Source organism: Amia ocellicauda, chromosome 13 (assembly GCF_036373705.1).
Source record: "Amia ocellicauda isolate fAmiCal2 chromosome 13, fAmiCal2.hap1, whole genome shotgun sequence".
Classification (NCBI taxonomy): Eukaryota; Metazoa; Chordata; class Actinopteri; order Amiiformes; family Amiidae; genus Amia; species Amia ocellicauda.
In genome coordinates this window covers 8,533,134-8,594,081 of record NC_089862.1, presented here as the reverse complement: position 1 = coordinate 8,594,081, position 60,948 = coordinate 8,533,134, and the positions used below count along the sequence as shown (strand labels likewise).

Genomic DNA, 60,948 nt, shown 5'->3' with positions numbered 1-60,948 from the left:
CCAAAAATGCGTTCCTCTCACAGCAAGCACATTCATGAAAAAAGGCTTCTTTTATGGAACAGTAACTCATGCTTGAAATATTGAACTAAAGTAATATTCATTTCGCCAACCTCTCCACTGGCATATGGCATGTGAAATATGTCACAAAGCTATTATTTTAACCACAAGAGGAAAGATCCTAGGAAATTACATTTCTACTTTTATACATTTAGTTTTATAGCATTTCTTAATTAGTTTAATATGTTTTGAGCTGAAAATGCATCTATAATGATTAATGGGATTTATTTCTAAACATTGTTTTTAAATGTGTTTTGCAAATTGGAAGCAAAGACCTACTTTTAAAAGGAAAGCAGACATTTCCTTTAGCATAAGTTTAAAAACATTATAAAAGCACTTTAATGCAATAAATACTTCCTGAATAAAATCACTGTCCTTAAAATGTTTTTTTTGTAGATTATAAGATTTGGAAATTGAATTATTTATTTGGCAAATTGTACTTGTTTTATTTTATTTTACTTTTACTTTTACTATATGCTGAATGACAAAAAATATAAGTCAGTGTGTGTCTTGCATTTGTTTGTATTGATCACAACTATTATAATCGGTAGTGTGACCAAACAGAATCAATAGGGTTAAATATAATAAGATGTAGGATCAATTATCTTTATAAAAAATATTCAAGCCTGTGAAATGGATCCCTTTCTGTTTTTAATACTACGACATCAACACTAGAGGTCTCTCTTGTAAAGCAGTGCAGTCACACAGCTCACATTTTACTTACGTGTTAAATCAGAGCAAAATAATCCACTCGTGTATTGCTTAAAATCTGTCAGTTTATTTGTTACATATGTGATTGTGTGTGTGTGTGTGTGTGTGTGTTTGTGTGTGCATGTACAGGTATTTCTGCTTGTTTTATTACCGTGTTTGTATCCTACTGAGTAGTAAAAACTGTTTTCTGTAACATAATAAAAATACAATTTCCTTTCATTGTGCTTTTATTTGTTTATAATTGTCCAGAGTTACAAAGGACTTTATAGCCCATTTGTAGCAATAAGTGTCAGGTAAAACATGTGAAGGCAAGACATTTTAAAATACAATAAAATATGGGATCACACATAAAATTCCACTTAGTCATGATCCATTCAGTCAGCACGTAAATGGTTTCATTGATTTCCTGTACAGTGTTTGTAAAATGTGATCTAGGAACAATATTACACTGAGGACTGTATGTATTTGCAGATACATTATTTAATTGAATAGATCTAATAATTTATTTTGTGTAGAAATGCATGGTTGAATATATATGCTACTGTTTTCACCTAGTAATCTCACTTATTCATTCATTTCCTCAGGCATTCAGTTTGTAGCCACAGTTCATGGCTGGATAGTGAATGTGGATGCATGCATTGTCGGTGTGTGTATAATAACCTGCTACTGCTGTAAAGAAATTACAAGGTAAGTGTCTGAGATACTTTCAACCAGGGGTTTAAATTGGTTCCTTATATGGGGTAAGAGTTTGCAGCACATCTGACCACTTGGAGATAGTGAAATCAACTAATGGTAATCTCACTATGAATAGAACAACAGTAATGTCAATGCAATGACACTAGTTTCAATGTCAGGTGAAATATAATACGTCCAACTTTTATCTCCATCATTCAGTCAATCAGTGTGTTGGAACTGGCTGCAGCATAACTATAACCTTCATGGAAGAGCTACAAAAGAAAAAGTGACATACTTAAATCAAAAGTAGTGACAGGTGCATTCTGAGTTGAACAGTGTAAAAATATAGCATGAGTTAATGAGTTATATACATACTCTTTCCATCCAATGAAATAAATAAATTGACCAGCCAGAGAACAATGTAAATGCTGAGTATTTAAATAGCAGTGAAAGTGATATCATGCACATAAAATAAGTATATTTACAGTGAGGGAAAAAAGTATTTGATCCCCTGCTGATTTTGTACGTTTGCCCACTGACAAAGAAATGATCAGTCTATAATTTTAATGGTAGGTGTATTTTAACAGTGAGAGACAGAATAACAACAAAAACATCCAGAAAAACGCATTTCAAAAAAGTTATAAATTGATTTGCATGTTAATGAGGGAAATAAGTATTTGACCCCTTCGACTTAGTACTTGGTGGCAAAACCCTTGTTGGCAATCACAGAGGTCAGACGTTTCTTGTAGTTGGCCACCAGGTTTGCACACATCTCAGGAGGGATTTTGTCCCACTCCTCTTTGCAGATCCTCTCCAAGTCATTAAGGTTTCGAGGCTGACTTCTTCTTGAGCCACTCCTTTGTTGCCTTGGCTGTGTGTTTTGGGTTATTGTCATGCTGGAATACCCATCCACGACCCATTTTCAATGCCCTGGCTGAGGGAAGGAGGTTCTCACCCAAAATTTGACGGTACATGGCCCCATCCATCGTCCCTTTGATGCGGTGCAGTTGTCCTGTCCCCTTAGCAGAAAAATACTCCCAAAGCATAATGTTTCCACCTCCATGTTTGATGGTGGGGATGGTGTTCTTGGGGTCATTCCTCCTCCTCCAAACACGGCGAGTTGAGTTGATGCCAAAGAGCTCGATTTTGGTCTCATCTGACAACAACACTTTCACCCAGTTCTCCTCTGAATCATTCAGATGTTCATTGGCAAACTTCAGACGGGCCTGTACATGTGCTTTCTTGAGCAGGGGGACCTTGCGGGCGCTGCAGGATTTCAGTCCTTCACGGCGTAGTGTGTTACCAATTGTTTTCTTGGTGACTATGGTCCCAGCTGCCTTGAGATCATTAACAAGATCCTCCCCTGTAGTTCTGGGCTTATTCCTCACCGTTCTCATGATCATTGAAACTCCACGAGGTGAGATCTTGCATGGAGCCCTAGACCGAGGGAGACTGACAGTTATTTTGTGTTTCTTCCATTTGCGAATAATCGCACCAACTGTTGTCACCTTCTCACCAAGCTGCTTGGCGATGGTCTTGTAGCCCATTCCAGCCTTGTGTAGGTCTACAATCTTGTCCCTGACATCCTTGGACAGCTCTTTGGTCTTGGCCATGGTGGAGAGTTTGGAATCTGATTGATTGATTGCTTCTGTGGACAGGTGTCTTTTATACAGGTAACGAGCTGAGATTAGGAGCACTCCCTTTAAGAGAGTGATCCTAATCTCAGCTCGTTACCTGTATAAAAGACACCTGGGAGCCAGAAATCTTGCTGATTGATAGGGGATCAAATACTTATTTCCCTGCAAATCAATTTATAACTTTTTTGAAATGCGTTTTTCTGGATTTTTTTGTTGTTATTCTGTCTCTCACTGTTGAAATACACCTACCATTAAAATTATAGACTGATCATTTCTTTGTCAGTGGGCAAACGTACAAAATCAGCAGGGGATCAAATACTTTTTTCCCTCACGGTATATGCTCGTGTGAACATTAATAAAGAACATATTGATAACATTTAACCTTTTTATCTTACCATTCCTTAGTGCTGGGAACAGAGTTTGAGTCCATCTTGGAGAACAACAACTGCTTAACAGCTGTAAATGTCATATGGAAATGCTTTCTGAAAGTCACACTTTGGCTACGTGCCATGATCCCTATCACAAGATGCCCTAATGATGCACAGAGCAAGTAATCTTTGTTCAAAGAGCATAAAATCAGTCTGCATGGGCAGAGATTAGCATTTGATTTAAGTGGAGGATGACCACCTCATGTCAGCAACAGAATTCAAGCCAATATTTATTCCCCAACGCAGTGAGGATTGCATTTCCCTTCACTGATGCGGTTATCACCTCAGTTAGAAAATAATTTAACTTGTTTAAATCATGCAATCAATTAGTAAATTGTCAAAACATATAACAACAACAAAAGTAATATTTATTATTATTATTTGACTGCACTGTTCTTTTTTCTCATTAGTTTTACATCCTGTGGCTGTAACAAAATACAATATTTTCACAACATGTGAGTACTATGTATTACTATCACATTTTACCAGTAAACATTTTAATTCTGTTCACATTAAATGCTTAAATCAAATAAAATACATGCTAATGCTATACAGAAATGAAAAAAAAAGTACAAAATATGACACTATACAGTACACAAGGTGAATTATAATACAGTATGCCTGAACAGTGTACATGTAGTAGAACCTAAGTATAGTGTCCTATAGTGAGGCAATCAATGCTCATTTAACAGTTTATAAGGTGCAGAATAAGGGGGATTTGTAGGTGCAGTCTAAATGGATGAGTTTTAAGGATGTAAGGTGGTTGCACCCATAGTGGTGTAAAGAAAGAGAATAAAGGGGTATGTTTTGCTAGTTTGGTTGCTGGTGGCTTTTGGATCCAAAGACGTCATCCAGCCAAGTCTTGAAGGATCCAAGGGAATGTGTTTGAACAATATGGCTGGTTAGCTTGCTCCAGATTTCCTGCGTTAAATTAGAAGAGAAGCAAGACAGAGACAGGGAGAAGTGAAACCCCCCACGCAGAGACAATAACAGAAGAGGGAATACTTAAGCTTTTGCTCACAAAGGGGAGAGCAGCAAGCGAACGTAGCCATGTCTCTTACTCGAGACGATGTTGAAGGGGTGCAGGGGAGGGCTCGCGCTCAGATGCTCGGCCACACTGACAGCACGCATAGCATCCATGAAAAGGCACAACGCAAGACCCGGAAACCAACGGAGGATAACAAATAAAAAGAGACAGAGATACATGTGAAACAATACATATAAAGCAATTACTAGCCCAGATGCTCCAGTATTCTTAGCAGCTATTTAAAAGCTAATGGACCCCTTGAATGACTCTTTTGCTGTGCCTTCTTATCAATATAATCCTGCCTTGCACAGCAAAGGGACTCTAGACAGTTCACTTGGAAGAAGAAGCTAAACACACACACACACACACACACACACACACACATACAAAATGGTACATAATGTATATATGCTGACTCGGAGACACAGTAAATTATTAAATAGGATCGAGAAGAAAAATATACGTGTTCTCCTACTGTGCTTAGATATGATATAGTAAAAACATTTTCTCAGGAATGGCTGATGCCTCTCCCTTGATAAGTGAGATCAAGTCAGGTCTTTTTTCTAGAGCTAAAGTCTTCCCATAGAGAGTCCTATGGGAGGATGTTAATACTGTGTCTGGATTCTTGTACTTTGAAACTAATCTGCAATCCTAGACTGTACAACACGATGCAGGGAGGTCAGGAAGGAGTGCTTTGAAGGGTAGAAAGTTGAGTCGGGCCCATTTGCGATACCAATGCAGTCATGCTCGATCCATTTTTGATGACAACAATACACCTGTGTGCGCAACTTTTTGTATCTTGCAGTGCTTTCTAAATCGGCCTGAAGAATGCTCACACTATTTCTGCTTAGCAGTCACAAAAAGCCACATGGAGTTTCTGCACAGAGCATATGTAATAAGGTTTAAAGTGTCCAGTTGCATCATACTGTCTTGAAGATGAATGACAAACACTGAATACTATTAACATGTAGCACCTTCAAGATTTATGTAGTGCTGCAATGTAATATCTTTGGGAAAAGTACATTTCAGTGGATGTTTTCCATTAATAATAACTTTTAATAGGTTGCATCATGATTGAAATTAAAACAGGAATAGTACAGGAACTCCTAATCTCCTCTGACAAGTCATTTGTTTGCGATCAACTGACTCAAGCAGAAACAAATTGGAACTTCTGCTGGGTGAATTACCCTGAAAATCAGAACCCCTGGTAATAAGGTCATACAAGGCAATATTTTCATTGCCTTTTAAAAACAGCAATTACATCAGAATTAATTTACATGCTGGTAGTGGTAATTCTAGAGCAATCAGATTCTTACATTAAAACCTGTGGTATGAATCCACTTCAATTGTATTCATTCAGCTTAATCACTATTTGTAAACCACTTTATTTGTTCAATTATACATACTTAAAAGTATGGAAGATGATCTAAACTCTGAAAAAACATGATGTGCTCTCATATTCCATACTTCAGTAGACCTGAGAGGTAGCCCTGAAATAAAGGCTACAAGGGTTTTTAAGAAAAGCAATTATAAAAGTACGGTGATCAAGTGTAAAACTGAATCACTTTTATTATACTGGATTTGATCTATGGCTCCCATAATGCTCTGATTAATTTAAGCTGGTACTGTATTTGTGTAACAGAGAACCATTAAATTATGCACAGCCGGGGGGACTTTGATACATCCAAGTATGAAGGGTAATTCCTGGGCAAGTCTGAAGCTAAAGACCAAGGATAATTGACTTACAAACTCTGTGGCAATCTGTTAAGGATTAAAACTACTTTTCAGGTTTAAGAAGATGGGCACAAGCAATGCCTTGGTTTTACAAGTGTATCAGTATCATATTTCTCTTAGTTTGTAATTTTCAGCAGATTAAACCTCAATCAGTACTTAATGTTTCAGGACAGAATGGTGTAAATCTTGTGTTTGGCTTCTGACTTGATGAGTCTCTCCCAGAAAGCCCAGCAGTGTATAGACCAATACTGATTACACCATGTGAGCGAGGAAATGAACCATATGGCCTAGCTGAGACTGCCAGTACAAGCACAAGTAAACGATGATTACATTATGTTTTTGGTACACAGTATTTGCAAGAGTAGGGGTTGATGAACAATGGAAAAAATCCAGCAATTACATTAAAAGCTTTACAATAGATTATTTTTGAGTTCCTGAGTTGCTTATCCCTTTTCTGCCAACACCCCATTACCCGGGGAACAGAGCTGGTTTCAGCAAGTGCCAGAACTTGAAAGACTTGGTATTATAATATTCACAGATATAGGAACACAGTGAATGAAAATAAGTGGTGTAAATACATTTTATGTTAGGATAAAGATGTTTTTAATTCCAAATTAGTATTATATTATTAAAATAAGTGAGAAAAATATGTAGGTTGAGGTCAAGTGTAAAAGTAAATCCCCTACTATAGACTTAGTATTTTATTAATTTTTATTTTTATTTTTTTCACATTCCTGTTGGCAGTGAACTGAACTGAACGGGTAGAAGAGGCAATCAACACACATCAATAAATAAGTTCAATTAGCAAACGCAACAGTTGAAACACAAAATCTGGAAATACTTCACCTTTCCAGTGCAGTGATTCTGCTTGCATGTGACCTTAAGCCCTGATGGGTATATCAAAGGGACGCTGAGTGTCGAGTACAATAAATAGCTGCCAAGTTTTATTCCTGTTATTTTCCTGCAGTAGTGCCTTTGATGTGCCATCACTTCACTGCAGGTGCAGTCAAAGCACTCGGGGGAAAATCACATTTCTAAGCTAAAACATGAATAAGCAGCATGCTACAATGTTTAAGTCCTGCTTTCTTCTTTCAGTGCGGGTTTATACACCACCCCTTTGCAATAAAATGTAAGCTGTACCGTCGATTTGGAACAATCCATTTTTAAATAAAAACATGTGTCTGTGTATAACTGCAAGACCAATGTTGTCATTGATACTATTAATTCCTCCAGGTAACCAATCAGCAACATGACTCACTGCTGGGAATATGTCAGCTGACCGTATCCACCTGCTGCAAATTAAAACCATGTCAAAAATATTTACACTGTAATGTAATTTTGTTTTTAGAAAGTTCGCCTTTACTGCATGCTAGTATATTGTGTTGTATTTCTTTCTCAATTTGATCATTATTTTGGGTTAGGGTTTGACCTTTTTTGTCCTTTTAATAAAAATATTAGATAAATATGTTGAGTAATATAGTGTACACCGTCCTGGACAATTTACGCTACTCTGATAATTGTACACAATTTGAAGAATAATTTCATCTGAATTCGAACAAAAAAGAAAATCACCTTAAAATCAAAACCCCCGGCTATAAATCTCTTTGTCAGAAACACAAAATGAAAGGACCATGACTTCAACAAAGGAATAAAATCTCTTAAAATAGGACCCACCCCCCCTTTCTTTCACCCCTGGCTTTGTCTGACCTTTTAAAGTTTCAGCAGCTCTTGTTCATTAAAGTGCTATTTCATGTCCGCTCCGCACCACCTCCGACCTCCGCTCTCCGCCTGCAGCCTTGCACTGTCACCCCTGCTTAATTTACAGCCAGTTCTCCCCCAGTCAGCTCTGTAAATGGCTACAGACACTCATAACTGTCATATGCACTCTCAGTGGCTGACACAAGGGGAAAAGAAACCAGCTAACCCGATCTGCTTTGGGTTATTCCTTTCCCGAATAGTTAAGGATTAGTGTGTCTTGCTTGTACAGTGTCCACGAGGATCTCTGATAGACTGACCCTTGTTTTTTTAGGCTTAGACTAATAGACAGGTGTAAAAATAAACTAAGCTAATTTTAAGAGGCAGGTGTGGTGTGAAAACTATAAAGGTGAAGGAAGAGAAACTGACTCATGGCAGCAGACACGTCAGCTATAAAACTATTTTTATTTTGTATAAGGTTATACTCCTAAACTGTTTAGGTAGAATATTGGATCACTTTGTAGCACAATGTATTACTAGCAGGGGACTGGAATTTATTTTTAGAAGAGTAGGGTCCAACTGGAATGTTTTGTGAATATAACAATAAAAACTCTTTGATCGAAATCCAAAATGCTGAAGAAAAGTCGTTTATTTATTTCTGCATCCACTGATTGTAGCCCAAGATGCTGAATGTACACAGCATTGTTCTTTGCACTGAACCCTGAGGCTCACGACTAAAAACAGTGATCTGATCCAAGTGGCTGGGGTCTTAAATGGTATAATCTTGGGTATTGAATTTATTACAAGACCTAGTGGTACTGGGCACAGTATCAATTCATCTCAAATGTTGTTTACTGATTTATTTACAGTGGTAATGCAAAATGTCCATGTGCTACCTGAGTATATCATTTAGTGTTCTTTCAGTGCTGTTTCAAGAGCTATATAGTTAAATGGACGCTATAGCTCTGAATGGTAGTTCTGTGAAATATTTTTTAAAGCTAAACTTCAGATACACCTACACTAAATTAAATGGGTAGCACTTCATAAAAAAGGTGGTGTGATTCCTCATTAATTCATATATGAATACCACAGGATTAAAACATCAAAACCTCATGAACATCATCTGACTTCTGATGTTAATGACATATTCATGGGTTCATCCTGTGGTATTCAGATATTAATATATGAGGAATAACACCACCTTATGATAAAGTGTGACCATGAAAGGTATTGTTTAAGGATAATAATAATAATAGTAAATGGTCTATAGTGTACATGGTTTTGAACCTTCGCATATAAAGAGGATGGTAGATGGTGAAACTATTGTCCTAGTATTTATATTGAAGAATCTAAGTGTTCTTTGTTGTTGTTGTTGTTTTCTGTTTTTAACAGAAGTACAACTAATGCAGTTTATAATTATCTTCCAAACATGTAATTACTGTGCAATAAACTGAAGCAATAAATACAATGTTAATCAATAGGGTTGCAGAAAAATAAAGACAAATACAAAATCTACAAAAACAGATAGACAGATGAATGCGGAGATAAATGACATAAACATATGCAGAACAACATAATTAGTCCGTAGACCTGTAGTGGTGGTCAGTTAAGAGACGATCTGTATTTTTTGTTTTATACAGTGAAAATGTATGCAGTGTGTTTTGTGGCGTAGAGATCTGCAACCAGATTACAACTTCACATTTGAACTCTCTTACATAACAGTCATGTTTGTAATTAAACACATATTTCACAGGAGTCCTGCAACAAGAGTAACAATGGTGCCTTTGTGATTGTTTTCACTCTTGTGTGCTGATTTGCCAGAACTGTGACAAACATATGTGAACACATGTCAGAGGATCAGTAGCTTATTCTGATGTACTGTGGCAGTTTCATAATGCAGTTCAGCAGTTATATTCCCATTGAAGGGTACATCAAAATGATCAGATAGACAGTAATTGTTGTTGTGATTGAATTTCAAGGCACAACGACCACTTACAATAATGTGAGCTGGGGAATTACACCCAGTAAAAAGTCATATGAATACCTGTTGAAAACTATAATGACGTTTCCATCAGTTTTCATACAGAGTTTTCAATTATTATTGTTTAATAAGAAAAACAGGAGATGAAATGACAAAATACACTGGCGTTTATTCCTAAAACACACCGTGTTTTCCATGGCTGTAGAATCTGAAACCGTGTCAGGAGTAATTTTCATAAATAGATTTTATTTAGTTTCTTTGGTTTTACTGTTGACTTAAATAGTACCATCAAAAACACCTACTTCTTCTGAATATGCTCAAAGTAATTTATAAAATATTTTGAAGATATAATGTACTGGCCACTAAAATACCACATACTAAACTGCTGGCGGTAACAGTATATGCTTGTCGGTGGGACAGATTACATTATGTTTTATTCTAAATTGGTTGTATTGATGTGGTAGGCATTTGACATGGCTACTACAGTATGTCCATACATCCAACTGTACTTGTATGTGTATTGTTGTGTGACTTGCATTATGAAAACTTGGAAATTAAACAAAAAAATGTGACTAATTATTTTAGAAAAAACTCTTTTGACACTTAATGATGGTTCTTTCTACAGTAGATGCAGCATTTAAACATCCCATTATTTGTACCCAATTTTGTTTTCTCTCTTGAGATGTACATATTTTGTACAACTTATCTGACTATAAAACAACCTCTTCTCTTAGATAAAGTTTTTTTAAGTTCTACTTTTGAACCTGTAGGAATCCCACAAGCCATTGCCTTGCCATCTGGTGGATGGATACATCATAAGAATGGGACAACTGACTTTGCATACTGACTTTCACTGCTAACATGACACCTGGCAAAAACTAAATTGTCTTCTTTGTGATTAGTATTAAGTATTCATTCAATTCAAAGTATTAAGAATTATGAATGGGAAAAAAACACTGAAATATAATCTATATATATATTTATGAATAACCTCCAGGGACTTACATTTTTGACAAAAAAACATGACTGTGTTTTCTATTTAACAGTAGAATCTTTTGTGATGTATTATTTTTCTTTTCTAATCTTTCCAACAACCTGTTTGGTGTTTAGTTGTTTTATATGTTTTTTGTTTTTTTTATAAAACAGTAGTGATGCTTTTAAATGCACAGTATGCCAGACAGGTTAAAACCTACTCGCACTTTTAACTAGTTAGAGATAATAATAATAATAATACTCATAATAATAAGGTTTCTATGACAACATGCAGTTTTCTGGGATGTTAAAACTGTTGTTCTACCATTCAGAACAGAACCTGACCGGCCAATTATAATATGAATGTCACCAAACTGGGCATTGTATAATGCACAGTTAGAATCATAATGAAGAAGTATTTTCAAGGTGTAGGTAAAAAATAATAATGATTAGTATTGAATAGCTTCTGTATCTATAAACATTGTTATTTTCTTATTTGTGATATACTATGTAAGTGCATAAAAAATTTAAAAATTAAAAAGGGGGGGAAAAGCTTCCTGTAAATAAAGCAGACAGATTCCTTTCCTTTTTCTCCCATCCTTTACCTGACTACTGCTAATTTATAACTGAAAATTAAATGCTCACCTTGTATATACAGAAACTCGAAAACGGGCTGCAATTGTTTGCCACTGTCCCCTTACATAGTAGGACTAATGTTCTCCTCAGATATTTTGCAAGGCTTGTAGAAAACATAAAAAAAAGTATTTGTAAATGTATATGCAGTAGGCATCTCAAATTGAACTGAGGCAGGTCAGCACACATGATTCTGTTTCAAAGGTATTATAGTTCATTGAAACAGTCTGTAATTTATTGGCTGCTGATAGTTCTGGCTTAATGCTAGTGTGTCAGTTAGATAAGGAAATTGCATTGCAGCAAATATATTATACCTGGTGCGGCAATTAGGCTGTCAACCCCGAGAAATAAGCTAGTACTAGCAACCAAATGAGCAAGAAGAGCTTAATGGCCTGTAACCTTACATCCTTACATATTTTCAGCCGGTAAACTAAGCACGAACGACTGAAAAGCTATGATGAATATACAGAACAAAGTGAGCATTAGGTATCTGATGTTTCAATAATAATGATTCAAATTTATTTGTGGAAATAAAAATAAAAATAAGACCCTGTGATTCATATACACAATATTTCTGGTCCAAAAAATACTTTAAGGCCTTTGTGACACATTTCTGAAGGAATGTATTGTTTATTCTTCCTTGATCTGGCAGGACCATGCCCTCTTCAATACAATCTTTATCTGAATCATTGTATGTGACTTCTTGTCAGAGGCATCTCAAAGCAGAAGACATTGATTTATTACTTGTATATTTCTATATCTGGGAAATATAAATAAAAACAAGAAACAATTGAATACGCACCACAGCTTTCACATAATATCTAATTAGATATACGCCAACCATAGGCAAGGATTGAATGCAAACACACCTGCTAATTGCAAAATATAATCCAATACTTGATGGCACTCTTTTTATGTGCAGAAGAAAGAAGCCTCTGACACAAACACAGGTCTCCTCTAAGTACAGGCTTTTAGTTTGAGAAAAACTGGTGGATGTTGCTTGGGTAACATGTGGCTAATTTAAATAATGAAAATGCATCCCCCTATGGGAAAACAAAGGGATGACCAGGGAAATTGTGTAGTGTGACTTGAGTAAAATACCCAGAGTGCATGTAGAATGTGGATTACAAGAATCTGAAACTTATTTGGTTGAAAAATGTTTTGTGCCTGTTTTCCAGTTTTATTTACTTTTGTTATGTCAATACCACTAATGATTAGTAGCCAGGGACAAATTTACTTTTTGTTTGTAAGTGTGCTAGTATTCCACACTTAGACTTGCTCTTAGTCATACAGTAAAATTTTTAGTAACATTATCCTAAACATGTATATTGTCTGCATTTTGATATGGTGTGTATTTTGAAATGACTGCAACACATTTTGACAATATTTTAAGATTATTAAAGATATTGAATATTCCAGTAAATATATACCTTTTTTATATAGCATAGTTATTATTATTATTATTATTATTATTATTATTATTATTATTATTTCTTTGCAGTTTTGACAAGAAACATTTTAACAGCAGTGCAAATTCCAGTAAAATACAATCAGTACATAATACAATATGCAGTATACAATAAGCATACATCCCAGTACAAATGAGCTAACAAGTGCAGACAAAATACAGTTAAGTCCCAGGTATTTGCTAAAGGGTGGGGTAGGTATAGGAGAAGATACAGTAAAGTAATAGTAGTGCCAACAATACATAAGTAATCAGGAGCATGATTAAAAAATAAAAGTGCATAAGAGAACAGCTCAGGAGATTAGGCTGCTGTATTACAGGTACAGTCTTAACAGAGGTGTCTTGAGTAATTTCATCACTTGAGGTATGAGGGTTGAAAAGGTGTGATGTGTATTAAAAATAAATGCCTGAACAATATTTTATAAAGCCATACAATATTAAATCAATAATAATAATAATAATAATAATAATAATAATAATAATAAATACACTTTAAACACGACAGTTAAGTAACCTAAACGTATGGTCATTAGATTTATCCATAGTGCTCTTTGGGGAACAAATCAAACAATTCAATATATTATTGATGCTTCGATCTGTTCCTTCAAAATGCTTAAAGCAGGTGATTCAGGCGATTGGGTTTCCAACTCCAGAAGAAGTAGCTGTAGCTATAGTCCAAACCATAGAGCTGTGAAACCTGCATTACTGTACAGAGGTTAAATTTGCTCCAGGGAAACTTTAGACAGAATTTATATAGATATGAAACTTTATCTACTGCGAAGAGATCCTCAACAGCAAATGTGAACAAAACAGCCATTGCCTTTGAGGGATGATTAGACAGCGGTATTGAAGTAGAAGAATTTATGCTTCTGAGGCATGAAAAGATTTCTACTTTAAAATATTCTTGAGGTTTTGCTTTTAGTGTAATAGATTACAGCATTAAGATTTAAAGTTACAGACATATTTTAGTTTCTCAAGTTAGATATTTAGAAATGATTATCCTGGACAATGAGCTAACAGCATATAAAGGAAATGATGTGGTCAGTCGTTGTTACTGGCGGCTAGTGATCGAATAAATAAAACCATTGTGAATGTGTTTCTTCAGGCAAATCCTTCATGTTATTATTTTTCTTTCATTTGGTTGTTTTATGACTTATATGAGAAAGTGTGGTTCATTAAATTAATCTAATTTGGTTGATTTACTGTATATGACGAGGTTTTATTAATTCAATGAATCCTGTTTACGCGCCACATTCATTATTTCGGTGGGAAGAGCTCAGACAAGTTTTATTAAACGCAACAAGACATAAAGCTACAGTAACTGTCAGAGCAAGGAACCTAGCGGTGCCTGATGGGAATATTTCTTGAAATTAAGATCTTGAAATAAAGATGAAGATATTTCTTATTTTATGTCAATTATGAGTGATTACCACAGTACATTTACATGGACATTTGGCAGATTTCCCATGGTTATATCATACTTTTACTTTGCTTTGCTGCAGTTTGTATCATGTTCCTCTCCGTGCTTTACAATAATTTCACTTTGCTGTCCAACACTTTATTGTGATTTGTATTATGGTAAACTGCAGAAAACGTACACATTTGAAGAGAAAACCAATTTCTCTTACTATAAGGAATAAATTTCATGGCTAGGTTATTCAAACTCCCTGCTTAAGGTGAACTGGTAGCCATACATATATTAAGGTGGTCTTTATCCTTGTATTATGAGCAGTTAAGCCATACTCCCCATCTGGGTAGATGTATTGTGTTAAACTAGAGGAACAAAAACATGATTGTATTTTATTTCCATGAATGACACAAACACCACACGTTCCTTATGTTCAGATAAAAACAAAACAAAAAAAAAGCTCATAAAGTGCTCATAAAGACCTCTTTACTGCAGGCACAGATAACGTTTATGCTAATTAATTGAATGTTGGAATCACTGACTCAAACAAGTTGTTTTGCATTATAACAGAAAAAGAAAACAATTATCTTTTGTAATGCAATAATTGTTGCCCTTATAGTTTCCAAAGTTTTTTTTTTTTTTTTTAAACAGAGTAACCAAAAAGGCCTGTGAGAATGCTTTTCTGTTCCTAATGTAAATACACATTATCTTTGTTTACATTAGACATGAGAAGGCATGCAACAAATCAGCTTTGTGATATACAGCCTGAATACTTTGATTTACAGGTTCTTACAAGGGAGGCTTCAGCCCACATTTTGAGTTCATAAAAGCTTTGCTTGGTATCAGCATGTGGTAAAGCTTTGACTGAGTGGTCACAGCTATACAATTCACCTTTCTTTCACAGTTATTAGGGAAAAGACAGACATCATTTCATGCTATATATTTTAAGCTGTTGAAACTGTGCTGACTTGCAGTTCTCAGTGTGTTTGTTATTATTACCTTGATGAGTCACACAGCCCTAGGTCAGCTGATGACCCAGGTGAACACAATTTCTGTTTCATTACTTTACAAACCACTGAATATGTCTTTGTGCAAAAAGCTACTCTAAACACAAGACAATGGTGAGTCATCGGCCACCAAGTCAATCAAAATCACTCTATGATAAGAAGTGTGTGATCAACAAGATTGTGTGGCCTTTGTACTAAAAAAATTAAAAAAAAGATTTTTGGAGTCTATATAATAATTTGTTTCCAATTCACTTGTTTTAATTGATCAAAATGTCTTTTAAAAACTGACAATATAGTATCCAAGAGGGATGTCACACCTTTTTGTACTGGAAGTGTTTTTTTTTTTTTTTTTTTTTAATGCAGGAATGTTGTAAAATAGATGATTTGTACAGTCTTCAACATGTATTTGGAAATACAAACATGTATACTAAGCTTAAATAAAACAGCTTATTAATGCAATTAATTTAATTGAATAGTGATTAAACAAAGTTTAATAGTTATTTTAGAATGAATTAAGGCATGCATTTTATTATCAGACTTCATTTTTCCCTAAACAGGAGGTATCTATTTTTACAAATAATTTAGATATTCAGATGTTTGCTGTAAAAAATTATGCCTTGCATATTTTGATACAGATCTGTTTTCCTTCAGATCGTGAACTTTTCTTTTTTGTTTAAGTAAAATAGCTGAGAAAACATTTCCAAAGCCAACTGGAAACATCTGCTACATACACATGTACTGTTAAAGCATTTTCCTATCAAATTGTGTATTTTATGTCTATTATATTTTATAATGGTTATATTCTGTATATGTTACTCATGGTGTTTCTCTCACTGATTTGAATTATTAAGTGATTTCAATCATTTTTAAATCTATGGGCACTGCCTTTTCCATTGACAACCCAACACAAAACAAAATGGAAAATATAAATATATTGTGGAATTTCATATTTGTGTAGTGAAAAATTATTTCTGTGCCTTATTTTCACTATATATACACTACCGGTCAAAAGTTTTAGAACAGTTTTCCAGTTTTTATTGAAATGTATGCAGTTTAATGTCTCAATGTACTCTGAAATTAAAGCATAGAACAAATAAGCAATTGGAGATAAAAAAAAATAATAATCATGGAATTGTTTTGTTTAACAAAATGTAACCCCTTAAGCTGACAAACCCCTCTTGTACCCTTAAAAGGGCACCAAATCCGTGTGCTTCTCTTTAATGCCATGTGTACTCTTCACTGTTGTGTTGTTTGCCAAGTGTTTGGTATCTCTTTCTAATGATGTGAAGCATTCTCTGATGTGAAAAATTGGTTTTTATACCCCCGCCCCCCTACACTTTTAAGTATTACAGGGGATTCTTCGTCTGAGAAAATATTGACAATTATAACATATTATGGAACCAGACAGTCTACTGATCAAAACAAGACCATCCACGTTTTGGTAGAAGCAACACACACCCGTAGAGAGCTCAACATGTCAAGATGGACAACTCTGTTTAAAGTGTACTAATACACAATGATTTTACATAATTGGATCTGAATTGGATGTGTTTGATAGCACAACAAAACAAGCCTATTTGCAAGGAAATCTGATCGAAACTGAGAGATCTATGACCGTCTGAATGAGACCCCCCCGAGCAGACTGCTCGTTACCCACCAGGCTCTGAATGATGGCGGGCAACACGGAAACTGTAAATCGGATGTGTTTGAGAATTAAATGCGTAACGAGTGACGTGTAAGGAGCTGCGAGTAACACTGCCAAATAATGCTTAAGAGGCTCTGGCAGTTTACCACTTACTTACCTTTGTACCATTTCAGGTTACTTGAACTGCTTAAATTTCAATAAAAACTGGAAAAATAGGGGTGTTCTAAAACTTCTGACCGGTAGAGTATATAGTAAAGCTGTTTCACCTTCAGGTATACTCTGACTACTTCCAATCTTTTTTTTTAGGATGGGGATGTTGAACTGATGTATTATACATTCTTGTAATCACATGGACATAATGGTGATTGTGATTAACAGCGATTCTTTATTAGGATTGTCTCAAAAGTGCAGATGGTAGCTTTGCAAAATCATTCCAGACAGTAATGCTCCTCAATGGCAATAAATGCCCTAGAGCAAAGTCTCATTGATTGAATCAGTGTGTAATTAGATGTCTTGGGTATCCCGTTCCACTCCAGAACCCTTTAGATTCCTAACATTCTGTGGTACGGATGAGGCTGCAAATTCTAGCAACCTAAGCCTTAGTGCATTGTCATATTGCAAGGTGTGCAGAACTTGCCCTCTGAAAATCAACTCTGCAGCCTCTGTCAAGACATCTGTGACTTAGGTGAGCTAAACATCCTCTAAAGACTGGGGCACCTGTTACTACCATTGAAAACATGCAATCTCATATTTACACTTAGGAATATATTGTCATAGTTTGGAAAAAGTCAGCAAAAATCCCTTTAATAAGATCCTTAATGCTCCCTGTCCAGAAAATGAAGCTCTTATAAGGGTAATTTCTTCAAGCCTCACATGCTGACAGCTGAGCAGTTTGCATTTATTAAGCAGTTGTACAATGCTTTGTTGTTCGAAGTCTACATTTTGTGTTTGTTTAATTGAACAGTATTGTTTTCTCATTTTAAAGTTAAATCAGAGTTTCAGCCACTTACATTGCAAAGGTGTAGTGTTCCTGTCACAGGAAGTGACCAAGTGCCAATTACCACCAAGTTTATTTTATTATTATTATTATTATTAGTTAACTTTATTGAATATTGTTTTTCATTTGTATTATTGATAATTATGGTTTATTATTGTTCTCTTGTGTTTGTTTCACTTTTGGGCTTGATAGTTTTAATGTATTAGGTTTAATTCACACTTGTAAATTACACACTAAGGGCGACTGGTCAGTCAGGCCACCTCCAGATCATCTTCAACTGCATTCTCTCATTCCACTCACTGCCTGGGGTTTCAAAAAAAGCTAGTTAGTGAGCAGGTAAGGAATGTAGTCTGGAACACATGCTTAGATTAAGCCAAGTAAATACAAATATTTAATGCCACAAAGCATCTAACTCCCTAGGGCAATTCCATGAATACGACCATGATACAATCAAAGGACAGCAATCGTCTGGTAATCAATGTATGAACATATTTCCAATAATCAATGCATCGATTATTGAAAATATGTCCATACATGTCTGCACTTCGATTACCGAATGATAGGCTTTTGTCCTTTAATTGTTCCACACTTTTACACCCCAAAGTCTTTAGGGAGTTCTGTATCATCCAGGGAAAGGTGAGAATTTTTGTGAATTTCCATTAAAACACGTAATCTATATTACATTACAGAAGTACCCTGCCTCTTGTGGGTATTTTCACAATTGTATAGAATAGAGCTGCATGAAAACTCTATCCTGAGTTCATTGTGTTTGTAATCAGTTTTCAAGTAAAGCAAATAAACTAACTGGGGGGTGGGAATTGGATTTTAGGGGTGTATCCTTATTCTTAATAAAGTTTTGCATTCTTAAACTTGACATCTTAAGCTCCATATCCCTGCCTATAGAGACTGATGTGTCTCATCATGACCTTTACAAGGCTTTCGATTTCTTGGACACAAATTCCAGAGTTGGTTTACTTTCTCTTGATATGATTTTTTATTATTGTTAAAAAAAAAATACCCCAAGGGCCTTATATTAAAGTTTATCATCCTCTTTCCCAGTGACTCTGCCAGCTCAGATAGCATAATATGTCCTTTGCCCTGAGGAGGACAGATCTAAAGCTCCATGACATTGAAACTTTGGGAACTGCTCAATTTCAGCTCACCCCTGACTTTTGCAGTGTACATATTACTGATGTTTTACTGCAGTGGGAACACGTTTTTAACATATCGTAAGCTCTATAGGGCCTGACCAAACCAAACAAGTATTGCACTTGCCAACTGGATAGAAAATGTTAGAATTGTGCTAGTTTATAATTTGAATTTGAATGAAAAAATCTCTCAAATGAAAAGGGCAGAGAATTGGTGGGAATATTCAGATGAATATTAATGAAAAAAGCTTATCGGTTCTGTTGGCTAATGTGTAAAGGACAGAAATGCAGTACCATAAATTATAAGTTATTGTTTTCACAACATTTAATTCAGAAATTATATGAATTTTAGTTTTTGCAATGGCCTCTAATTTAATTACTCAACATGTTTGACTTCTGCTGATCTATATTAAAATCATATTAATAAGTTGGATTTCCTTCATATTTATCAATCAAATGGAATGCACCATAGATACAAAATACAGTGGTCAATAGTTATGCCCTAGAATTAAAATGTTTTTAAATAAAAATTTAAAAAATATATAATAACCCAGAAGATTGCATTGTTGTACTCACACCATGCATTCATCTAAACACGTTTTTTTAACACTTTACAAATAGAGCACATGTGCATTAGCATTTTAAAATAATACAAAGCTCATTTGTCAGTGTAAATGCACCACACCCTCAAGAAAAACATTTGGTCTAAGTGGTTATTAAAGAGGATCAATACATGTGTGCAACACCAGCTGCATTGACAAACTTCTACACTCAGGAAGGGTTTTGAAAAAGAAAACACCAACTGCTCAGAGTCCCATTACATCCCTGTTATTAAATAATTATCTCATTATGTTGCCTTTATTTTGTTTAAACCTGTTCACTTTCTCTTGACAGTTTAGTTTTACAGTGACTTCTACAAAACAATCTCTATTTTCAGTTCCTTAATTTATTTATTTTCCCCCGAATCAACTTATGGAATGATAAATGATTGCCCGTCAGTGTTCAGTCTTTGCTTTCACAGTGATTGCAGTCATTATATAAAAACTATAAGCTGATGTTGACAGGTGTCTCTTTATATAACTGCAGTCCTCAGTGTGCGGGGCCAGCTGCTCTTAGTAATTTGACCATCAGTAACTATGGAAACTAACAGAGTAAACATCAGGACTTCTGACTGTTTTTTTAACAAACTTCGGCAGAACTCTAGCTGAAGAAAAGTGACGTTCATCAAGATAATATCCCATCTTGTATCACAGCTTATTTAGTTTACAATTTCTTATGAATACAAATGTTAATGCGAAAGGTGAGTAACATTAATAAGTTTATTTAGGAAAACTGAAAGTATTTTTTGGGGCCATTGTGCTCATTTCATTAAGCTATTTTTATTCTTATGTAATTTCCTGTTTTAAATGTCCTTGATGGATCTATAAGTCAAATCAGCTTTACCGATTATCTGACGATTGTGTTGATATGAGTCCTATATCCGATAGTCCTGTTTGTATAGTATTTATTGAAATGTTAATGGAATTGGTCCATTAATAGAGAAACACTTGCCTAAGGTCAAATGTTGTGTGAGATGTGTTTTAAGTGTAGATTTAAACATGTTTAGTGAATCTGCATTATAAATGTTGAAAGGGAGATTAGCACAGGTGTATAATAACTAAAGACTTGTGCACCAGATAGCTGTGCCTAACTACTGCAGACAACAAAATGCAAAATCTGCTGATCTCAGTTGGCTCCAGGGACAGAAGGTATAAGGTATAAGTAGGGCAATTTCCAGAAATAGCCCTATATGCCATTAACAATATTTTGCAGACAAATTTGTATCCTGCTGGAATCCAGTGCATCAGGTTGGATATATTTGGATCTTTTTGTTCTGGTCATAAATCGAGCCGTAGGGTGCTGTACTTCCTGTGCATGATTCATCGTGTTACAGGGCAGGCCGGCCAGTAAGGCATCACAAGAGTCCAAACTCGACAAAGCAAATGCTTGAAATAGATTAGCATCAGATTATACAAGAGCTATCAATCAACATTGTTTTGCAATACAGAAGATTCAAAGTAAATTTAGAAGGATGTGGAAATGCTTACTTTGGGTGTAATCTCTGAGATCTTCAGGAAACTGAGAGCATAATTGATGGCTTCCTAGCAGATTTTTGTTATGTGTGGATATCTGTTCCAAATGAAGCAATGTCTTGTTGCCACAATAGTAAGAAATACATCTTGAGAGCCAGCACGTAACCTTGTCATCAAACAGGTCTCTGATTGATTTTTTTGTTAATCTGGCCAGTGTTGCAATCTATATTGTCTCATTAATCAAATACTTCTGAAACAACCTAGGGTGTTCGTTGGGTTTGGGAGTTCAGACATGAAGACAGTATTGTGCTTGTCATAGAGATCCATCTTGCTCTTTCTCTTTCTTAATCTGAATATATTAAATTGATCAGATATAAAATATAAAATATTGATATGTCCCATACCAGTGAATGTAGACTTTAAAAGTTTATATTGTGGTTGTTGTTGTTGTTGTTGTTGTTTTACACCCAGTAATGTTTTCATTACTCTGAATACTGATTTGTTGGCAATAAAATATCATTGTAATGGCAGTGTCTTGTAATCAAAATGCAAACAGGTGTAAATGAGCCTTTATCAGTACAGTAAGCTATTTAACACCAATCTCATTCTAGGAGACCTGTACTTTACCATTGTTTTTTCATCACACAATGGGACACATGTTTTCAGTGGTTTTATTCCAACCACTGGCTAGCACATATACTGTATGTAAATGTTTTTAATTTTCTTAATTTAATGTGAAAGATAAAAGACTGTATAGGCAGTATAGTTTGTATACATATGCAACTGAGATAGTTTCAGACGCATATAACACATGAGTCTTTTGGATTAGCAAATGCAGACGTTTTAGCATCATGACTGTGAGTCACATCTGCTCCTTTATTGGCTGTCATAAACTAAACACATCTGCTCATTCATATTTATTTTTTAGGTAATACATTAAATATCAAGTTTATCACCAATGTCTCAAAATATATAATGCAATCATTTTATAAAGAATTTACTGTGGTAGTTGCACATTTTTGAATTAAATGTATAAATACCTGGCTTTCTTACGTAACACAATCATATTTGTTAAGCCTGAAAGTATTAGTGATTTACAAGTTTATAAGCAATGCAATTTAAAATAAAAAAAATAAATAAAACATGGCTTTATTTTTGGAAGATTAAATATGTATAAAAAGCCTCCAAGGCAGACATTATAGTGTTCAAGAAAGCAGCCATGTCCCCCTTTATGATTTACATGAATTCCTTTTTCACTTCACCATCTTCCAGTTTAAACCATGATTACAAACACAAGGATCATTGAGGTTTGTACTGCAGTCTGTTGATTTAAGTATCGGGAGTCACTGAGATGAAATGAATATTAAACAAAATAGTAATGGATCATTTTTAATGACTCAATACTAGTAAAAGTGAATGGAATTACATCCTTATATCAAACTGATAAAGTGTCAGCCTATCTATTTATGAGTTAATATTCAATAGGACATAAATACATTTTCAGTCCTTCACAGTTTGCATTGCATACAGCTAGTAGTCAATTGTTCTTGTCTTTTTAATTAATTACATTCACTATTCTTAGGTAGTAAAATAGTGTTTTATGGCCAGTAATGAGATCAGAGTTTCTCTCTCTTTCTATCTCTGTGTAGTATGCAGGTATCCTGCTTTGAACCCCTTCAGATCTTAATAAAGTTTAAAATTAAATTTAAAAAATCATGAATATATCAAATGTTAATAAAATGGAAATGCAACACTTGCCTGCCTTGCATAGATATATGGCACAGCTGCTCAAAAAATATTCAGTAATTTAAAAATTTGATTCAATACACAAAGTGAGTCAAAAAGCAAACAGAGTGCATGCTGTCTGCAGACTAACCCAACCTACCTGTAAAGTATGTGTTGACAATTATAAATTAGTTTGGCTTAATAATTTAATTTTATATTATTTTCTGATATGTATTATCTATATAGAAAACAAAACTGCATAACTGCATAAAAGAAACCCAATAACCCATATGCCCTCATTGGAATACCAGAAATGCCTGTAAAGTTGACAGTTCAGCACTACAATTTACTGTGCTCATGCTTTCATGAGGTTTCTCTGTGAGGATATTAAGCATATCTTAAAGTTGGCGGCCAGGATTCTTCCTGATTCTTTCTGTTTTTAGTTTAGCTGAAATCCTTAAATTTAATTTCCGATGGCACCACCCACTTAGAAGCTGCAAACTATTTCATCTGGTTAACCAACCAGTTTTTGACCAAATATAAAGAAGGGAATGGTGGCAATACAGAAATCACGGGCAGTCAGATACTCTATGTAATTGCAGGGTGTTTGCTTGTGTGGTTTCTGTTACTGAAGTTTCAAGATTTTAGTTTCATAGTGTATGCAGTGAAACTATTTCCTATTCAAAATGCTTGTCTCTTTTTCATTTCCCGCTAGCTGTTTCAGTGACAACAGGGGCAGGGGTTGCCATGTTTCCAAGTTCAAAGTGATTTGAAATTGACCTCAACAGTAAAAGTATAATAGAGAGGGAAAAAGGAGAAAGAGAGAGGAGTACAAGAACGTATTTTGACATCCTGGATTTTGACCATTGCTTAATTGAGACCCAGACTGGCTTACAACTCCAATTACCTCTTTTGACCCAGTAGCAGATCAATGGGACAATCCCAAGGTCGGTGTGGTGGAAATCGAGAGGCTTGGGATTTGCTGAAGACTTCAGGCAGGTCCTTGTACTCAGATGGAAACTTGGGAGGCTTGGACTGAGAGGACTTTCGATATTAGTTGCTCGGCATGGAAGAGAAAGACATTGAGTGAGAACCATAGGATAGTATTTCTCCTTTCCATTAAATGGTTGGGTTATGGTATATAAGCCACGGAACCCCAACAGAGTCAATGAGCAGTAGGCTGAGTTTAAAGTCTGATTTGGAGGCTGATGGGAACTTTCATGTTGGGGACATGACTGGAACCAATGGGATGCTTGCTGATGGCATTTACTTGGACTGGAGAGATCCAAATGAATTAATTAACATACAATTTAAAAACATATTGTTCTATAGGATATATACACCAATCAGCCATAAAATTATGACCACTGACAGGTGAAGTGAATAACACTGATAATCTCGTTATCATGGCACCTGTCAGTGGGCGGGATATATTAGGCAGCAAGTGAACATTTTGTCCTCAAAGTTGATGTGTTAGAAGCAGGAAAAATTGGCAAACGTAAGGATCTGAGCGACTTTGACAAGGGCCAAATTGTGATGGCTAGACGACTGGGTCAGAGCATCTCCAAAACTGCAGCTCTTGTGGGGTGTTCCCAGTCTGCAGTGGTCAGTACCTATCAAAAGTGGTCCAAGGAAGGAAAAGCGGTGAACCAGCAACAGGGTCATGGGCGGCCAAGACTCATTGATGCACGTGGGGAGCGAAGGCTGGTGTAGCTCAAACTGCTGAAAAAGTTAATGCTGGTTCTGATAGAAAGATGTCAGAACACACAGTGCATCGCAGTTTGTTGCATATGGGGCTGCGTAGCCGCAGACCACTCAGGGTGCCCATGCTGACCCCTGTCCACTGCCGAAAGCGCCTACAATGAGCACGTGAGCATCAGAACTGGACCACGGAGCAATGGAAGAAGGTGGCCTGGTCTGATGAATCATGAGTTCAAGGTGTTGACTTGGCCTCCAAATTCCCCAGATCTCAATCAAATCGAGCATCTGTGGGATGTGCTGGACAAACAAGTCCGATCCATGGAGGCCCCACCTCGCAACTCACAGGACTTAAAGGATCTGCTGCTAACGTCTTGGTGCCAGATACCACAGCACACCTTCAGAGGTCTAGTGGAGTCCATGCCTCGACGGGTCAGGGCTGTTTTGGCGGCAAAAGGAGGACCTACACAATATTAGGCAGGTGGTCATAATGTTATGGCTGATCGGTTTATATATATATATATATATTGTAAACTTTCACACTGCAAGCACAGCTTCCAGGGCACAACACAGTGTAGGCAGACAAAGGAGTGAAGGAAATGGTGACTTTGTCTTTTGAATTTGTCTTTTTCAATGACAAATGCTGGGGAGGATTACAAAAATTAAAAATAAAATATAAATGCCGACTGAACTTGTAATGCTCAAATACATAATCATCAGTATGATTTAAAGAATCTTTAATTTCTATTATTTCTTTCTCACTGAAAAGCTTGCCTTATTAATATCGCTCCCACCCCTCCTGGATCTGCTAGGAATGGCGCTGTCATCGTTGGAGGTGTGTCAGCTGTCATTGCATTGGGCATATTAAATATATAGTCAGCTAATTTCAAGTTAACCTGACCCCAGGTTGCTTGTCCTCTCTCTCTCTCCAATCCCCCTTTGACAAACAAAAACTCATCTTAAATGGTGGAGCTGGGGAAGAAACACAATTACATTGGCTACAGGAGCTGGCTAATTCCCCCCTCCCCCCCAACGATTCTCCCAGTTCTCTCTTAATTAAGGGAGGCCAATTCCAGGGATGATAAAGATCCCTCCCATGGTGTGTGGTGTTATATATTTATTTTTTATTTATTTTTTATTTTTTTTCCATATGAATGGAATATTTGACAATACATTAGACTGTATTTTAAATGTATGTATAATGCTTTGAACTGTATTTCAAAATATTATTTTTCTGTATGGGTTTCGTGGGACAAAATTATGTAAGGTAAAATACATTTCGTGCATAAAATGTAAAAATTGCATTTTGTTTCGTGGACGAAATGAATTACAATATATTGTTAATTTCGTGGGATGAAATGTGTAAAAGAGCTTTTGTGCATTAAATTATGTATGACACAAACAGCACCAAAGTGGCATAAGAGAGAATTCAACCCAAGCGCCTCAGAACACATCTATTTCCGCTACAGAATCCTATATGTCAGTGTTTTTCGAATGCTGTTGACGTTTCTCAGATGTTACCACCCCCTTTCTCTTCTCTGGTTCCTGCAATGTCCGGTTAATGATTTGTACTCCTCAGCCTCTGTACTACCTTGACTGTGATGACTGATTACTTTGTGTACGCACATGGGTCAACTCAGGAAATTAACTGTCATAGTTTTAATTGGCTTTACCTGACATATATTTATTAATTGAAATGTATTTATTTATTAGGATTGTACTCAAAAATAGGGAACAATGAACTGTCAAGTCATGTATAACCAAATCGGCAAATATTAAATTGGATCAGTTATTTTTCTTCTTGTCTTGCCTGCCATTGATTCAGTAAATCAATCATTTTGAATACCTTTGTATAAATGTATATATTTTTAAAATTCTTCCTAATGCATGGCTACTTAAAATATACGAATATTGGTAAAACAGACTAACAAACATATTCAGATGGTTTAGGAAATCTGTATACAATAGTGATATATGTTAAATTTAACAAAAATAAATGAATATATATTATATTGCAATAGGTTGACAAAATAATATTGATAGACAAGCATACTGTTCTTATTGTACTTAGTACTTAAGACCATGTTAGGTATCATAGGTTACATATCATATATGGAGTGAGCATGCGACATGATGTATGCAGTGTGAAATGTTTGTGATTCAGTAATAACAAATGTAAATGACACCTTGTAACTGGCAAATGTGAAATGTTAACAAAAATAAATACTAAAACATATATATATATATATATATATATATATATATATACGTACATACATGCAGATACATAAAGCGCTATGTAACAAATTTTTTTAGTGCAGTGTGCAGTGTGTTTAATAACTGTTCTACCTAACCAAGATCTGGAAATACAACCACTTTTACAATTGGGATTATATATTCAACAGACCTGTTTTATCTTCAGCAACAAATTGCTTTCTGATTAAGTAGGGAAAAAGTAATGGTTTGGTAGTTTCACGACAGACTTCTCAGTTCAATTTGTTGAGGGAACGAATAAAAGTGGTTTATGGCTGGTTTAGTATGCAAGAGGGTCTCTCTTTGGGGAAAAAAAGATAAACAAGCAAAAGGCGCTGCTGTCTGTCTTTGCTACATAGTGTTAGTGTGCTGTATCTGTTGAAACCGTTATTAGAAGTAAATTGTCTTGGTGCAGAAATGGCGCATCACAGTCCCTGGAGACATGAATTATGGATGATGAAAAGGCAGAGGTTTGGAAGCAGACTATGTGCCGACACAGTTCATCTTTTCCTTTGCTAAATACTGACATTTACAGAATGTCGGATTCTTGCAGGGCACAGTCCCGGAGGGCCGTATCTGTTTTTTGTTTGTTTGCCAGTGGAGACCATTGCTTTCAAATGAAATTGGTCAATCGGGAGGAGGGGGGAAGGAGCAATGATTTGGCATAGTGGTACTGTTATCATTTTTATTTTGATCAGGTGATTCATGTACCAAATAAGTGATTATGAGATAAAGTATAAATGATGAGCTGATTTGTCACTGATGTATTGCCTTAATTTCATTTTGTCTTTTGTAGTGAATTTCCAGCCATCATTGATCCACCATTTTCAAACACATTCTAGGTTGATACAATCAATACTTTTGATTATTTGATAAACCATCTCCTCAGCTCCTGGACGAATGTTCAAAACAGAATAAATCAACTACTATATCTAGTATTTCACTACTGTAGAACTTCAATTGTTTCATATCATATGGATATGGTCAAGTATATTATTATTATTATTATTATTATTATTAGTAGTAGTAGTAGTAGTAGTAGTAGTAGTAGTAGTAGTAGTAGTATTGGAGTGATTAAATAAAAACTTTGACACACCCACTAAGAGCAAACAACCTGTACTTCATAGTAGTTACATTTGTGGTTGAATAATGAAGTGTCCCAGCCTTCATCTTTTAGTTATTGTCTAATGTGTTACAGTTACATTTTCCTTTATGCTTCTTTCTACTACACATACATCTATCTCTCCTACACTGTTGTGCTCTTCACAGTATCCATGTGAGGACGTTTTACATTATAGTGGATGGGTGGGTTATAAGAAGGTTAAATTAACTGATTAGCAGTTATTAGTAGTTATTCCATGTAAAATCAATGATTTCCCTGGAATAATATTGATCTGCCTGACACTTAAGGCCAAACCATATCAAAGCCTTGACACATCGACCAGTGGCAAATTAAAAACACAGCACCCGATGACAGCCTGATATTAATCTGAGGAAAGAAGCCTCTGTCAAATAAAGATAATTATCATCAAGAGCTGTACTTTGTGATCGGAACGTGATTGGAAGTTTTGATTTGGTACACATCCTAGTCTGCTTGAAATGTTTGTCATAATAATGTTTTTCAGAAGTGTTGCCTATAAATATGATGATTATTTATTTTATTGTGAGCTCTGAAAATAAAATTGGAAAGGTTCAGGTAATGCTCTATGTATTATTTAAATATGTTTCTTTGCAATGGAAGTTTATTTATTTGAATTAACCATCACAAAACAAACTGATCTGTTACTGGTGAGGCCCTCTTATTTATAATGTGCCCATCAAACTAGAATTCCAGCACCTGCATCTGGGTTTCTGTATGGAGCTCATGCAACAGTAATAAGTAATAAGTAATAAGTAATAAGGTAATGAACTGTGTTTTGTCTGTCAATTCCCAGAGAATCCAGTCATGTTTGGCATACAAATAAACTGCAGATAAAACCAACACGGTAATGAGGGTACATCAGGCTTTCTAATGCGATAAGTGAGAGGAAAATTACTGTCTTTGTATTCACTGCAGACAGTAGTGACAGTTATTTCTAGGGCTTTTAGATTTAACCTTCAAAATTAAATTTCTTTTGAGTTAATAATATACCCCTTTCTTCTGCCTGCACTCCATCCTGGAATGAATCAAGTGGAGTGTGCCTGCAGTCTGCCACAATAGCCGTCGCCGCAGTCCCTTACATGCGGCTTATTCTAATTACAATATACATACAACGCATGCAAAATAGTAGAACCCATTGCCTTCAAAATAATTAGACAAAGAAAATAAAAAATATTTTGCCGATTACTTAATTGTCAGTAAATTCTTTTTGATATTTATTTTTGTAATGTAAAGAAATATGCCAAAATACATTTTCTTGTGATTTAATTAGGAATTTACACGTGTTTGTATGTGTATATTTATCTATGTATCTATCTATACACACATACTCATACATATATGCATGTATATATATATATATATATATATATATATATATATATATATATATATATGTATACACATACTTACATATTGAATATTTATTTACTTCTACTAAAAAAACAAAAACAAAGGACTGTCACTCAACAGTACACCTCCAGGGATTTATAAAAGACTGCGAAAATGTAGGCACATTTAAAAATCCCATGAACTGATTCAGCACATTAATGCAGGGTTAGCATCTGTATTAAACTACCAAAATACTTGCTGGGTTTGCATGGGGGAAGGGCAGGCTTTGTATACATTTGTGAAACAATAATAGGCTCTGGGCAACAAGGACCACCAAAGAAAGGGTTTAATAATAGCCAGCATGATGTGAGCGTTGTTAAAAAGCAAATGAAAAGAAAGACACAAAAAAGCATTAATTGCAACCCTGCAATTAGAGGAAAGAATCAACAATGCAATTATGTAACAATACAATCGAGTTCTGCAGGATATTAGTTTCCTTGTTACAGAAAATGTGTGCTGAGGGAAAGCCAAATGAGTCTGGAAAAGGTTTTGGAATTGCCTGTGGCTGGTATATTATTTATTATTAATTTTATTATTATGTATTGTGCAGACTAAAACAAAGTGGGGGGTGAGTGGGGTTGGGGGGCATTTTAGCATTTTCATTGATGGACAGTCAATTACATTTGAAATAAGTTTAAAGCTAAACTGAAATTTGTTAAGAATTATTTGTAAAAAATATATTGTAATCTTTTCATTACAAATATTTATGCACCATTGTGAGTATAGATTTGAATGCCCTCTAAAGATACTGATTTTTAAGCTAGGTTATTTGTTTGCTTAGACCTGTAGTTACTTTTATTGATCCATTTAATAAAATATATAATATAATATTAAAAAGGAAATATGGTAAAGTGAAATATAATTTAATCATTTAAGGGGAGATTAGGGTCAGCAGGGATGAAGCCAGAATTATAAAAATATAAATAAAATCCTGATTAAAATGTACACAGTATGACATAATAGCAGTCACTGTATTACAATCAGTCCCTGTTGTTCAGTCTTATAACTTGTTGCTTAGCATGGTAGGTCTGAGGTAAAAAGTATTGATCTTAAAATGGTTTGTGTGTTTCCCAGTCTTGAATGGTGGCAATATTACTGGTGGCAATATTAACATACAAAATACATGCTAATGAAAATTAATATATCATAGCAATACCTACCTGCATGTTTTGTATTATACTTCATTTTGTAATGTATGGTAATAATATATTGAAAATAATCAATTAAAACATTGTAATAAAGGTCACTGCAATTTTGGGATGCTTTTAATTAAGTAATTTGTTTAATAATGTAATTAATATTATAATGACTGTTAATTAATATTAACACTCCTACTTCTACTGCTGATAATAATATCAATGATGATAATAATAAACCTAAATAATACAAGTAAATAAAATGTTCTTTTCCACAATGTTCCAGGGATTATGAGGCCATCTGTACCTCCTACGTCAGTCTGATATCCTTTAGACTTGCATGTACTTCTTCGCTCTAAATTGTGATCTCAAGAGCATCATATATTGAACAAAATATCAACATCCCCTCCTAATGCTGCTATGTCACATTGAAAACTGATCAAATGGAGATCTATCAGACTGAGGTTAGTAAAACTCTCCTTCACACGTCATTCACACTTTTATTAATCTTTTCCTGTTATTTTCCAACTGCTGCTCCATGAGACTCTGAAGGATGAGTTAAATAGTAATCAGATCAGATCCTTATCTGCCCAGTATATTAGTGTTGAGTAGGTAGGTAAAATAAGTGCATTTTCTTAGGTTTTTATATTTCCAGTGTATACAAATTTGAGCAGATTTTCTCAGAAGCCATCAACGCAGGATCTTATATCATGCTTAAATAGTAACAGCATTCAAGTGAGCTTTGCTGGCCTTTCTTGACATATATCCATGGTATGTAGCACAAGCTTTCCATTTTTAGAAAGTTATTTTGGTCGCTTTCTGTTGTGTTTTCTGGGGTGTTGTCATACCACACTGCCTTTATTCTTGTGCATATCTGTATATCTATCTGCATATGTCAGTATATTTATGAATTACATTTAAGGCATATTTTCCTTTATATAAAAAAAGCACATTAATAAAAGCATATCCTATAACTGTAATTCTGAGGGGTTGTTTAATTGCATGTTAGCTTAATTAATACAAAAATGCCAATGTAAAATATTAATTAATATGTTAATATCTATGTTTTTAAATGTAAGTACATCTGAGGCTTAGCTGAACTATTTGAATCAACTTTGGCATGTGGCCAGGGTATCTCTGTTTTCATTTCCTCCACAAGCTGCCAGTACATCTGCTTTCGGATGTTTACTAAATACAGGTCATAGGTCACCTCTCATCAATGTTCTAAAATAAGTGTTCAGTGTGTCTGGATATGCTACTTAGTGCAGCTTCCATAGTGTAATTATACCACCACTAAACATACAAAACAGACGTTTATACATCATATTTAACATCCCTGAGTGAATGCTACCACTTCACCAAGCACAGACCAAACCAGTGTGGTCTCTTTCAGTCTGATTAAAATGCTGGGAAAGACACAAAGCAATTAAACAATTTGAAAAGCTCTGTACTTGAATTGTAAGTGGAATCAAGAAATTCAAGTTTAAATGCGTAGAGATATTGTTTGATGCAAAACGAGTCAGTTACACATTAATTATATATTTTTTCGACTTTGCTCTCTGTCTCTCCCTGCTTGGTGCCTTGATGTATTGCTGTTTGCATGTTCCAAGGCCCCCTTTGAACTGCTTCACTGAGCTGAATCTTTTTGAAGACTGCATTTGTGTCTGCAAAACACGTGAGTGAGCTGCATGCATTCTCGGTACAACTTGGTGTGCTCTGGCCTAACCCTGGTTTTCTTCTGATGGTTCTCTCTGTTTTCCATGTCAACAGGCCAGTGGAGTTGATTGTGTTCCTGCCTCCTCCCTTCTCTTTGGATGAGGAGAGCCATTTGTACTTGCTTTGCCCTGTGTGGCTGTTGCAGTGCAACAAGGACCATACTAGGGGGGTCCGTTGCATAGACCAGTAGTTTGAATACTACCCAAAGACTGTGAAGTCACATGTGAGCCTTTGAGCTCCAGCAAAAATAGTTGCTGTGCGTTGTACTAGTGAAAGTAAGCAGAGTGACAACATGCCTGAGTGACAACATGCAGCGGCCTGTCGGTGGCTTTGTTAGACAATGCATTCATGAGTTACCCTGGTAATGAGCAATATCCCATCCCCCTTTGGGTAGTATTCTCTTCCTCATATAACTGTGGTGGCATTAGCAAATTATCGTTCCTTGTAACCAGTTAAATGTGAATTGTTTTAATAGTCTTTGCCTATTAAAGCATTATACTAATGTAATATTTCAATCTATAGACTTTTGTTCTACCTTATTCACCTTGCACCTTTCTCAATGAAAAAAGTACTCAGGTTGCTAGGAAATCATTAGTTCAATTTGTGAGCCCTGCATTAATATGATATACTTTTTACTGAACTTTTTGCTAAACAAATGAGTGAAGATTCAAAATCACTGTAATTTATTCCATAAATTAAAATGTTAAATATTATATATTCTAGCAAAAGTGTACTGTGTGGATGGTTGCAGTCCATTGAACTTGTGAATTGTGAGCTGAGACCTAGACACTGGTTAGCTGAAGTCTCATGGGACTGCATAACAGGGCTCCACGTCTGGACTGTCAATCATAGTTACTTAGAATCTGTATATTAGTTGTTGCTGTGATGTGTTTGTCATGTTCTGATAAGTTGTGTGTTTTAATTGACTGTATTGGCATTTTGTGATAAAACAAATATATATTAAAACTACTGGATTCTGTGTCCTCCAGGGATAAATTAAAGAGCTGTTGCATTGTTTGTACAGTTGCTACACGGTGCTTTGTTTTGTCTTTTTTCCCTTTTTTTCTTGGAATGAGCACCTCCACCAAATTATTTTCTTCTTCTTAGCCTCTCCAGTAAGTAGAAAGCTGGAATATATTTTCTGTATAAATTTAACCTTTGAAATGTATACATTGTGTTTGATATACTGCAATGTAAACAACTGTAGACAGATCATTTTAAGTAGAAAGCTTAACATTAAAACGGTAGTACAAAAGTATGTTTGACATACGGAATAGCTTGTCTTCTAAGCAGGCACACTTTTAAGCAGCAGAGCCTAAATCTCCAATAGGTCAAAAGGACAAGAACCGCCTTACAATACATAGATTAATACACATTTCAAAAAGCAAGACTTGTGAGTTCTCAGTGTAATAAATTATAAAATAGGAATAAAGAAAGCAATGTTTATTAATATCATTGTTAATCGTGTGAACACCCACGGGGTGATACTGGGAAAAGTGCCAGAAACTGGTCCAAGTGATGGTGGTTAAATGGCATGGGGGGAATCTGGAAGGGTCATAAACAATCAAGTTGTAGGAATCCCTTTGGAATATTGCATACATAACTCATCAACGTTTGACTTTTGTATTTCAGTCAGTCTAGAGAAGGTTGGGATTTTAGATGTAACGATAATTTTGTAATGAGTTCCCACATAACTGGGAAATATGTTAGGAAACTTTAAAGGCCTTCAACCAAAATTCTCTTTATTAATCTATTACTCATTATTGAAATTAAATGAAGTAGAGATCCATTGAAAGGAGTCTCAAAGAAGAGGAATTAATCTCAATAATATTCATTTCATAACTGCCTTTATCTTTGAACTCCTCTTCAGGGGAATGGCATGCGGTCACAATGATGAAGCTGATGCTGAAACTCCTTAGCCAGGGTTGTCTGGGTGCATATGAAAGGCTATGCATCCAAGGATGACTGTTTATGGAAGGGCAGGATTTGATATGATGAGAAAGGATATGGGCAGGCCTCTCTTGCTGCCTTTAGTAATACACATCTATTCAGTTCATACCAGAGGTTAAACAGAAGGGTCACTGTGCTAACAGGCATAGCTTCAGAGCGATGGGCAGAAGGAGACTGAGAGTCAAATCAAACAGCTTCATGAAAATACAAATCTCAATATAACTGCAGTATGGTAATGTGAGCCTAATGGCTTATATTATACATATTTGGCAAATATGACTTTCTGGATGTATCATGGAAATTGGTAGACATTTATTCTCATGGTTAGAATATAAGAAACTGTACAGTACAGTATACAGCTTCCTAATTTGACTCCCCTGTTTTACCCTTTTAAACAATAAGCGGCACTATAAAACCTTAGGTAAATCCATTGTGTAGTTATTATTAGGTTCAATAAAACTAAATTAAATTAAAGTTAAGTTTCAGAAATGCTCTTACACTATCTTTCACTCTTGCAGATACAACTCCCTTTATTCTGTCATCACGTGAATTAATGATCAGATATCATTACATTATTCATTGATTAAAAGGAACAGTAAGCCATTGAAAGAAGCACCATATGATCTATGAACCGAAAACCCCATAAGTTCACATTAAAATCATGTGTACAGCTAAAGCAGATAATTCGCTTAAAAATAACTCTAAGGCATGTACATTAAAGTGTGGGCTTTGTTCTATCGTTAGCCGTTAAAACAAATGAAATATTACAGCAGGCCTTCTCCTTCTCTAGTCTAACCAGGCAAGCACGGTGGTTATACAGTTCATTTATCATCTGAAGTTATCTGATGTTGTTTTCCTCCCCTGGTTTACTTTAAATAGGATGTCTATTCTTGCTGCAGACACAGCTTGTTGGAAGCACAGCTATCCCTTTCATTTGTTGGCCTACTTCTAAACACTGGCCTACTTAGGCAAGCTGCAAGTATAATGGATTTTTGTTTTAATTTGTGAAAGTGAACTTTCTTTGTTGGACAGGTTTTTTGTTTATTTGCTTCGTCTCTGATAGCACTGAGGGTCCAGTATGGGGCCTGGACAGCTGTAGTTCTGTTTTACAAATGTGGGATTTCAGGGCCGCTACATGGTAATTTGATTGCCCTTGAATTCAGTTTGAACACTTGGACAGTTTTACAAGTTGGGGTCTTAGACACGACAAGGAACTAAGTGGCTTTCTTGAGGAAGTCATGGGGGACTTCAATATCTGTTTTTACTTGGGGCCCCATCCATCACTAAGGCACTAAGTGGCACTGCGAATGGGTACCCAAAGTTGCTGAGTGATCAAGAGAGGATGAAGTAGATAAGAGGAAATTACTGAGCTGAGGAGAATCATCATTCACGCTGTCATGTTCCCTTGCCTTTTATCAGTAAAGCTCCCATGATTAAATAGCTAATTTTACTCAAAACTACTATGACTTTAGTTCTCCTTTTATTGCAATGGTAGAAAACAGAAAATAAAAATCTATTTCTATTACATAATACAAATAATGGGCCCTGGCTTTTGACAGTTGTATTTTGTCTTGCCATTTGCACTTTGGTCCTTTTATTAACCGTTGTGAGCCAACTGTGGAGTCAGCATAGTTAAGGATATTTTTACAAATCCAGAACTCTCTCCTTGAAATGTAATACGTTGACCCTTCTTCCGTTGCTGTTTTAAAGGCGTGCATTTATTTATTTAGTGCATTTACACTCACCTAAAGGATTATTAGGAACACCATACTAATACTGTGTTTGACCCCCTTTCGCCTTCAGAACTGCCTTAATTCTACGTGGCATTGATTCAACAAGGTGCAAGGAAAAGCATTCTTTAGAAATGTTGGCCCATATTGATAGGATAGCATCTTGCAGTTGATGGAGATTTGTGGGATGCACATCCAGGGCATGAAGCTCCCGTTCCACCACATCCCAAAGATGCTCTATTGGGTTGAGATCTGGTGACTGTGGGGGCCAGTTTAGTACAGTGAACTCATTGTCATGTTCAAGAAACCAATTTGAAATGATTCGACCTTTGTGACATGGTGCATTATCCTGCTGGAAGTAGCCATCAGAGGATGGGTACATGGTGGTCATAAAGGGATGGACATGGTCAGAAACAATGCTCAGGTAGGCCGTGGCATTTAAACGATGCCCGATTGGCACTAAGGGGCCTAAAGTGTGCCAAGAAAACATCCCCCACACCATTACACCACCACCACCAGCCTGCACAGTGGTAACAAGGCATGATGGATCCATGTTCTCATTCTGTTTACGCCAAATTCTGACTCTACCATCTGAATGTCTCAACAGAAATCGAGACTCATCAGACCAGGCAACATTTTTCCAGTCTTCAACTGTCCAATTTTGGTGAGCTTGTGCAAATTGTAGCCTCTTTTTCCTATTTGTAGTGGAGATGAGTGGTACCCGGTGGGGTCTTCTGTTGTTGTAGCCCATCCACCTCAAAGTTGTACGTGTTGTGGCTTCACAAATGCTTTGCTGCATACCTCGGTTGTAACGAGTGGTTATTTCAGTCAAAGTTGCTCTTCTATCAGCTTGAATCAGTCGGCCCATTCTCCTCTGACCTCTAGCATCAACAAGGCATTTTCGCCCACAGGACTGCCGCATACTGGATGTTTTTCCCTTTTCACACCATTCTTTGTAAACCCTAGAAATGGTTGTGCGTGAAAATCCCAGTAACTGAGCAGATTGTGAAATACTCAGACCGGCCCGTCTGGCACCAACAACCATGCCACGCTCAAAATTGCTTAAATCACCTTTCTTTCCCATTCAGACATTCAGTTTGGAGTTCAGGAGATTGTCTTGACCAGGACCACACCCCTAAATGCATTGAAGCAACTGCCATGTGATTGGTTGGTTAGATAATTGCATTAATGAGAAATTGAACAGGTGTTCCTAATAATCCTTTAGGTGAGTGTATAACTTAATAGGAATTTTAAATGGGTAGCCTTTCAATTCTATAAAGCAGAAAAGCAACCAAGAGTGTGTTGTTGCCATTCATTATCTTTCTATGTCTTCAGTTGTCCAATTACTCCCAGATCACCCCAGCCTCAGTGTTGAGATACGCATTTATTAAAGATGACCTTTAATTAAGTCACTCTAAATTTATATTTTATAATAGCTCAGGGCCCATAATTGTAGACTTGGACATGTGTATTAATTGTTTTAGTTCATAGGTTTCCCTTTTGATCTCATGGTGATCTTCTTGTGCTGAAGATATTGAATTTCCAGAGCTGTTTTAAAACACAGGAACTAGCTTTCATCCTCGCTGGCAAGTTCAGGTTCATTTCACATGAAATAGGCCTCCCTTCCTAACATACCCAACAGCTATAATGTGCCCTGGTGGCTTCAAAGTCCTGTTCACAGTTAACCCATCAGAAATTAAAGAACAATTACATGCTCTGAGACACTCCAGAGATCATTTTCTGATACTAGTCTCACACAGGGCAAAGTCTCACACTGAGTTTATGAAGGGATTACAAACATGATAGGACACCCTTGACCAGACTCACAACATACATAATTGGTTAAAGAGGGTTTCTACATTGCTTTTCCCACACATAACCATGCAATTGCCATTATATGTTTGGCAGGAAGTACTCTCTGAACAGCCATGCTTGCAGATACAAATTTTCTCCCCCATATTTGGGCAATCATTTCACATTGCATCCAGAAATTCTGAGTTAAGCTGACCCATATCAGGGTTCCAGATGGATTGTGCTTCACAGCTTGAGTGTACGTCTGGGAGAGGGCAGATGAGGAGCTGGAAGGAAAAGCCAGCAATGAATATCACAGCCTACGTCTTGGGGATGGGGGTGTTTATATTGTAGCCACAACTGCAGAATGAAAAAAATATATAAAGTATATAAACATATATTGTTTATTCATATATAAATAAACATTTATCATCATCAGCTGCAGCCTCTATCGCTCAACTGCTGGATGCAGGCCTCCCCAAGATGTTTCCGCTTGCTTCGATCTATAACTTCCCTTTTCCATGTCACACCTGTGCAGTTTATTATTTCATGTTCACATCTCTTATGTATTCATCTTCTAGGTCTGTTTTCATCTGAACATTTGTTCATTTGTTCTCCGGCCCATTTCCTTTTATACATTTATATATATATATATATATATATATATATATATATAGACAAACACATATATTACATATATATGTATACACCATGTATACACCTGCATTTTTTGTTAAATGAACTTCACTTCAGCAAGGTTAATATATATATTTGTATTTACCCACAATTCATAGCAAAGCTTATCCAGCATCAACATAATTATTGCATGCTATATGCACTTAGGCTATTCATCAATGCTATTCTCCAAATAATTAATTCTGCATATATAATGACTTCCCCATTTTCACTTTCTTTTGCCACATCTGAATACCCCCAATTCAGAAATGGTGATTTGGTGGTTGGCTACCATGGTTACCATTTGCATTATTCTAAAATGTGTGGAGTACCTATTATAAACCACCACGGTTAATGTGCTACTGGCAGGAAGCCTACAAGTTATTGTGTTCTTTTTGAATGCCTTAATTTGTAATAAATCATCTATGAGACTTACCTGCATAAGTATGTGCTTGTTCATATTTTTTTTATTCAAAAGGTTTTTTAATTATTATTATTACTGTTGACGTCTAAGGTATATGGCTAGTAAGAGGAAGTAAGGTGCTGGATTCATTATATATATGGTCTACCATGGTTTAGTTCATAGTATCTAGCATTGGATCAACAAAGGCCAGTGATAATGATATATATCTATATCTATCTATCTATACATATATATATATATATATATATATATATATATATATATATACCTATATTTTACATAAACCTATTGATATATATACCTATAGGCCTATACCTTTTTAAAAATAATATTGTCTGATTTCTAATGCCAATTCCTTGTTTATTATTACCAGAAAGCAGACAGGAGCTGAAGACTGGGATAACAGTGTCCTTGATGATGCACAAAGGGAGTCATTATCGGTTTTGGCAGATTTCTCTAATAAAACCTCAGGCCAAGATCCACTTACATATTCATCAGTTAATTACAGGGTAACTTCTGTATCTTATTCTCAATTTACACACACCACATTTGTCTGTGCTGAACCGGTGCAAGCTGTGTCGAAAAGGGAGAGGTGATCAGTCTTTTGCTCCTGCTCCATCCCCAGTCAAATTAAACCCCAGGAAAGGTGAGAAGAGAAAGACCAAATCAATTGCCGTTTGCATAGACGTGTCACACTAATAAGACTAATAACATTCAGCTCAATTTCCCAATTTTTAAAGTTCATCTACTCTCTGTAAAAGCTAATATCTGCATTATGCCAAGGTGCGTATCAATATTTCCTGGGCTGCAATCAGAGCTGGGCAAACATTTTCCACTGAACCCTAGGGTTGGCTTTACTATGGGGGAAGATTTCACTCTAAAGCTGTCATTAATCCTGTCTGCACTGTTCATTGACAGGAGTACACTTGGCATACCATCCTGTCTGTTCCTCCTCATCTTCTGTGAACATTGATGATGATGATGATGATGATGATGATAAGAATAATGGCAGTGTCACATCTTCTTTGTTGTATTGAAAGGCATGAAGTGATTTTTAGCTGATATAGTTTATATGTAAACAAGGAATTAATTGCCATTTTCAGGTCACTAAACACCTAAACGAGAGCTCATATGTTGTATCACAAGGGGAAGGGAACTAAAATGTAATTGACTCAAACTCAGCAGCCTGTATTCATTATTTTGTGTGCGGCTTCATTATACCCTGATGTATTTCAGTGCAGGATACAAAGGTGAGTAGTCATATCTTTCCTGGCAGAATCTGGGGTTGATTCATAACTAGTAGAAGTATTAATTGTTTGAAGGTAATTTAGTGCTGATATATCCTGCTGATGCTCTAAACAGATTAATAATGGCTTAGCAAATATGAAATTGACTGACTTGCCATTTATTACTTGCTCATTCATTATACTAAAAGATTTAAACAATGGTTATCTTTCAAGTCAAAAATAGCTCCCAAAGGGACTGTGGGACATTTCTGCACACAATGGGAAGTCATTACTAAGCTGCCAATAGGCCTCTGTGTGATGTCACTAAGATTAGCTCTCCCCTTTGCCACTGCCTCCTCTGTTGTTATAGTCAGATGGGTGTGTGAACAGAAGGACTTTTTTTCCCCGTTTTTCACATACAGTGAGGGAAAAAAGTATTTGATCCCCTGCTGATTTTGTACGTTTGCCCACTGACAAAGAAATGATCAGTCTATAATTTTAATGGTAGGTGTATTTTAACAGTGAGAGACAGAATAACAACAAAAAAATCCAGAAAAACGCATTTCAAAAAAGTTATAAATTGATTTGCATGTTAATGAGGGAAATAAGTATTTGACCCCTTCGACTTAGTACTTGGTGGCAAAACCCTTGTTGGCAATCACAGAGGTCAGACGTCCAGCTGTCCAAGGATGTAAGCTTACTTAAAACATACAGTGTAATAACAACACAGGTACTGAACACTGCTAAATGCAATCATGTGGGCTGGGTTTCATCTTACATCAACCGTAATGCAGGCTAATGCTTAGGAAAATGCACGTTTCACATACAATATCATAAAATGCTTTTAATTACACATCCTTAATTGTTTTAAAAGGATTTTGGTATTTAAGCATTAGGAGCCTGGGACTCTTTGTCACTTAGCCAGCTATGTTATATGTAGATTGCTAAGTAAGTATGAACTGTTAACTATTAAATAGTTGGAGATGGGAGTTTTTACTTATAGAAAAGGTTAAAATGAAGCTAAAAAGGTAAAGCAATCAATGGATTTAAACTGTCAACGGTATAACTTCAGTTAAGACTTGCAGACAGAACTGTTTTTACTGCAATGAAGATCGAAGTGAAAGTTTAAAAATGCTGTAAATCCAATTTCGAATTTACATTATATCTCATCGTGTTATATTGGGGTAGAGGTGTATTTCTAGTATATTTGCTCTACGAAATATATTCTTAGGCAATTAATAATTGTTTCATATTTTAAATGACAGGTTTGCCAAGATATTAATTAATTGTCAACTTAATTAGAATAAAACTGAATACATTTTTGTTTTACTTTTTATTGCAATATTGTATTAAATGTTAGTGTTGAGCTGGTGAATTCATGCATATTTTCCAGTTTTTCTAAACTGCAATTGTTTACATATAATTTGAGTGATTTTTAGTTGTGAAGCTATAATTTAAAAACATGTATAGCTGTTTCCTTTGTCACAGTGTATGAAAGACCACATAATGATCATGGGAGGATTAAGTCTGTCTCAAAACTCACACATGCTAGGTTTCCTGACCTTAGGAAATGTTGACATTAAAGCATAGCTGTAAGTCACTGAATGGTAAATCTGTCATTGCCTGTTCACATGTGTTCTTAAATGATCCACAGTAAGCACAGAATCATGTTACAAGACTCCCAAAATTCCAGTACAGTTTGTTTAATTATCATGCTGTTTCAATCAACAATCAGATTAATCTTGAAAAGTCCAATACATCTGTATTAATTTCTTACAAAATTCTATGCATGCATTCATTGTTACAGGATAGCTATACCAATAATAAATATAATAAATAAGGCTATTATTTTCCAAATTTGATTCCACGTATAGTTTCTTTCCCAGTAATGATGATTCTCAACTTACTGCAAGTCACTGTAACAGCTGATTTTGTAGTTGTAGAACAACAGAGAAGAGCATCTGTGAACCATCTGCACAGTGTTTGAACTGCCTGCCATATACATGTATGGTAATCATAAAAACCTTCCATGTAGAAAAACAAAATATATTTGTAAAGAACACACACATTGCATTTTCTTTTTTGGAAAGGTCCAGTGTTGGCTTGGTCACATTAGTTGGTGTCTCAGAGAGAATCAACATCCCTTAAGTTCTAACGAAAGCAACCTGCCGTCTCTGAGAAACCCAGAGAAAAAAGAAAGCGAGATACCATGAATTAAATGCTTGGACAGAAGGAAAGCTGTCCCGAAGGTCCTAACGACAGAAGTTGGCAGAGAGCAAGCCAGAATAAGCCAGAGTATCTGACTGAGCAGAAAATCGAATTGTGCAAGGCTGTATGGAAGAGGGAATAAACTGTGACTAGCTGGGAGAACGTGGTGCACCTGTCTGGCGTTCAAGCCTAAGGGGGAAGAGTGATGCAGACTTCACACACCCAGAGCAGTGTGGTCGGATCAGGAGATGAGATACACACAACCAACCTCCAACTTACTCCAACTAACCTAGAACTACAAAGAGCAATGGGAATGAACAATTGCCAATAATCTATTCTTGTCTGACCAGTCTATACCTATAATAATTCTCCTTGCTAATGTGATTCTGGTACCTGTCATACAAAAGATTGTATTAGTGCTAAACTGTGTTTGAGATATAAAAGGTGAAATATCAGTATTTCACCTTGATGTAATATGAGTAGAACAAAAACAAAGGTTTATTTTTTTTCTGTGTGTTTATTCCTCTTCTCTGAAATCCACCCCTTTTCTCCTCTTCTGCAAATCCCCCAAACAATCCCCTTCGGTTATAGGCATTGTAGCCTGGGGCTGGCAATCTCAGAAATCTCCATAGATATTGATATTTTAAATGTTTTAATCATTCTTAAATTATATTTTTATAGTTCTGTGGTTTACAAAGCTGAAATATACTGTACGACAGGTTTCTCCTTTATATACACAAAGTTACATGTTCTTTATTATTCACAATCAATATAATGAAGCAATTTATTATATTTTAATTTGTACTTTTATATTCACACATGGAAATGTGTTTGTATTATTATGCATGGTTATTTTATAGCACATCGAGAGATTTATATAATACACTTAGCCACTGAGCAGAATGCCAAGGGAAGACTATTCAGTCTTAACTGAGGAATTTTGCTGTTTCTATGTTCATTGACTATTTCTCACACATATTACCTTCCTCTCCCTTCAACTGATTCCTGTACTTTAGATGTACAGAGGAAGCTGTGATTTTCTGAAATCTTTAGGGACAAGGATTCTTGCCAAGAATCTCTAAACATATACACTGCCACTTGTTAACAATTTCATGCAGAGACAAAAGAGATAATGATTTAAGTATCAGCTGAAAATCCCCAAACACATCTGTCAATAATAAAACTTGTTAGTTATACAGAGTTTTGCTAAATATATCCTTGCAAAAAGTCAAAATATGATATTCACAATTCTTATTTTTAAAACATGAATGTGTTTAATAACATCTTCCCTCTTCATTTACTTCAGAAGAAAGAAAGATACAGATGCAATATTGAAACCATCCAGATAAGAGAAGTGTAATAGATTATGATTCATGAAAGAAATGTACAGATGCAGGAGCATCAGTGAATAAAATTATGATATATATATATATATATATATATATATATATATATATATATATATTTGGAGTCTATGAATGTGACGTCATACACAGGTTTGTTTATATGTATTTATTGAGACTTTTCTCACCAATCACAACATCTTTAATAGTTTTAACTCAAATTCACATAACATGATGGTCCATTGTGTTGTTTATGCATGCAACATCAGTAAAAAAGTCAGAGATCGTTCTGGGTCAATTCTTCGTGCTTTTCCCCTCAGGTACTTTGCTTCGAGTGTTGTTGGCGGCGTGCTTTTATGCCACTGCTTGACGCAGGGCAGGTGTGTGGACTCCGCCCAGTCTGACAGGTGCCTATTTTCACCATCATACCACGTGAAAATGAAAGATGGGGAAGCCGTGCAGTCCTAAAGTACCACTCCTCACACGCTATCACAATAAGTAATCCGTCTGTCTATATCCATCAGTCTTTCTGTGCACATATGTTCTGTGTTGAAGTAGTCCTATATTCATTTTAAAAGTATTCTATTTTTATTATGACTGTTATTAGCATTTAAACTGATGTAGGCTGATAAATAATAGAGCCTTTATATTTGCAATAGCATAGCACACAACAGATCTTGATTTCATAGTAGTTTCAATTTATGGTACCAACCCTGGCTCCTTGCTCTAAAATTATCATCTGTGGGAAGAGTTTTGTGTTGTCTGATCTGGTCTATGATAGTCAAAACAGCTGTAGTAATCAGTAAGTAATAAAGGGTTAAAAGGAATCTCATAAAAAATTAATTCACACTGGAATTTTAGTTTTTAGTCTACAAGAAAAGGCTGAGGTTGTTATTACATGCTACGACGCATCACTATATGTCTGAATTTAATTATTGATATTCTTCTCCAGTAGCGTTCAAAGTAAAATGGTGGTAAAAAAATCCTGATTCTCCCCTTTGAATCTTTTGTGTTGTGCCAAAGTAAAGCCAGCTGCTTGAAACAACAATATGCACTCAGCATCGATATCAAAATCTTTACTCCTGTTCATTTAGATCTGTGCTGTTGAACATTCTTACCATGAAAGTGAAGAGCAAAACATAATTAGTAAGGCATTTTACAGGCAAATGTGAGGCACATAGCTAGGGTTCTTTTACTCTTAACACCTATCTCTTAACCATTTGAGAGATTTCTTTTCTGGCATCCTTTCTTAATGTAGGTGTATATAAGAAGAAACTTGAAAAAGAAAGAAAGAAAGAGAACAAAACAAAAACAGGAACAGCCCACAGCACTAAAATATTTGTTTGACAGCAAATACATATTTTCTACTTTTAATTTAGAAGAAAAGTTAGCACTCTCCTTCCGGAAGGTTAAATAATGTATATTATTTAAATGAATTATAATGTTTAACTGGGGGAATCAGCACTGGGATTAATTAAGTCATTTTCAAGAGTGTCAAGGGGAGATCACAATAGGAAGTAAGTCTGCATCATATGAGTCATTACATGTTATGCAACAATACAGCACCAGCTAACAAAACCACACAACATGCGTCTGTTTGTAGGATAAGTGACTATTGAGCTTGTGGCATCTTACTTAGCTGAGCTAGTGAGTGTTTTCAGGTATACCATCATTTACGGGCAAGAACGTCATCATTTCCACCCACTGCTTGTTAAATGTTCTGTAAAAACGCCATGTGAAAACACTTTGGTTTTTAAATTCTCTGTAAACTCCACATAGTTGTAGTTCAACTCCCCAGCTGGCTAGGAGATAAAATAGTCAAAGACTTTTTTTTATTTTCCGAAGACCAGTGATTATATTTCTTTTATGTTTGACCCAAAAACTTTGATGTTTTTTAATTATTCTAATTTCTTTCAGTGCACTGCAAAAGAGAGAGAACATATACTAATATAATTATGGAAATATTGTACACGATGCAGTGACAATAGCTTGTCAATATAACAATAATGCACAAAACACCAACAAAAAGATAGAATGACAGAAATGGGACTTAATTGAATTAATCATAAGGAAAGATACAGAGCAGCATAATTCCATTCACAGTCTTATCAGAGTTTAACAGTGCAACTCATTTGAAAGATGAAAAGGCCTGTAATTTTACTATACTAGCATTGTACATGCATTACAAATAAAACAGAGAGCAGAAAAATGGTGTTTACCTTGCTTAGCTTCTTTAAAGTCAGTCTTTTCATCAGTGGAACACATACTACTTTAGAAAAGCATTCATATACAGCTCCTTTATTGTTTAGTTTAAAGGTAAATAGTAATATCGCCATTCAGCATGATTAATACATTGTAGCAAGTCTGTCTAAGTCGTGCTTGCTGTACATGTTCTCGATTGCCAGAGAGCAGGACTATTCAACAGACAGCCCAAAGGCGCAGGTACCTGCATTGTATAAACAACTGGGCTAAAGATGCAGGGCCTTGTGACGTTGGGGGGCTTGTTGTCGTTGTAAACAGCTGGAGTGATTATGTGTTCACCTGCCTATAAAATCCCAGCTGCTGTCTGTTTGAGCTGTGCGTGTGTTTGGTGGCTGTGTGTGCCTTAGATTTTGTATTCATTAGGATGACTGGCCTCTCTCAGCCCAATGTCGTTGAGGTTTGGCTCTCCTTTGCTAAAAGTCTGGTTAGAGTCAATGTATAAAAGACTTTCCCCAAACAAAACGGTAGTGAGTTTAAGTCCCAAAACACTTAGTAGTGCATTTCCTTTCACCTTGTGTATAAGACAGGACTTGTGGATCATCTGATCTGAAAGATGAAATAATTATTCCTACTGCTACGTGTCAATATCCTTTCCCACTGTGGTTTCAATGCAGACACTATTTATCAGTTCTAAAATGTATATATTGGTAAATAATTCTGGAGTCATGATTAATTTTGTCTCCAGTTATAAAGCACCGTATGTTACTGTCTTTAAAACATCATTACCGTTTTTATGCTATTTCCACTTGAGTTATCTTTCCTTGGTGTAATTAAATAAACTAAGCTAATGACATGCATAATTCATCAGACTTAATTAGCAAATGGAGCACCCTACTTAACAATGGATAAAGTAAAGCTTTTCTTCAGTTGAAAAAGTTATAGAAATTAAAGTAATTTCAATAATATCTTAAAACTACATACTGACTCACTGGGATTACTAAAATTAAATCCCAAAACATGAATCTGTATGAATATGTTTAAAACAGTAAATAATAAAATAGTACATTTCGTGAAAGGATAAACCATTGCTTAACAAGAATGAACATGTGCTGAGGAAAAGCATGACACATTTCAGTTTTCTGCTTTTTATTTTTTTATTTAGCTGCTCATTCATAAAACAGAAGGATTGTGAGGTATTACTCTGAATAAGCTGTATGTCACCAATTCAATGAATACATTGTTCTGATTCTGTAATTCAGTTCTCCAGCCCACCTGGAATTTAGTAAATGCTGATGAGAAGTGTTTTGTGCTACACTTTCTGAGAATGGATGAAGTAACGAGAGAATGGCCAGGTATGTTCTTTTGCAATCCCACAGTGTGTGTGTGGGTGAATTCAGAGTTCCATGTAGAGATGAGTTTGTGTATTTATAACATTTTTCAAATTAATTACAGTTATATATTATATTATAGTTGTCTGGTTGAGACCATCCAAAAAAATGTTTAATAAAAGTGTTGACTGTTTGTGGAGATCACAAGTTTGTCTCACAATCTCAAACTTTGCAGCCCATTATCTCTGGAAAACAAGATAAAATAACGGTAGTCTGATACCAAGATACCTCTCAATCATGACATTACTGTTGGTAAAAGTCAGATCCTGTGATAATTCTCTTATTCTCAGCCTAACAATATCATGTTGATGTGATCTCATCTGATGGGCAAAGCAAGAAAAGGAAAACAGAGTACAAAGGACAACTGACAGATATAAAGGGAATGTAGAGGAACTACAGCATTACTGTTACATAACACTGAACCTGAACCCAATGCGGTTCATTAGCTAGTGTAACTGCTGCCACCACCTGTGTCAAACCGGGGAAGACTGGGGTTAAGGAGCAAGGGGGAGGCAAGGAGTACAATTATACTTGTATTTAATAATTGCACAGTAATTAAAATATGACATTAAAACTAAAGATTAAAATCCCTCTAGGTTCCTTCCCACTCAGTTGACTTAAACCCTCCCTTAAAACACGCATAAAAACAATGCAATTCAAAGGAAAACATTGTGTAAACACAGTAAAACAAAGTGAATTAAAAGAACACAACCATGTGAAATAAACAACAATGAAAATGAATATTGGGAAAATAGCCACACAGTAACTAACAAGTATTCAAAGTTTTTAAAAATTAAACACTTCACAGTGTCTCATTCTTTTCTTTTTCTCCGGACTCCCACGACTCTGTTCCTATATATCTACACCTGAAACCAGCACTGCTCCACCTTAATGAAAAACTATCTGCATGGGCCTCTAATAATCTACATGGGATATTTAAAACTAATTAAAAGCAAATCAGCTGTCATTACAATAGGTTTTCACATTATTTACTTACCATTGAACATTCATGTAAAAAAAAAAAAAAAACATATTCCCTACATAAATAGCTTGATCAAGAGCAAACTGTAATTCTAGGTCGCAACGTCTGGGCCATTATTATTGTTTTACATTTGCCCGCAATATAGGCTTAGTACCATTACTAGGCAAGTGCAAAAAAAGAAAATAATTACAAAATACTAGACCAGACAGGAATACGTTTCTATTTATTGAATGCAAAACGTTTATATATGGAAACGGAAAACTAATCATTTGTCAAGTGGAGGTTGTGTTTTGAGATGGCCAAACCAAAACAGGGAGATTGAATTTCCAATCTGAGCAGTTAAATATGCACTGCATTTTTGTTTTGGTCATTCACAATCTAAAAATAGTAATGGACAGGAAATACATTGGACACAAAACTAGAATTATGAACTGAAATGTGAGTGATAGACAATCGAGATAATAGTTTTAAGATTCTCAAATGTTGGTTGTTGTGTTCTTGTGAACATTATGTTTTGAATACAGGGTATAAAAGAAGCTTAAACAAAGTTTCAACTACCATCATTTTGCATGAAAACCAAACAGAATTTAATATTTTTTATGAGATATTTTAAATCCTATTGTTATCAGTAATTTGTAATTTGTGGAATGTGATTTATTACATTATCAATACAATACTGTGAAATACAATTGTATTATTATTATTATAATATATACAATTCTATTAGGCCTGTCATCAGCAATGACATTTCATTGTGGTGTCATCATGCCATTGTCTTGAGGTTTCCGTCCTTGATTTTTCATTGTACATCATAAGATACAGATACCCACAAAGTGTAAGTGTACCCAAACTGTAGAGATGCCACATAATTCAAACTCTAAATGCACCAATTATGTATGAACACAATTCACAAGATGTCTCCCTCAATTTAACATTGAGCACACCATCCTTCAGTCCGCTATTTGCTGACAGAGAATGGAACACAGCCTTAAGAAACTAGAAGATTCATTAATATTTTACTAGGTTCTGACAGAAAAATCGAGTTAGGCAGAGTGAATTATAATTAATGGAATTGTTAATTTAATTAAAAAAGGTATTACTGTGTTACTGTCGTTTTACTGAATTATGCAGAAATATATATTTCACTGGAAAAAGAAGCAAAATAATAATGACTAATTTTAAGCTAAATGTTTGCAGTTGAGTTATACATGTTTATCTGCTGCTGTGTGCCATTAGACTCAATCACACAGGCTCGAGTAATAGGTTTGTAGCAGAATTTCCATATCCCTCTGACCACGCAATTCTCTTCACTCACGCCAATCAATAGATGTTGAACCAGCTGTCCTTCTCTCCAAGCAGTAAATCACTCCAATCTGCACTATTTAACTCCTCCCTATCAGCTCAACCCAAATCATTAAGCAAGTGTTTATTATAGCACTTATGGAAAAATAAGCCAACCTAATTTAGTGCCTAGTCTACACCCCCTTGACCTTTTTTCACATTATGTTGTCAGTATTGTCAGTATGTTCATGCATTTATATTAGGAGTTTAAGGAATGTATCTACACCCCATACTCCACACTATTAAGGGGAAAAAGTTTGTATTGTGGACAATGTGTATAAAAATACAAAACTTAAATATCCTAATAGGATATGTCTCCACCCCCAAGTTAATGCTTGGTGGAAGTGGCAATTACAGCTGTGAGTCTGATGGGATAGGTCTTTACCCACCTTACACACCTAGATTTGACAATATTTGACCGTTCTTCTTTATAAAACTATTCAATTTATGTTACGTTTCTTGAGGAGCTTTAATGGACAACAATCTTCAAGTCATGCCACACATTTTCCATTGGATTTAGGTTGGGGCTTTGACTGGGATTCAACACGGGCTGGCCACATTTGTGTAGTTCTTGGGACATGTTGTCACATGAACACTTTGACCCATCTTGGCCATAAGAGTCTGTTGCTCTTGCAAAGTTGCCACTAGCTCGGTCTTGCTCGGTCATCCAGTTTGGAGGGACGGCCTGATAAGGGCAGAGTCTTGGTGGTGCCATACATCTTCCACTTCTTAATAATCATCTCATCTGTGCTCCAAGGGACTTTTTTAATATTTCTTTATACCCATCCCCTGATCTGCGCCTTTCAACAACTTTAGACGCATTTACACTGCCATTTCTGATCCGGATCAGATGCATCAGAAAAAGTTGATGAGGATCAGTGGTGTTGTGTTTACACTGCCATTTAATCAGGATCAACTTTCCGCCGCCACAGGCGGATATATATGCATATATTAAATTTGTCCTTTAAAACACGGCTATATCAAAAACTAAACTGCATATTTTTTCGCAACCAAAGCATTTAAAATAAATATACATATATATTTTTTCAAAACATAAAACAAGTTACTTTTCGCAGCTGAAATTTTTAAATTAAAATACATTTATATATTTTTTCTAACATAAAATAACAAGGCATTTACTGTTAATTATATATATATATATATATATATATATATATATATATATATATATTCATAATTCATAATGAGGGAAGTAGGGAAGTGTTCTCCTATCTGCTCCACTGATGTGAAGGCTGTCTTTCTGCCCCCCCCGTCTTTAAAACACACGCCGCCACAGTGCATGCAGGAACTTGAGCTGCTTGAGCATTTACAGTGCCAGGATCAAAGGCTACCGATGCATCTGTACCATCTCCCTGAGAGATACATTTGATCCAATCGCCAAGTGTTTACATCTTTTTTACCAGGATCAAATGCTACCAATGCACACAGGTGGATACATTTTCTACAAAAACTACAAAGTTGTGTTGTAGGATGTGTAGATGCATTTTGGGTGGGGGGGAGGTACAATTTTACTGCATTTTAATTCCAGACTATAAGGCAACAAAAGGAAGACATTTTGAAAAGGAGTGAAGACTTTCTATAGGCTGGCACTGTATAGACTGATATGCCATTGGGTGTTTTTGTCCCTGCTTTAATCTTTGTTAACAAGCAAGGCATGGATGGTGCCGTCTGTCTCGTTCCTTGAGATCTCCCTGATTACATTCTCTTGAGTGCTGGGTGTGCTTGTCTTGTACAGGTGATGAAATTAAACAATCTTTTCAGGTTATGCTCTCCTGCATGTGTCTGGCTATAAAAACCTTTTCTGTTTTTAACTCTTGTTTTAACTTGACTTGTTTTCTGTTTTGTACACTCCTGTTGTATATGTTGAAGGTTTGATTTTGGTCTCTTTTTGCAATATTGGAAGCAATTGATTATTGTCCCTTCCATATGTTTTTCCATATGTGTTACGTTTCGCCTTCAGAACATGTCAGAGCATGTAAGGCCAGTAAGAGCAGGTGGTTTTTGAGGTTTAGGGTTGTATTAGTGCCTCATATACACAATGTAATCATAGTCTCAGTGCAGTAACAATACAAATAATTGTGAAAATTATCTAAATTGTTTAGATGTACAAGCTAGTTGAGTGATTAAAATATATATATAGAATGCAACATTGTGCTAGAGTGAAACAAAACACAGTACAAGATACAGCAATTGTACAAGATGCAGTGTATATTTTTTCTAAGCATGAGGTAATGTGGTCTACATGAAATACAAACAAGAAGTTGCATAAGAAATCCAGAAGGTTGGGAATGTGTTTTTAGAGGCAAAATGGTTTGTTTGGTTAGGTTAAGCAGGGTATATTTACAATAGAAAAAACAGAACCTACCTGTATGTTGTCTTTTGCACAGCGTTGGATACATATTGATATTGTGTCACTTGCATTGTATGATGCTGCACCAAAGCAATTAGAAACACCATGGCGGTTTGTGGCAGCAGCTGTTTACAGATAGTGAGGGAACATTCATTAATGTATACTAACTTACTATAAAGTAAATTGACATGATTTCTTTAAACTCAAAAAGGCATAAATGTCATAAAGAATACATGCTTAGTGTTTGCTGCTTGCTTACACCAGCATTGTAATGTGACTTGTGGTATTGGTAAATCTGTAGTAATCTGTAATCAGATAAGTCAGGTTGCCCTCAGATATGCCCGATGACACAGATTCCCTGCTAGATACTTCTTAATTCTGTGTCTTTCTGTAGCAACAAATGAAGTAGTGGCAAATTAAGAATAAACCACTCACTTATGCACACTTTGATTTACAGTCTGTGTTTTATAACAACTAAATTTATAGTAATCTGCAGTCACCTTAAATGGGTATGTTTCTTTTCTAAATGCATCCCTTTCACAATAAAAGCATTACCAAAATAAAACATAACTATGTCAGATTGTTTATTTTTTCTTATCTTTTCTTTTTTACCTCAGTAAGCCTTCCCAAATGTAATCTTAACTCTACTTACTTTCTTAGATCATGTTAGCAAGGTGGGCTGTGCTGTTCTTCAAGAGCTACCCAGTGGAAACATGCCTCTGCTGATTTGTTTGTTGTCTAAACTTTTGATGTAAAAGCGGCTTGTGTCTTGTCGTGAATCACAATTCATCCGCACAGCCACGGAAGCCTCTCTGTAGTATATTGTGTAACATGTAGCTCTATAAAAAAACAAGATGCACTCAGGATCAGAGTCTTTCTAGGTTATCTCTCACACAGATGGCATGTTTTCAAATCCAAAGAAAAGGGGAAATAAACTGCACAGAAGCCATGTTGATACTAAATCAAAGGTGGAATGCACCGGTCATTCAGATCAAGCCGTATTCAGTTTAATTATATCAGCTGCAGTGGGGCTCAGAGTAATTGCACCAAAAATGAACATGTCAAGACTGACTTTTTACACCTCATCTGAAGGGACCAGGGGTCAAAGGTCACACCTGGCCAGCGCTCGCGAAACACAATAGTGAGCAACTTGGTGACCTGCAACTGTGACCAATCCAAGGGTGTGGGGGAGGTTGAATTGTTTCACACCGTTAACTGGATACGGTAAGTGATTTTACACAAAATGTCATTCCAATGAAAGGCAAACATCGTCAAGGACTTGTTTGTTGATAAAGCTCTGATTTGATGAGCTCTGTAGATTGCATTGTTCTAGGAGAAGGATGTTTTAAGTTTGGAACAAGTAACATTGAATATAATCTACCAAATTTGGCATGAAAACTATACGTTATGAATTCATTTTCACAGGAGACTACATTTTTTTGTTTTAATAGTGGTGAACTTCTAGCATATCTACTAAGACAATGCCTGTCAAAATATTGTCACTGCAAATAAAAAAATAAAAAAACTACTACTGTAAGGTTTTATAATAGTCAACTTGTTTTAATAGTCTCTTTAAGATATTCTTGTGAAGCTATAAATCATTCTGATGTTTATATAAGTCATGCAGATATTTGACCTGACAAAAGGTGACTTGGCTGTTGTGCAGCTGACAAGGTAGATCTGGCTTTAGCTTGCAAGTAGCCTTAGTCTGTGTAGGTGACGTGTTTACAGCATAATTAATTATCTCTCTGTGTGAAATATAGATTACATTAAAATAAGCCCCCAATTAACTAATAATAATCGAATTGCAATATTGTTATGGTACCAATGTTTTAATCTGACCTGTTTATATTCCATGCATGCACTAAATGTTATTAATGTATTATAATTTACATCAGTTAGTTATTTATTAAAGAAGAAATGTATACTTTGTGTCCTAAAGGACATCAACATTGTATTGCAATATCTTATTTTTAACTTATTTCGATTATTCATTCCTGGATCAGAAATAAAGTACCTGGTAGAGAAACAGTTAATCAACCTGAAAGTCTTATGGTTTGTATAATGCTACACAATTTATATAATTTGTGAGGTTTTTTTTTTTCTCACTTACTGTTGTCTCCGTGAATTCAAATACCGTAAAACATCCAATACTCGCCGCGTCTCAAATAGTCCCCAGGTTGATTTTCATAATCATATAAACAAAAGCTGGTCTCTAATAAACTCCGGGTTACACATCTTTCTTGTTTTCAGTAAATATATATATATATATATATACTGTATATTAATTAAAAAAAAACACCATCATTTGTGTTTTTATTAATTTATTTCTCACTTTTATATATATAGCTGTTAATTGCAGTGATTGAACTGTCAACTGCGACATAAACAATGCTTTAATGAAGTATAATGTTGATGGTTTGGTTTAAAGAGTATTTCCACCGGAGGCGTTTAATTGAAGTTTTACAGTATGTCTATATCTTTTACTCTTGTAGGGCCATTGCATATTCATTACAAAAGTCACCTCAATTACTCATTAAATCAGTGGAAAACATATATTTACATGTGTATTTCTATTTATTATATTTGTAGTTTTCTTCGTGTTTCTTAGAAACAAATTGTGATATTAATTCTGTTCAGGCCCGCAGGAAAAAGCACAACCAAAATCAGCCATTTATAATTTACATGGTGCTCTGTGGGAATTTGATTATACTCCTTAAAGAGCAAGAGTATTCATGATTTAACAAAATGAACTGGCACAATGGCAAGTTCCTCCAGATTATAAATATATTGATATTTCATATATATATATATATATATATATATATATATATATATATATATATATATATATAATCATAAATATGAAGCAATATAACAAAGTCTAACAAAAATAATTCACACCAAGAAAAGAAAAGAAAGAGAAAATATTAAATGCAAAATTCAATAATCATGATCAGACATTTAGATGTGCGGGAATGATTCAGAGAAGGAGTACAGAGTTTTCCATTGATTTGTCCAAACTATTGATGTGATTGCTTTTGGACTATTAGATATTTTAATTAAACAAATTACTCTCATATTACTATTTTTTTTATCTGAAGCTTTCTTGGTTCCACAAAGAAGATAATGCACTTCATCTTCAACAGATCCAAAAACACAATTAGGATAGGGGTGGGAAATTAATTTAAAGAGCCTGTTTTTAAATGTAGAAATTAATGAGTTGATTGATTTCCATCAAAGTAAAAAATATATGCCTCATGGGTGCTAAACATTTGACTACAATTCGTGAATAAAAAATTGTTTTGCCCTCAGAATCAGATTGTATTCATCAGAATATATTTTGAGTTTTAATACAGATTGTTGTGAGATAGTGTGCAAAATACAAAATACATCTTTTAGTGTCAACAAACTACAAGAATCGTCTAAAAAAGTAGGTATTTGTCCCGAAGGCACATCCAACTAAATTTCTTTCCCACATCTGAGTACATCATCCAGAGGCCACACCTATGTCCCTGCTCCTCCAGTTGGTGACACTGCTAACTGACCCAAAACAGGAGGTCAGTCTTCTCCTGTGACTTCCTTTCACACAACATTTCTTGTCCCTTATTTGGAGGCTGTGCTACAGGTGTCTGTATACTGAATCCCAGCTGTGTCTGAATTACACAAGTCGTCTGTCACAACTTGAAATGGTGTTTTCGTGAAAACCGGGCATAGATATTTCACCTAGTTTAAAATGTTTGGGGTTTACTGAGCAGATTCCAGGACATCGGTGAAATGTGAAATGTGATTGTGGGATGTAAAGAATGCAGGACATGTAGACCGAAGCTCTGGATTTGCAGGGAAGGAGCCATGGTGGGTGCTGAGAAATGGTCTCAATTGAAACAATTATATTAAATGATTAGCGGCATTCATGTTCTATTAATAAAATAATTATACAACACTTATACATATACAGCTTGAGTTGTAGTAGTAGTAGTAGTAGTAGTAGTAGTAGTAGTAGTAGTAGTAGTAATACTAATAATTTAACCATAATAATAAAAGTCTTATTGTATATTAGTGACATTTATAAAAATGCTCACCCTTCTTTGGATTAAGAGAGTTTTGTCATTTATTTTAGCAAAGGTGTGTGAGAAATGCATACTATTTAAATGTTACCGGGCATATGATGATCACATTTTAAATGTGTGTAAACATGCAATCTGTATTCTTGTATCTTGCAGTGGTGAAGTGAAGGGGAGTTATCTGTATAGGTCACAGACTGGAAATATAGAAGTTGTTTTTATTGTTGTAATTAAAAAAATAAAACATTATGAAATCCCCCCAGGAATGCAACTGGTGTTTGAAGGGATTTGTTGGTCAGGATGATAATGACCCTAAATTCACGACCAGACTAAGTCCCCAACCAAATCAAAACTTTGACCTCTCCGCCAATCACAGTGTAAAACTTGGAGGGGGGTTTGCTGGAGGTTAGGAAGGAAGATCCTCTATGAAAGAAAAAGCTGTCATAAGGAATTGGAATCGTAGTGTGTGATTGATGTTTCAGCCTTTTTTTTAACTAGACGAATGAAAGAATAAGTACAAGAGGTGTTAAAATTAAGAGCCATCATTCCAAAGTTTCCAAATGCTGAAAATATCTTATTTTTTTCCACAGGGACTTCAAATATGTTTATTTCCAACAAACGTCAGGAAATAGATACTTTTGTTTAGTTTTTTTGGTTTAAATTCTATCAAATGAAAGAAACAACCACAATTTAAATTAGCTTCAGTATTACAGCAAGCTGAATTTTTGTTTTAAATCTAATCTGATTTTAAGTGGTGTTACTTTATAAATCATTCACATTATTTTAAACTATAGCTTTGTTTAGTGCCACTGTCACAACTAGATAAAACCCTATCGAGACGTTACCATTTCAGGATTGATTGACTGTACAAGATGTGAAATCAAGCATTTTATATTTATACTTCAGTTTGGTCCTTCTGAATGATATAAAAGATGTTCACAATTTAGTCTGCCTGCCTGCATCCGTATTTATGTCCCTCAGTGTGTATGTATGGTTGAGTAGAAGGTTTTGTCCATCAAAGGGGTTTAAGGAGAGTTTCTATGCACACAGTCAAAGTTAATCAAAGATCTGTGGAGGCAGCGCTCATGTATGTAGCAGCCGGTAATGTCCTGTCCAACTGACCTGAAGAATTTGCTGTGATTGAAAAAGGCAGTGCTACAAGAAGTATGGTGTGCCCTGCTCTGCGTTAGCGTGGTCATCTGTGTCAGACTGAGATCTCTGGGGGAGTGGTGCATGGCTCCATTCCAACAGGCTTGCCTTGGCAGGTACCCGCTGATGTACGCTTTCCTGAAAGGGCTGCTCCTGATATCAGGGAACTGTTAACCATGGAAATTGCAGTCAATTTCAAAGATAGCTGACGGAATCTCTCTGTTCTGTATCCCATCATGACCATTAACAAAATTAGATTGCAGGCTTGTCAAAATGCTTGGAAACGTCTGAGTGTGTTTTCACAGATTGTTCCAATACTTTGTCGTATGTCAGGATTCGTGAATGTATTCTTATTTTTACTATTACTATTATTATTTCAATTCCTATATTGCTAGAAATGGTACTTTGATAACACAAAACTGAGCTCATCTCCAGCACACATGTTTGCAATAAGAATGAAACGGCAGCCATCTGCGTAGATTGTTAAGGACTTGGCTGCTATCACAATACAACCATTTCAGAAAATACACACGTGGCATCTGCGGCCTTTGGGATACAATATGCTGTGTGCTGATTTGATTGTTATACTGCAGTACCTCTGATGTGTACTGCATACATCTAATGGTTCATCTGGTTGGAATGTTATCACACCGTTACTATAATGAAACGAATAGGTAAACCAAGTTCTAGCATTTTTCTATTTATTTGGAACAGTATCTATCAAGATGATATGTATTTATACATATATCATATGCTTAGAGGGGTTGTAATGCATTGATGTATTATGGATGTTATCTATTTGTTTGCCCGATAACTAGACCATAGTTGTGCTTATCTGATAGGTGTTGCTTGAGTGATTAAGTGCCAGTCGCTTTGGATTAGACTAAGGGGGAGGTGGGTAAGGAATGTGCAGCCAGTATAGAAGCATACCATATCTGTTGTTTAGTGCAAAAATGTATGTATCTGTTGAAATCAGAGACAGTAAATTGCATTCTTTATAAACCCCTAGGTGTCTTTACCTCACTGAACCATACGACTAAAGCCTAAATATTCACAAAATTAAGTATTAGGTGTCCAGTATGGGTTTAAGCACTCTGTAAATTCAATCTTGAATTTCTTGTTTCAAGACAGAGTTACATGTACATCTGCTCCTTCATTACACAGGCCAGTTCCAGATCCCCGAAGTGTAAAATCTCATCAACACAGCACGTACCCCGATGGACAAGTCAGCTGGGCTTTGGCTTTCTTTGAATGTTGAACACAGAACAATAACTACAATTGTTTCACAGCTGCTTGCCTGTAAAACGTAGAAGCTGCATCCTTTGCGATTTCCAATGTGCTATTCAGCAGATGACTGAAAATGATTTAAAACAGAATGTTTAAAGGACCAAAGTAAAGCACACTGTTAGATAAATGTATAAATGTTTGATATATATACACACATATCTATCTATCTATCTATCTATGGAAGTATGTACATTTTAGTAAATGGTTGGCTCTGTATCTTGGAAGGTATTTTACACTGACATTTATTTGCAATCAATTAAGATGATGCTCCTACTGGAAGTCCCTGTGGGCTTATTAGTCAGTGCTGAGTGTGGCATGTAATAGGAAGAAATTTGTAATGAGTTAAAGGATTAGGAGGGATAATTAAAGCAGTGTGCTTAAGTGCATAATTTCATTCACATAAAAGATTATACTGTGTAAGATGAATCACACCAGTTTTTAATGTAGTATTTTTAACTCTGTGTGTCCCAGGATGCTCTGTGGTGTTAATATGATGCATTCAGATCCCAGAACCAAACTTCTGTTCCCATAAAGGGATTAAAAGTCAGAATAAAATGAACACAACGGGAAGATACAGTGAGGGAAAAAAGTAATTGATCCCCTGCTGATTTTGTACGTTTGCCCACTGACAAAGAAATGATCAGTCTATAATTTTAATGGTAGGTGTATTTTAACAGTGAGAGACAGAATAACAACAAAAACATCCAGAAAAACGCATTTCACAAAAGTTATAAATTGATTTGCATGTTAATGAGGGAAATAAGTATTTGACCCTTTCGACTTAGTACCCTTGTTGGCAATCACAGAGGTCAGACGTTTCTTGTAGTTGGCCACCAGGTTTGCACACATCTCAGGAGGGATTTTGTCCCACTCCTCTTTGCAGATCCTCTCCAAGTCATTAAGGTTTCCAGGCTGACGTTTGGCAACTCGAACCTTCAGCTCCCTCCACAGATTTTCTATGGGATTAAGATCTGGAGACTGGCTAGGCCACTCCAGGACCTTAATGTGCTTCTTCTTGAGCCACTCCTTTGTTGCCTTGGCTGTGTGTTTTGGGTCATTGTCATGCTGGAATACCCATCCACGACCCATTTTCAATGCCCTGGCTGAGGGAAGGAGGTTCTCACCCAAGATTTGACGGTACATGGCCCCATCCATCGTCCCTTTGATGCGGTGCAGTTGTCGTGTCCCCTTAGCAGAAAAACACCCCCAAAGCATAATGTTTCCACCTCCATGTTGGACGGTGGGGATGGTGTTCTTGGGGTCATTCCTCCTCCTCCAAACACAGCGAGTTGAGTTGATGCCAAAGAGCTCGATTTTGGTCTCATCTGACCACAACACTTTCACCCAGTTCTCCTCTGAATCATTCAGATGTTAATTGGCAAACTTCAGACGGGGCTGTACATGTGCTTTCTTGAGCAGGGGGACCTTGTGGGCGCTGCAGGATTTCAGTCCTTCACGGCGTAGTGTGTTACCAATTGTTTTCTTGGTGACTATGGTCCCAGCTGCCTTGAGATCATTAACAAGATCCTCCCGTGTAGTTCTGGGCTGATTCCTCACCGTTCTCATGATCATTGAAACTCCACGAGGTGAGATCTTGCATGGAGCCCCAGACCAAGGGAGACTGACAGTTATTTTGTGTTTCTTCCATTTGGAATATTCGCACCAACTGTTGTCACCTTCTCACCAAGCTGCTTGGCGATGGTCTTGTAGCCCATTCCAGCCTTGTGTAGGTCTACAATCTTGTCCCTGACATCCTTGGACAGCTCTTTGGTCTTGGCCATGGTGGAGAGTTTGGAATCTGATTGATTGATTGCTTCTGTGGACAGGTGTCTTGTATACAGGTAACGAGCTGAGATTAGGAGCACTCCCTTTAAGAGAGTGCTCCTAATCTCAGCTCATTACCTGTATAAAAGACACCTGGGAGCCAGAAATCTTGCTGATTGATAGGGGATCAAATACTTACTTCCCTCATTAACATGCAAATCAATTTATAACTTTTTTGAAATGCGTTTTTTTCTGGATTTTTTTGTTGTTATTCTGTCTCTCACTGTTAAAATACACCTACCATTAAAATTATAGACTGATCATTTCTTTGTCAGTGGGCAAACATACAAAATCAGCAGGGGATCAAATACTTTTTTCCCTCACTTTAGGTACAGTGCAGCATTGCTATATTGTCTGACTATTTACTTTACAATCAAGTTACAGACTTAAACACAAAGGAGTAGAGAGAGTCTATTCAATAGAGACAATAGACACAAAACTTGCTTCTTATTGTAAGTGCAACACAAGCTTAATAGGAAACTGAATTTGAATTATTCATGGTTGATGCTTGATTTAAATGTCAATACTTAGTTAACCAATGTGGGACAGCTGAAGGTTGATTTTCTAAACTGCCTTGTTCTTTTTAATTTGTAACCTTCTATTTCACCAATACATTATCATGAAAGATCCCTGGAGCCCTGCA

The 60,948-nt window shown here is 35.7% G+C and overlaps 1 long non-coding RNA gene across 1 annotated transcript; it reads left to right on the top strand.

Moving 5' to 3' along the window:
• Nucleotides 1–3,896: 3,896 nt before the first annotated feature.
• LOC136766993 (uncharacterized) lies at nt 3,897–33,356 on the top strand. The gene is made up of 4 exons (XR_010821792.1): nt 3,897–3,963; nt 30,921–31,098; nt 32,245–32,309; nt 32,405–33,356. It is a non-coding gene; the product is annotated as an uncharacterized LOC136766993 (long non-coding RNA).
• Nucleotides 33,357–60,948: the final 27,592 nt, after the last annotated feature.